General features: G+C 39.8%; 2 protein-coding genes across 2 annotated transcripts; both read left to right on the top strand.

Moving 5' to 3' along the window:
• Nucleotides 1-29549: 29549 nt before the first annotated feature.
• Nucleotides 29550-39874, top strand: E2F8 (E2F transcription factor 8; the record flags this gene model as incomplete). The annotated part of the gene is made up of 13 exons (XM_084287254.1): nucleotides 29550-29720; nucleotides 29821-30081; nucleotides 30350-30506; nucleotides 31556-31861; nucleotides 32506-32667; nucleotides 34109-34246; nucleotides 34572-34781; nucleotides 35539-35623; nucleotides 35910-36414; nucleotides 37376-37594; nucleotides 38426-38558; nucleotides 38696-39015; nucleotides 39701-39874. 13 exons carry the CDS (start codon nucleotides 29550-29552, stop codon nucleotides 39872-39874), a joined length of 2841 nt encoding a protein of 946 aa, XP_084143380.1.
• Nucleotides 39875-50731: 10857 nt separating this feature from the next.
• CSRP3 (cysteine and glycine rich protein 3) lies at nucleotides 50732-59189 on the top strand (the record flags this gene model as incomplete). Its single annotated transcript, XM_084288588.1, has 5 exons — nucleotides 50732-50843; nucleotides 55475-55643; nucleotides 57072-57207; nucleotides 57954-58047; nucleotides 59110-59189. 5 exons carry the CDS (start codon nucleotides 50732-50734, stop codon nucleotides 59187-59189), a joined length of 591 nt encoding a protein of 196 aa, XP_084144714.1.
• Between the last annotated feature and the right edge of the window lie 1759 nt (nucleotides 59190-60948).

The following is a 60948-nucleotide window of genomic DNA, read 5'->3' on the forward strand; positions in this document are numbered from 1 at the left end:
TTGATGTTATCCCAGCTGCCACTGAGCCTCACTTGGGGTTATATTATACTTTCAGAGACCCTATACTACATGTGTACCAAATACCCAGAGCCAGGAGCAGATGGGAGATGTAGGCTTCTATACCTATCAGCAAGGAGAGGCAGACATCACGGCATATTAATTTTGGGGCATCCAAACAGTCAGAGTCTACTTTGGTGTCTCAGGTCCCAAATGTTTTTCCCATCTACTCGATAAACAGTACACTACTGCATGCCTGAGGAAAACATAAAATATGAGTGGCCTCCAGAAATAAAGTCAATAGAAGGATTTTATTGCTGCCCTTATTGATTTTCTTCAGCTCCAAAAGGCTTCCTTGAAAAAGCAGAAGGAAGACCGTGTCAGCTTATCAGGTAACAGATCACGCTTGGTGCAATTAAAATATATTTTGGAATTCTAGTCAGTTGCCCAAATAAGTACTCCTGAAATGTCATTCTTCTGAGGAAACAGCTATGTTTTATCTCATTTCTGAAAGTTTTCCAAGCTGCTTTGATTTCTAATGGAGTGACAAAATCCACTCTGACTCCTCAGTAGACTCGAACAATTTGTGACACATGCCTCCTCCTCTCCAAAATTAGACAGCACTGTTGAACAGCAAAATAATATTTGATGGTCCCTCGTACCCCCCACCCCAACTTATTTCACATGAAATACAAATCATGGATAAAAGCCACAGGGAAAGGGAGCTCTTCACACAAAGCCAAGTAACAGCATTGGTTTTTGTTGGTGCTGTTTTTGCTGTTTTAAACCAACAAACAAACCTGCATGGAAAACAATACAAATGATACATACAGCAAAAGCATGTCAAGTGTTACCGTCTGTTTGACTGGTACCAGGAAAACAACTTTGAAGCCCCAGTTGTTCGCAAGCTACAGTTTTTCAGAGATGGCAACTTCATTTAGGTCAACTTAATGCACAGAGCCAATCAATTACCATTAAATAATACAATGCCACCTTGACACACCAGGCTTCCACAAAGCACTTGCACAAAATGGGATCTGTCAGCTGACATTAAGTATGTTCCACTGTGCATTTTGAGTTGTTTCAAGTTGGTCACGTCTGGAAACCACATAAAAATGATAACATTATCATCAGGACAATAAGGACACTGACAACCATGCCACGCTTTCAGCAAATTTACTGGCCAAATCCCAAGAAAGCAATTTTTTTAGTCTCCCTAGCAATACCAGTAAGAGTTAAAGCTACAACAAATCAACAATTTAAGTAGACTTAGCAAGAGTCAATGTACCTCATTTACACCACAGATCTCTTCACCAACAACTAGCCAACATTCTGGAGATATCTCCCTTACTTTACTCATATTGCAATTTCCATTCCCCTCAGCTACTTGCTCCATATATTGCAAGAAGTCTGAACAGAAAGACAACTTTTTTTTTTTTTTTTTTTTTTTTAATATATAGCGAGAAGAGATCTGCTGCGGGCTAGGCACAGTGAGCAGCAACTGCAGCTGACAGAGGAGTTATAAGGAGCTCTTCTGCCACTTGCATCTCATCCAACAATTTAAGCAGAGAGGCCTTTTGTCACTTACCCTTTTTTGATCTTCCAGTCCATGTGTCACGGGCTTTCTTTTCTGATGTTGGCTGGATTCAGAGCCAGGTTCCATTTCCCAGCTACACATACTCCTCCGGCCTCTCTCAGCTTTCCCTAAAAATCCATAGCACGAACAACAACAAAAATTTAAAAGTAACTTAAAAAAAAAATAGCAAGCGGACTCCTTCAGACCTCGTCCATGCTTTTTGTCATCCTTCTCAGTTCCTGTCTGCCATCAGTGCTCATTATCTGACCGGGCAGCCCCTCCGTGAGCCTCTATCTTCTATTTCAGCTCAGGCGTGGGGTTCCCTTTCCGTGCCTTACAGAAGGATGACGGAGCTGAATCCGGACCCAGTACTTCGTGCCACATTATTGCTCCATCAGCAGCCTCTTCAGTGCATTGCTGGCACGGGTAATTTATACGTCAATAAAGGTGTAAATGTGCATTTAATCCACTGCGTTGAGATTATCAGCATCCCTCTCCTGGGCCGCCTTCCTCCCATAAATCAATGTAAACGCTTCCCGGCGATAATTGCCTTTTGCCCATCTAGCAGGTGCTAATTGCGTACAACCAGCCGCGCACGCCTGTCATCCTCTTCTCGTACGCATCCACACCAACACCTAAGAGGAGAGGAGAAGCAAAACAAATAAATAAATAAGCGCATTTTGAGCGGGCTGACCGGGCGGGTAGCTGCTGACGCTCCCTGCCCGCGCCCCCAAGCCCCCCCAAACACCCCTCAGCGCCTTCATGGGGGCTCTCCACAGACCGCCCGCGGGGCTCCTGCGGCTCCAGCACCCCCCCGGAGCCCCGCGGCTGCCGGGCTCGAGTTGCACCGCGGTGCCGGTACCTGACGCTGGGCAGCGCGGGGCTGGGGCCGCCCGGCTCCGCTCCGGCTCCGGCTCCGCAGGGCTCCGCAGGGCTCCGCAGGGCTCGGCTGGGCTCCGGCGCTGCCGCCGCCGCCGCCGCTCCTCGCCCTGCCGTTCCCCGGGCAACCGGCCCCGCCCCCTCGCCCCCCACGTGGGGCCGCCGGGCCAATGGCGGCCGGGGGCTGCGGCCGCGCGAGGCAATGAGAGCCGCGCTGCGGGCGGGAGGCGCGCTGGCCACGCCCCCTTGCCGAGGAGGCCCCGCCCCCCGTGGCGAGGAGGCCCCGCCCCCGCCCCGCAGCGCCGCCCTGCGGCACAAAATGGCGCTGAAGGGCCCGGCCGGGCAGGGGGCGCGGGGCTGCTGTGAGGGGGCGCCCAGAGAGCGCTCGGTCCTCTGGAAGCCCCAAGAATAAGAAATTAAACCAAATGGGGGAAAGGCAGTGGCATGTTGGTACAGGAGGTGCTTTATAATGCATTAGGAATGCCGCTTCTGCACCAGGTTGCTGCTTTAAGCACATCTTTTAAGGTACCTGGAGGAGAGGAGGTTTTCTCTTTGGAGGAATCCTCGGCTGTGGAGAACTGCACAAGCATCACCCTCTGTTTGCTTCCTCTGCACGCATGATGTGTTGGGCGCTGAACACGCAGGTGTGCTACCACCTCGCCTGCCGATTTGCATGCCAGAAACTGAACATTTGCATTACTGGTTTTGTACTCCTCAATTGCAAAGCAAGTACAGCGATCTTCCGCGCCTTCCAGTTAAAGGTCAGCTGCAAATATATGTTCCTCTCTGGCTCAGATTAGTGAGACATCCAGCGTTTTATGAATCAAAGGAGCACAAGGCATGTTTGTATTGATTAAATGTTGCAGCCGCACCGAGAAGCGGTAACACACAAGATGTTGCACATGTGTACTCTCACCGATGCTTACAACCTAGACAGGCAAAGACAAGAGGAAAAAGAAAAAACACGTTTTCATCTCTGTTTTAGAAGCAGGAAGCTATGGCGCAGAACTGATGAAAGGCGTTTGCCAAAATCGGCTCTCCAGACTAACATCAGCATCTTAACCACAGGCTATTCCCCTTCTTGTTGGTTCTTACCCTTTTGATGTGTTGCAGCCTGCTAGATAGGTGAAAGTAATCGTGTTAAATTACAGACTTGGACTCTAAAAAGATAATGATCAAAGCCCAAGTTCTCATGTCAGGGATGAGAACTGAAACCCGGAGCAATTTCATGATTTCAATGGACGTTAACACAGTAGTCATTTCCTTATAAAACAACAGCTAGCAGTCATTGTCCCGTAAAAATCAGTAACAACACTTTTTAAATGCACACCTTAGGTTCACAGAGTGCCATTCACATCCCAGTTGCCATTAAGAAGCCACCTATTATGTTCAGAGAAATGAAATGTTGCTGTGGTAGGAGCGCCAGCCTGGGACTCCCGAGTCTGTCAGATTTCTGTCTCTTAAACCCACACCGGTTACTGGTGAAGAACACTGGGTCCCACAGGATAAAACTAAATGCCTATCGTGGGGATTTGCACTGCAAATGCAGTAAGTCAAAGACTGTCTTCTACCACTAACTCCATATGAATTCTAACAAAATAAGCCCTTGGTCTTTGCTGAAACTTCCAAATCCACAATAATTAAAAGCAAGTAACACTGAACATGCTTTGGGGTTGTGGGCTCAGCAAGGACAGTAAGATCTGGCCCAATGCATTTTTAATTGCCACTGCGATACAACACTCATTTAAATTAGATGAAATCTACGATGCCATAATTGCACTGCTCACCATACGTGTGAAATACAAGGCTTCCTTTGTAAGTGCATATTTTATGACACTACAAAATGTCACTGAAAGTTCAGTTATAAAACAGTAAAAGATGCCTAAAAATGCTGAGTAGTATTCCTACTCTTAAGACTAGCATTTTAGAATAAGTAAAAAATAAGTTTCCTAATTAGAAAACAAAACATTCACAAACAGCTACATGCAATTCATCATCTAAGGAATTTAAATAATTTAACTTCAGATAATTCAGCTTTGATCCTTATACTGTAAGAGTCAACATTTCCTGAGGTGTTTTCACAGACTTTTCAGAACTATCTTGAGTTCATTTGTCTGTGCGTCTGCTTCAGGGTCTGGTAAAACATCGTTATGAAACCGATGGCTGCAATGGTAGGGATGTTTAGAGAGCAAAAAAACAGGGATGTTAAAGTAAAATAGCAAGGCTATCATTAATTTTTCAGGCTCTGTTACAAACCTTTTAGCTTTTGGCTATAGCTAATCAAATTGAATGTTCATATAAGTTCCGATTTACAGCAATGAATTCTTAAAAATGTCTTATTTTGCATTTTTTTAAATAGTACTGTATAATGCATGTACATTAAAAAGAGTTGTTGCTTTTAAGAATCTATTTACCTCCATGAAATCCAATATTATTAGGTTTAGTCTTTGAAAGGTTAACTCTTTAGATAGCTAATAGATTTACTTGGTGACAGCCAGATGCTGTCATTCTTTTTTTTTTCCCCCAGGAGTGTTTTATTATTTTATTTTTTTTTTTAACTAATAAAGATTTCTTTATACAAAATGAAGTCAACTGCTCATTTATTAATGGAGCAAGATCGGTATCTAACATCTTAGAAGCTGCTTCACCAAATTACTTCTTCTGTAATCTGAAAACCATCAGACAAAAGAGAAAGTTCAAATGCTAAAATTAAATGGGAGATTTGAAAGAGAAGGGGCAGCTGTTCACAAAGACTTATGACCACCCTACACTCATTAAAAAGCGGGTACCCTGACCTCTTTGGGAAGAAGTACTTAAGTAGATTCCCCAGCATAGCTCATAAGGACAGATGTTTCTATGTCATAATATACCATAAAACCATGTTTCTAGAGTATTTTTTTCTGAGCTAAGACTGTTTCACAGTTCCTTGTATTTACATGGGAAACATTTTAAGACAACCCTCTTGATCAATTACTGCATTGCTAGCCAGCATTTTTTTTAATTTCAGAGTTGTCACTTGAATTCCATGACTACAAGACACATCTTCTTAAAGTAAATAACTTCATGCATGGCTTGTATGCGTGCACAGTTAGTTGGTATTTTTTGTAGTCTGTCATTATTACAATCTTTGCAGGGATTTGTTAGGATCACTGTGAGCCACTGCCCTGAGATTTACTATGACTTCCATACTGCAGAAGCAACTTGCTCGTTCCTTTAACCAGCAAATACGTCCTTTCAGGATATCAGAATTTCCTAGTAAGTGGCATTTGCTATGCTGTAATTCCCTCAGTATTGATGGCATTATTTTCAGAATAAGCAAGTACTTACTGTGCCTAAGGGCTTTGAAATCTTGATATTGGCCAGCGTGCTTTGGAATAAAACAAAGGTGAGAAGATGCAATTTTGCTCACATTTGTTTAATCCATACTTTTGCAGGTGAGGCTAAAGGCAGGCATTGGTTGTTTGCCTGTGCTCTCAAGGTCTTCCCTGAGCATCTGCCAGATGTGGTGGCATTCTTAAAATTCTCTCTGCTGTTAAAACGTCCTTGGCCTCTGAAGCTTGGCCCAGCCGCCTAATTGGAAACAAACCCTTTCTCAGGCTGTCAAAGGAAGTGGGATGCACAAACCTCACATCACACCAGCCTGGGCCTACAAGTGCATTGTAACCAGAGGATTCGTGCTTGGCTCTAGGGGCACAGTTAACCATGCACAACTTCACATTGCAAAAAGCTTATTAATTGTTATTAAGCTTATAAAATGGAAAGGGAAACCAGCCAGCTTCAGTCCATCTCTGAGAAGCCAGCCTGACCTGGTATACGCCTCATGATTTCCAAGACAGAAATCTTTATTTTGCTTGAACAGGGCACCCTGAGTTTGTCTAGGGAGATCCAAACTTGTCCAAAGCACATTTTCCATGTCTTCTTCTATCTGAACTGAATCTGTCTTACAAGTTAGTCATTCAGCCTGTGACACTGTAAAAGGTTACAGACTGCATACAAACATGTTTAATGAAGCTGAATACTGCAAGCATAAGCGGCAAAAATATTTTGTTTATTTAACATTTACACACACTCAAGTAAAAGCTTGTTAAGTTTGGTTGGCTAAGCTTGTTTTCAAAAGGGACCTAGAAGGCTGAAAATTTTAAACAAATCAGCATATGCATAACAAGACAATCATTCATGTTAGCATTCTAGTTTAGTAAATGATTAATTTTCCTTTGAGGAAGAAGTGGTGCTAAAACAACGCTAGTCTAATGTCTAGTAGCAATATTACAAGCAACTCAGAACTCCAGATTATATCAACACTGTGCATATGTAATACAGGAGAAACTTTCAGAGTCTGAACTTTAAAGAGAAATCTGAATAAACATGTGCTTATTTGAGTATTTGAATACGGATTCAAACTAGCTGCTCTCCACAATTGGCTTGTAGATATCTGCTCTGCCTGCATAATAAACAGGTCACCAGAGTTTTCTACGCACATTAAATGGCTGAACTGGAAGAGCAGAATAATAGCACAACAGCAGCACAAAGGAATTATTCTGAAATAAATCAGCTGTGGTTGGAAAAGTTCATATAAACTCCAATGGGATGATGAGAAGTGCTGCAATATCTTTTTAAAAGTATGACTAGCTACTCTGCTCTGGACAACTGGAATCAGATCATCGTGGATGCTTTAACTGAGTTCTGAATAGAGGTTTGGTGGTAACATGGGGGTCTGCACCGAGTTTTCTCTTTTCTACTTGTCAGTAAAGATTGCAATAACACAAAGCCTTACCCAGCTGGGAGCCATAAGACCAGTACTGGAGAGAAAAATGAAACCTTCTGCAGAAGGTCGGTCTTTTCACACTGGCTCAGAAGACAGGAAACTGATCCTTTCCTCTTGGGGACAGTGAAAGCCAGTCAGTATGAGGATGCCTGGTATGGGTTAAGAGGGCACTCATGAATGCCTGAGAAAAAACAATTTTCTGCAGATTTTAATTAATGGCTACAGGAGAGAGGAAAGTTCTTATCTAAGCAGCATAGGAGAGGAGGACATTTAGTATCCAAAACAAGAAGCTGAGAAGGTAGCCCTTATTTCCTTACCCTAACTCTGCCCTTAAATAATGCAGTACCGCAATGTCTTGAAAAGGCCGTTGGCTTGTTTCCCACAGGCTCATTAACAGTTTGTACCCTCTACCTGATTTTCCCTGCAGGGAAAAAGAAGTTACTGGGAAGGTCCCTGCACAGCCTTGTGGTTACAGAAAGAAATTAAGCTGGAAAAAAAATAATCCTTGTGCCCCAGTAGTAACGTCTGCACCAGTTTTTGAGAAGATTATTATGGGGTGTTGGATTTGGGCATATTAATTCTGCTAAAGATGACTAGAGGCTTCTACAGGTTTCAGATTATAATGGAAACAGAAGCAGCTGAGTTCATGGATGATCTAGTGGCTCCATACAGAAGCTGGCAGGATAAGAAAATCTCCAACTGGATAAAGCCCTGAGAAACTTGGTCTGATCTTAGAAGCTAACCTTGCTTTGAGCAAGGGGTTGGACCAGATATCTGAGGTCATTCTAACCTGAATTATCCCATGAACCTATAAAAGCAGAGAATATGCTTTACAGAAATGAATGCTGATGTTAGGATAAAAAATGGTTCCCACCCAGAAAACAAATTATGCATTTTGGAAGGACTGCGTTATGCCAGTTATTTTACAGTCTAAAATTACACAAATCTGATAGATTTCCTAATCTAAGCCTATGGAGAGTAGTAGGAATCTTTCAGCACTGGTGCAGCCCAAGAAGATTCAGCTGGATTTAACCATTTTAATTGGGGAAGCAGTGGGACTGTGAAAAGAAGATTTAAACCATTGCTAAGAAGTTTTTACGTAAACTATGCTAATAAGAAAAAGTCTTTAAAAAATAGACATTTACAACCTTAAGTTATCTGTACATCAAAGGAGAAAGCATTTACCTCGATCCTAAGGTAAGTTTATATCGATCACTACAAAGATCACGGAACAGGTGAGCTAAGGGACGGAAGGAGAGCAGTTGTGGATTCACATTTTTGCTTTAATATTAATATTTTGCACTTCTATAATCCCTTTCATCTAAGGATTTCAAAGCACTTTACAGACATTAATGAATTAAGCCTCACAGCAGTCCTGAGAGAAAAGGTAATGATTGAAAGATTGTAACTCAAAGAGATTAATGGATAAAAGTGGGAAATAGCATTCCTAAAATTTCAGATAGCACTTAGAGCATATGGAAAACCCACTATTTTCCTCTATTTATATCCTATGCACCTTCAAGGCAATTCATCATACTGCCAAAAATTGTTCAGAAATGTTTACAACTGCTTATATACAGACAAAATCTGTTTGGATAACAGCGACAGAAGCAGAAATAGACAAGAAATAGATTAGTTTGAAAAAAAAAAAAAAAAAAGTTGTTTTGAATATATTAAATTGACAGAGGCAACACATTTTACAGAGTACATTTGTGCTGAAAGGGATTTGCTTTACAAAGTTTAGGACCACAGCTTCATCTGAAATTCTGTTACTTGTTTTGATGCTATTGATACACATTTTGAAGCGCAGACTAGGATGCTTGACATCCTCCTCAATCTAGCCACAAATCCAAACAGGCAGAGGCAGACTGAAAAAGCTCCTGACTTAAGTTTCCCACCATTACAATACCATAATAAAAAGGTAAAATTCCTGCTTATTTTCAAGTCTTCATCACAGTACTGAAAATTGTTAACTGTTTTGGCCTAGTCAATAAGAAGAAGATGAGCCCGGACAGACTATAATTTGATGAAAATATGAAATAACATAAAAAAGATCAGTGGAGTTAGAGAACTATTCACAGAGACCACAGCGCATGGAAGGAGTCTTGGCACTCACTGGAACTGAGGCGGGGAAAATGCACGGTATACAATACATTAAAATGCACTTACACCTTTAATGCCCAAATTCCTCTGCCTTTGCTAACCTGGTATGCTTCCAACATAACCATAAATATAATTATCTTGATAGTTAGCAGAATTTGTCACAAAGGATGAAAAGTCCTGAGAAATTATAAAAACTGTATTTTTCAGAAAGCATATAAAGCCTTTAATGCATGGGGTCCTGGAATTTGAGGAGGAGAGCAGGTATTCTATGAAGCCTTGCATCTTTTCTTTCCCTTTTATGTTTTCATTGGTCACAGATACACTTTTCCTCTCAAGCATTATTTAGTTCTCCAAGACGTAAACAAGTCATAAGCAGAATCCAAAGAGAAAGTGCCATGTATCTTCTAAGAAGATTTTGTGCTGTAATCATTTAATGAGAGATCTCTTGATGTACAGCCTTCATTCAATGAAAGAGTCAACAATCACGTTAAGGGCATGTAATTTCCTAGCTCAGAAGTTCTTGCTGTCCTGGGGCATTAGGAAATGAACCTCTTCACAATTTTTTTTCAAGGTCTTTTTTTTTTTTTCTTTTTGAATAATTGATTATTCATACTCTGAGCAGAACTAGAAACTAAGAAGTATCTGCTTACAGAGAAAATAGGTTCACATCAATCAAGAATACCCATACTTAACAAGTGGAAGCTCATTTCACACTAACTGTAAAGGGCAAACAAGACCTGAATTCTGATACATGGATACTACCTTTCATTTACAAGTGCGGTAATCATGCTTCAAGAGTAACATCTAAGCTTTTATTATTATTATTATTATTATTTTATTTATTTATTTATTTATTTTAACTCTGTAGGAGGGTAGTGCTCTAAGTGTTCAAAAATAAGAGATCCTCAATCGCTTTGGCCAGCAACTGCTTGTTTCAAATAAAGAACATCATTAAAAGACTAGCCTCCCCTTTGCTCTGTGCTGCTACATCTCTCTGCCTCTTCAAGGAGTATGGCAAGTTGAAAAAAAAAAACAACACCCAATCCCCAAAGCTAAATCACTGTGCAGACTAACCAGGAATAACAGTATTATAGGAAAGCCAACAGCATCTGTCCCTCTAAAATTACCCCAAAATATTAAAACATAAGAACAGATATACCGAGTCATGGCAAGTTTGTTTTGTTCAGTATCACCTAATAGTGCTGAATAACCAAAGGCTGCGCAAAGATATAAGAACAAGCTGAGCACAGTTATATTTCTCTACTGTACATTCCCTGCTCCAGCAGCCTGTGGCTCGTAGCCTAAGCCAGGTGAAGCCCTCTAGCTCTTGTATGAGGCAAGAAATGAGTACTCACAAGTCTTCCTCTGAAGACAAACAGATGGCCAAGCATAGGCACCCATGCATTGCACATGATTTTGTCATCTGTTTGTATTAAAACTAGTGAAAATGCATATGAGTTCTCACTGGGTAGGGGGGAGAAGACAAAGTGAGCACCTTCTCGGTGGTGCCCTGTAAAAGGACAAGAGAACTGGACTCAAGTTGAAGTACAAGAAATTCTGTTTCAATACTTTGAAAGTCTTTTTAGTTTAAGGGCGATAAATACTGGAACAGGTTGCTGACAGAAGTTGTGCAGTCTCCAGCCTTGGGCACAAACCTGGACAATCTTCTATAGCTGACCCTGACTGAATAAATGGTTAAACTACGGGATCGCCAGCACTGCTTTACAACCTCAGTTACTCCATGATTCTGTGAAAAAGCCTTGAATAGCCAGCACTAGGATGTTGCAAAAGATCCACATCTAAAGGATTTCAGTTCTTCCTGGTTCAAAGCAAGACTTGGAGCTTCATCTTCTTAGATCTTTGGTTAGGCATTGGAACAGGCTGCCCAGGGAAGTGGTGGAGTCACCATCCCTGGAAGTCTTCAAAAGACGTTTAGATGTAGAGCTTAGGGATATGGTTTAGTGGAGGACTTGTTAGTGTTAGGTCAGAGGTTGGACTTAATGATCTTGAGGTCTCTTCCAACCTAGAAATTCTGTGATTCTGTAGCCCAAACTCCTGTATTCTGTATGTTGTCTGTTATCAGGCCAGTCATTCTCCTTAGCTTATGTTTAGACATTTTATTGATAAATGGATGAGACAATTATTCAATACATTTATCCTTAAGTTGTCAGGTTTGAGCAACCTCTCACATACTTCAACAGCATATGTGCCACCAACTTTAAAATAAGGACCATCCCAGCAAAAATATATATATTTTTTTAAGAAACACCTTGTGAGTCACAGATGCTTACGCACTAACAGCTCACCATCAACAGAACCTGATTTTTTCAGCTCCAAAGTACAAATTAAAACTTAAATTAACAGTTTTAACAACTAGCAACAAACAAAAGGTATTGGTCAAGACACTGCTTATCCCAGGTTAACAGCAAATGCTATTACTAACCCCCACATCAGCTCAGGCAGTCTCTCTAATCTACACCTGAAAATCATTAAAGGTAGAAAAATTGTACATCTCAGCTGTAGTTTCTTTGTTCTGATGTATAGAAATACCTTTGGAGTGCTGTAAGGGATGCATTTCTACCTTCTAACAAGCTGTTCCCTTACCTTTGTTTTTTACTTCCAAAATCTCTCCTTGAGAGCACAGAAGCAAGGATGTTTGAACTCCACATCTAAACTGAATAATACTTATTCAAAAAGCAATGTGTAAGGAATCCTAAGGATGGCTGGTTCTGTCTTCATGGCAGAAGCTACTGAAACCCAAGAAATGAGTGTTTCCTTTGTCAGAATGCAACATGCTCTGCCTGTATTGTTGTTTATTAAAAAAGAATTTATACCAAATTCCTATATGCAAACATTGAGACACTAAGAGCAGCTTTACAGCTTAAAAACTGTAAATAACACCTTTCCTTCTTTTTGTGTCACACATTCAAAATCGAACTGACTCTCCAGTTTGTGCATCTGTTCATTTACTACTAATATTGGCTTCGCTGTTATCCCATCCTTGTAGGGAGACAGTGAACATGGATTGGCTTTGCTTGTATTAGTCACTCAGAGAGCTAATGCTCAATTATAATTTAATTATTTCCATGACACTAGCACTACCAAGTACTAGTTCAAACACCTGTTCTAAAATGCAACTGATGCTATAAATTCTGCTCTCCTGGGTACCACAGATTGGCCAGGCAAACTTAAGGAAGTAGGAATAAGGTAAAGATGAAAATTCAGGTGTTCCTAGTCTGAGTGATGCATTCAGCATCCCAGTGCAGTGTGCAGCTTGGCCTCTGCCTAAGTGCATGATCCTGGAGGGACACATACAAATAACAACAATGTTGGATGCACATCAACCAGCTTCACATCAGGGGAAACTTGCACCTGAGGTGAACACCTTTCTGCCTTTTTATAAATGGTGAAAATAAAGCTGAAGGAGAGTAGAAATGAGATCTAAAGACTGAAGAACTGATATCCAAGTTAACCACAACCGGATCACATTTATTTTGGCTACTGTCTTCTTTACATTCAATACCTTGCAGACTTCTTGGAGCAAGTAATCTTTTTTTTTCTTTTTTTTTTTTCTTTTTTTTCCTCAAAGATTGTAGTGAAGTGTCAATAAAATATTCCTCTATTTTTCTGTGTTTTCACCTAAGAACCAGTCGCTACTGTTCGCATCTTATAGGAGAAGATTCTTTACGGGAATTGCATGTGGAGAACAGGTACTTGTAAAGAAAAAGAAAGTTCCTTACCAAAAACACTCTAGATCAATCATGTAAATGAAAATACGCTTCCCTCTCACTTCCTCATTTATTTATTTATTTATTTCCTGTCTGGGTTGGGGAAAGAGTTGAGCAAAGAATGTTATGACTATTGACCTGAGACAGTCTCCTGGAAATAATCTAACAGCAGGGAGCAGCAAGTCCTTTTCAAAACCACTGAAGCAAGAAAATGCTGTTGACCGAGCTATTGTGAGAGATTTGAAGGAGGGGAGAGGGAAAAGAAGATGGAGAAGAAGGAAGAGAAAGGATGAAACTACACTTTCATCTCATACCTAACATTTCTTTAAAAGTAAACCGTGTATTTTCAAGGCCATCACTTTTATGCCATCTCTGCCGTAACTAACCCTCATTTCAAAACAGACACCTGTTTTTCACAGCGGTCAGCTGGCTTTCTTAGGCTTATGGCTGCAGGATTTTTGCTCACAGCATACAGTGCTACATAGCTACAGATTTTCCCTGATCTGTGTCTCCTTATAATGCCCTGTGGTGGCTTTGAAAACCAAGACTATTTCTGTGAACTTATCAGTTTATGTTCCTCTCCTGGGGATGCATCTTTTCAGTAAAAGGCCGCTGTCTTTGACATAGATCTTCTGAGATCTCTGTGTGTTTTGAAAAAGCTAAAAGAAAAACATATTCCCAGTCCTGATGAGATCATCATTAGCCACCATTGCCAGGACCACTTCCACTGTAAAATTCTGGCTTTGTAGGAACCCTGAGGGTGAGGACGACTGTGCTGGGATATATTTTGTGTGTATTACTTCAAGATGCTACTACCAGTACCATTTGGGTCAAACACAGACTTGGCCCTAGGCAAGCAGATAACAAAAATACTATTTGCTTTACACAGGTGCTTTTTCTCTACTAAAACCTTTTTTTCACAATTAAAATGGGCAATATTGATATACTACTGAATCTGTACCTAACTGTGATTAAAAATGTAATAATGAGCCTCTCTACTCTCTTAAATAAACAACATTCACCATCTTAAATAACTTAAGAATGACTGTAGACCAGACATGGTCATGATAGAGAAAGTTCCCACTCAGGATTTGGGTTTTGTTTGTTTTTAATGATCTTTGGTTCTTTTTGCTGACCTTCCATTCCTTTTGTGCGTGTGCACATGCACACAGTAGTTTCTCACTGAAATACAAAACCCTCAATGTTAATTCATCTTCTGAGTTAATCCATTTACACTGAAAGCCAAGAGACTGAAATTTTTGTTGTTGTGGGCTGACAGTTAGGAGCTCCATTGGGAAGCCATAGCAGTGGATTTGACCTTCGCTGTTCCTCATCATTTTCCCACATTGTCTGCTAATCTAAACTGTACAGAAACAAAGGGGGGTTCATTAGCGAAACTGAAGCTGTAAATGAACTCTAGCTTTTATTTATGGCATTTTTTGTTGAAACAGAGGCTTTTTTTCCCACCACATCATAAAAGAGAGTGGATTCATTAGATACATGCTCTAAAACATCAAAAATCATCTATTATTATTACTCAGATATGCATAGCCACTATTCACACAAGGCAATTTCATGAATAAGTTAGTACACGTTTACACTTTTAACCATGATATCACATTACAGGAATATTATTATTATTATTATTATTATTTTATATATATATATACATGTATATTTAGAATTTATCAGTTATTTTAAGAGTAAAAGCCAGAACAGAGCAGGTGGGTTTTAAGAACTTCAAATAGTTATCCATACAAGAGATTTCCTATACTTTACCAAAGGCAGATGTTCTACAGAAGCACTGATATCAAGGTACAGAAAGCAAAATCTGAACTACTGATGAAAAAATGAATTTCCACATATTTAGGTATCAAACAACTAGCCAAGAAAATGTAATAAAAGGATAAAGAAAAAAATAAGCAAATATGCCACAAACCACCTTTGGGATGAAAGCAAGCATACGCAATGGGAGCCCAAAGGGTAATATATTCAGAAAGCTGTAAGTGCCTGAAAATGAAGGCTTAGAATGAAAGCACTTCTTCAGCCATAACTCTCGTGTCTCTAAAGTAAAGCTATAATCTTTTTTCCTATGTTCTGATGATAATCCAAGCACTAAGTGTCAGTTAAGAAGATGTAACAGAGCAGAATTTTCAGTGGGCTGGAAATCTTCTTTTGTTGCCTGTTTTTGTATATATAGGAATGTTAAGAACAAAATTACTATTGTCACTGCATTTAACTCATCTTTGGTTCACTACTGCTGTGACAACCTTCTAAGGAGATTGACTGAAATTAAATGATACTTAACGATACTTTAGAACTCTAATTGACTGAAAGTCTTTCTTCTTCTTAAACCAGAAATTAACACCAGAAAGGTTAAAGCCCATATCTACGATAGAAGTGTGAAAGAAGGAAATCTGTTAGCAAGCATGAAGGGATACTGGTTCGAGCTTCTGATACCTTTCTTGTATTTTGAGGGCAGGTAGATAATTGCAACTGTTTGGAGTCCAAGTATTCCTTTGCTTTACAGTTCTTTGCCTTCTTTTTTTTTTTTAAATGAATACCAGGAAAAATATTGTACATTTACCTATTTTACCGAAAATAGAAGTATTGCGAAAGGAAATAATTTATTCAAATGGTCCTCCCCATCCACATGATAGAGCTCCTACAAGGATATTCACGCTAGTGCATGCAGCACTGTATACAGATTGAAATGCTAACAGGAGCAAGCAAAAAAGGAACACAATATATCCACAAGTTACCTGTCAAGCTAAACCTACTGTTTGGGTTACTTCGTAACTGGATATTTACATGGTTTGAGGCTTAAGGTAGATTATGGATTTGAGTGGAATACCCAAATTTTGAACTGGTTCACTCTCCAAAGAAGGAGAAGAAGAAATTTGGATTTGGATTTACTGTATTCAAGACTTCCTCTTAAAGTGAGAAGACACTGGCTGCAATTCCTAACATGTATACAACATCTTATTGTCTTAAAAAAAAAAAAAAAAAAGGTATTGATGCATATATATATTGAGGTACCTTAATTTAAATAACATTTGTTCACTGCTCACATGTGACAAACATAGCTGACCAGACAGGGGAAAAACAGCCATGCCAATCCTACAAGGATACAAAGATGGTTTTACACAAAGATTTGTAAATCAAAAAATACGATAGTCTGCTTGTTCAAACAAGTAAGCTATCAATTGTCATTGGGGAGGGTGACTTCTTGTCAAGTAACTACACTCAGGGTGTTCTACCTTGAGTAACTGAAAGATCAGATCCAACTCCGCTATGCTACACCCTCTCTTCATACTCTCCATCTATTCACGTGTTGATATCTAATCTGCTGAAGATGATTTTCCTGAATAACAAGGGCTCTGTGCACTGAATCACACTCAGGAAAACACTTCAGTTTCTCAAGTTGTTATGCAAGCACTTCATTAACACAAAACCATCTATTACCTTCTTCTACAGTTACTAGATTTGCCATCCAATATTTAAGAACCTAGTGCTCAAGAACTAATATCTCATTTACAGGAACTCTGATTATTGAGGAAACTTATTTAATGCCACTTTAAATGGCTTTTAAAGGAACAACTTCTTCATCCCTCTTCCTACAACTGGAGATATGATTAATACAGGAGACAACTTTCAACGTGGGACAAAATCTTCAGCCACTGTTTAGTGCAAGCTGGAGGACAAAACAGACCAGTCCTCACTTAAACACAAACATTTCCTTTGGGAATAGTCCAGATCAGTGCATTTGAGTTTTTAATCCATATATGTGATTGCTTGTGTATGTAGACACACTACATCCCTTCTGGAGAAAGTAATTTAAAAATATGAGTAGAGTTTCAACTACACTAACGAGAAGACCTAACTGCTTGTTATACCATTCACCTGCCTTATGTGGGGCTTCTGTGTTTGTTATTTTTTGCTACAAGTAAAACAAGGAGGGAAAGCTTAGGACCCAAAGTGCTCTTGTCCCAGGGTATTTCTGTACTGTCTACTCTGTGGTAACCAGACAATAAAACACTTCAGTCACCCACAAGGAAAGCACTCCAACTGCAGTCATGCATCCATGCATTTGGGTATTGTCTTCTGATTCCTCAATTTCACACTTTGCTAGAAAGCACGCAGCAGCAGCAAGTTTCAATTACTCACATCTAAAACACTTACCAATACTGATGAGCCTGAGCTGTGACATTTGAATCCCCCACTTCTGATACAGAGGCAGTATCTTTTTAAATTTTCTAATGCTGTCTGGTTATCGTTATTTTGAACATAGCTTTCTGCATCCTAAAGAGACATATTAAAGCAGGAATATGGCAAATGACACATCATTTCTTACAAAGCACGTAACCGGTAGCTTTTCTCAGCGAAGAAAAAAACATTTCTGCCTTTAAACTTAAAAGAAATGAAAAGCATCCCCTGCTGTCAGAAGTGATGACAGAAAGCATCTTTTCAAAATACTAAGTGGCTGCTCTATTTATTCATACCCACAGAAATTACGCATTAGCTTGCCATGTGCACAAATGGATTAACATCTATAAATCGCAAGCAACTCAGTAAAGTTTAATTCTGTATAGTGAACTCATTTTTCGGCTTGTCAGCTCTCTTAGCATCACTCACTAACTGATAGCATTTTTTTCTAAATTCGAGGACTCTTCCCTTACATTTTATAACAAAAATTGGTAATAAGATTTTAAGGTACAAACAAAATCTTTTTCAGCATTTACTTTGAGGTTCTTGCTGGTTTCATTTCACTAGCACACTGGCTGAACAAATGCTGGGATAACTGGATATTGATAAATTTCAGGTGAAATCAGGACAGGATCAATCAGAAAACTAGCCAAAGGCAGAAGTTTATTTGTGCCTATGTTTCTAGTCAGGCATGAGGAAGAATAAATGATATGCCTCTTTGTCATGAGGGTGCAACATGCTGCAGGCATGGAGACCGTGGCAAAATTGGAGGAAAAGACAAGAGGAATGTAGCAAGCAGTGATTCACGTGACCTTAGAAGAAGATGGGAGATCATCTAAGGATGTGTAGTCATATAAGGTATTACTACAGCAGCATCTCAGCTGTTATAGCAGCAGCTAACTAGTACAGACTTCAGCCCTGGAGCCATTTCTACATCAGTACACGCAGTTATAGTCAGAGGTAATCTTGCTCTTCTATTTCACACAGAAAAAAAAACTAGGGACTAGAAAGTTTTGGGTCCAGAGCTGGCACTTCTCTTATTTCACGTTCAGGAAAAATAAATCATTCCTATTTTGCTGGTCACCTATTTCCCCTGTTTACCCTCTTAATCCGTGAAAACAAAGAAATGTTGAAACACGTGCTGCTGGAGTTCACTCAACATTTCCTATAATTATCCCTGCTGAGAAACTCATTTTAGAGTTCTTTTTTTGTTATTGTTATTGGTTTTTTTTTTGTTCCCAGAGAAGGGAAAACAGATTAATTCCTTGGCAACAAAATTCTAATTAATCAAAAATGTGGCTCTATTCATTCTCTGCTTCTTCATTACAATAAAATATCAGATGTTTACTGCTGAAATTATAGTCTCTATTCAATGTGAAATCAGGTGGCTCTTAAGATTTAATTATAAAAATAAAAATTATGTTTATTGACTCTGCACAAGTGTTTATCTTGATCTGTGATTCACTGATTACAGAAATAAATGATTTAACATGAGGCAGGACTTTCTGCAAACAACTGGAGAAACATGCTTCCCCCTATCCCAGCAGACTGCCAACCATCCCAACACACAGTCCCGGTGTCAGCAGCAAAGAACTGGCTTTGTACCACCTCAGCCTCATTCAGGCAATTATGTGAAGGAAAACAAAACTTTTGAGACCAATCTGCCCCATGTATAAAGGCCACTTAGGGCACCGCTCGTGCTGTCACTACAGTCACTGAAAAAAGGCTTGCTTTTTGGTACATACAAGCTTTCATCATGCCTGTTCCAACACAAACAGCAGCTTTCTATGCTAAGACCTCATCGACCATATGACTCAGTTTTCTTTGCGAGCCACATCTCTGTTCTATAAAAGACACATTGAATTGTTCTATTGAAGATCACATTGGCAAATATTCCCAGTACTGGGAGCTTTTGTCTTAGTGCAATTGAGTGAATCTGACCCTCCCTTCTTAGTCAACCCATATCTCCCATTCAAATGAAAACATAACCCTGGTTTTGATTAAGGTATTTAATTTGCTTAAAGCATGTTAGTTTGTACATACTGTAATTTTAAAAGGAAAAATATTGAACCCTACCCACCTGATAGTGCCTATCTTTCATCATGTTTGGATATGAAATCCATCTGTTTAGAAGTGAAATCAAAACCAGCAACAGTGCTTTCTTTTTTGAAATTTCTCTAGATTTTTTGAATCTGGTGATTTGGAAAGTGGAAAGACAGATGTGCCTGAATCTTACACTTTCCCTCTCCCTCTCTACCCTCTCCCCCCCCAAAATCCCACATTTTGACTTTTCATTTTAATTTAAGTAATCTGAAGTAATTTGAATAGACTAAAAGCTATGCATACAGGGCACATATTCTTGCATCTACAAACTCAAGAGTCAGTGAAAACCTGGGCATTTAACGTATTATTTCAAATCATTTTATGCTCCTGCAACTTTTGCAATAGTTTCTATACATACTTATGGATATGGGCTAGAGTTAAAAAGCATGTGCCCAGCACTTTGCAACACTGAGGAAGGTTGGATCTGGATCTAAAGTCTGAACTTTGCATTGGAATGTGCTGTCCTCATGAGAAAACCTACGTCTCAAAATCAAAGACTTCCATCCATTTTTACCCCCTGAATTTGACCCTAAATTAGGAAAACTTAAACAAAAATTCAGGTCTAAACCTTAAGTGATATAAGTGAAGTGTATTCAGGTCATTGCCGATATGCCTGGTACTGAGGAGCCACAATTTACTCTTATGGTTTCTGCTATTTCCAGAATTCACCACTATCCAAGTTTATGCCTTGATCAGACTTGGTCAGTCCCTGTGGAAAGACATTTCTTCTATGCTACTTTCCATTAATAAAAACATATAAAAATGATCACGTAAACAGAAAAGAGAGTACAGCTCAATGCCCTTCCACATACTGATGGGAGAATCTTTTAAACATCTTAAAACTAAATAACTTTTTTTCCCCAATTCTTTCACTCTAATGCGAAAAATGATTCTAGCTAACATATATATCGTCAGCAAAGACCACAAGGTTGTGGATATGATCACATGGATTGTCTTCTTGTAGTCACTGATACTACTAAACACAAAAAAAATGACCCAAATTATTAATTTTCAATAGCACATATAGTCTTGTGAATATTGTGTACTAGCACAGCTACTACTTGTAATTGGCATTCTCATCGTAGACAACAGATATTAAATGATTGTTGCTGCTTATTTGCTTGTGGCACTTCACCAGAACACATAAGCTCATTTAAAATCTTTTCTTTCCAGATCACTGTGTTGTTTATGCTTTGCTTTCCTTTTAAATTCACTGTATGTGCCAGCAGAAAACAGACATTATTAATCATGGATAATAGTTCCATCAAATAATTAAATATTTAATAACTATAAGCTACTTCTAAACATACAAGTTCAAGGTTCTACACCATTTAGCGAGATAAGTTTTGAGAGTGAAAATATCAGTAGATAGATTTCATAAAGGAAACTATAATTACTCGTCCCCCCCTCAAGTGATATGAACAGAAGTTGTCATATTCTGTCAGCATAACATCTAATATTCACATTCTACTGGCAATCAGATGAAAAGGAGTCTTTACATCTGCAGCCTGACTGTACTTTTGTACACTGTATATTTGCAACATACTTTTAAAGGCAGGCAGGTTTAGATGTAATGATGTTGAATTATGTTTATTTTGGTACTCTATCGTATTATCTCAGAAAGATGTTTGATGAAAAGCAGTGAGGACGTGCACTCAAATTTTTATTATCACTAGCTGCAGGGCAAGGAGTAGCAGCATAAAGTGGCTCAGTATCCCAAATGTAACATGCTACTTCATATAGGAATAGGCACAGATTCCTTCTGTACATCTACTTTTACTTTTTGGGGAGCTTCACCTCCATCCCTCTCTGGCCTCTGTAATTTTGATGAGTAGCACTGCTTTCTCCTCAGGATTTTTCAGTCCATACCATATTCTGCATTTAAGTAGTGTGAAATGTGTTCACCTGATTCATGTCAATATGGAACAATGCTAGGGCCGCATGGAATGATGAATGTGACCTTCTGCCTTACATACCCTTGTATAACTACAAGTTTAAGAAAAACAGAGTGGTTAATGTATATAGTTCAGACTGAGACATTTATTACAGTAGTAACAATTGCTGTTTCCCACAAAACACAGCTAGAAATCCTCCCTGCTAAGATGCTTGGAATTCTCTGCACAATGAGACATGAACATCCTTGTCGTATCTCCTCAGCATGGCCTTAACCACCGGGAGAATATACTCACTTCTTCCACTGAAGCTCTTTCACTGCTTCAGCACAACAGGCTTTTTAACAAGTCAGAAACAGAAAGCCCTTCCAACTGAAGAGTGAGGGCACACACATGCCATTCTTACCCCACACCAAACAGTACACACGTAGTTTGAGTTAAATATTCACTGGAGTTAGCACCAGACCCCAGAATTACTGGCAGACCTTCCTCGTGTGTTGAGTGGTTGTGAACAGAAAGAATACCAAAGCAGATTCTTCAATGCAGCTGACACTGCTGGATGCTACTGAATTCAGCCAAGCAATAACAACTGCAAATGGGTGTAAAAACAGCTGGTGACAGTCCCAGCCCCCTGACAGCCCTTCACGCAGGGATGGAAGAGCCGGGCCCGTCAGGTGCGCGCACACGCTGCTGAGCATCATTTCACACTACACTGTGCAACAAAGAGAAGGCTTCCCTTTCTCAACCTGACAATGCAAAGGTGCCCTTTACTTGAGAGGATGCACAGCAAGCTTTCTTCAGGATAAACGGCCCTTGAAAAAGGTGCCTACATGACTGTTAACAGTCTATTATGCTTCATCTCATGAGTGTGGTATGCCGAGCGTCTTTCCAGGCCCCTGTCATTTTAATGGACAACTCTCCATTGTGGCTAAACACCATATCGGTCCCTTCAGGGGAAAAAGGAGCAGACTCTGCAGAATCCTCTACACCTGACTGACAGGCCAAGATTTGGAGTACGGCCAGGAGGGAATTCACAGTGAAAACCCGAGTTAATCATAATCTTCACTGGATGCAAAATTTCCCTGTGCCAGATTATTCTGAAGAAAAAGGGCTCTTTGTTAGAGCACCACACATTTCCCTGCATTCTCCGCGGAGTTCAAAACAAAACAGAACAAGATAGCTAAAAAATGAATATTCAAATGCATCTAAGTTTTTTTTCTCCTTCTTTGTATCTTCACAAGAAAATATCCTCAGAGAATTATTGCTTCTGTGAAGAATTGATGAGGCTGCCAAATGAAACAAACTGGATTTCATTTTGATGAGCATGCAGCAATGTGTATCTATCATCCCCTGTGCCTTCTTGGAGCATGGGTATACAGTACTGTGTAGTACCATCTATGCCAATGACCTCATCTGCAATATTATAATGCCCAGAGAGCACCCTAAATGTATTTGTCTAGTTATTAGCCTTAATTGCTAGGCTCTCAGCAGGAATACAGTGAAAAGGTAATAAACTCAAGTTTCCTTTCAATAAAAGACTAATTTTTCATACAGTTCTATGTTAATTTATATTTGACCAAATATTTTCTTTAAACAGTTTTCAAAAGAAATGAAAAATGGCTTTCACCTTTTTGAAAAAAATACTCTTAAAACTTGACATTAATAATTTCCATTTATTTCACCTTTTGTGATATATTAATCAAAATCTTCATTGGCTTTGGTAAAGGACATTTTACTGTCCCCATAATACAAAAATGTTGATTAATAGCAACATGAAATGATACCTATTTTAAATAATACTAAAAATAGCACTTGAAATATTGTCTACAAAATATTGTTCAATTGCATAAACTGAAACACACAGGGCCTAAGAGACTATTACTGGATGGTAGTGTCTTTGAAAAGTCTATAAAAGTTTGACTGATTTAGCCATTCTTCTTCCTTGCTCTTTTTTCTTAAAGTACAGCTTGACTCATCGGAATTTATAGCACTAAGTATTTTCTACAAATAACAAAACTCACTCCTCTCATAGATTAAGTATATATATATTATATATGTATACACACTATATATATATATTATATATAGTGTATAATATATATATATTTAATGGAAGCCTAATGAGAATCCAAGCAGAGCGTAAGTTCAGCTGGGATTTTAACAAGAACAACATGGGCTAGAATTTATGATCAAGTACCCCCTGACCATCTTCTCTTTGCAAGAGCGGACACACATTTCTGCTCTTACTATGCCAGCAAATTATACCTTGATAGATTTATGCAGCAAGAGATTTAATGAGGAAGTCATAATGAACCTCTGAGTATAGTTAAGGAAAAACAACTGTCAGAATAAGGCAAAGATAATTACTGTTGACGTGTTTAATCCCTTCATGGCAGATGAAATAATTCAGCTTGGTTAAGATGCTATATCCAGAATATAGAGAAGTGTTTCAATGGAGATGGCATTTGGAACAGAAGATGGCAGGTGCAAGTAAAGTTTATTTCAGATATTACAGGCTTTGAGGTGGATTTACTGCACTCAATCAGCATTCTCTCAGGGGAAAAAGAAAAAGGTTATCTTTGTAGCGCTGAATAATTCCCTCCACACAGAGAGGATACAGGAAAATTAGCTAATGGAAAGAAAAGTGTTTTTAACTCAACAAAATCGAGTTTAATTGTACACAGAAGAAACTCCAAATACTCTATTTCCTTTATGCCGTTATAATACATGTTATTTCTAAGATGTAAGGAATTTTATTACCCTTTCCACAGTGTGGAATCCACAGCACAAATTAGCAGTCTTTCAGACATATTTACTATGAGGATCAGTGAACACAGGGCACATGGTGCTGAGTACCTCTGAAAATGCCAGACTTCTCAAGTTTCAGTATCATTCAGTAAGTAATCCTTCCAACTAAGAAGATGGAGTGCTGACTCCCTGCTCAATGCATTCACCAGTATATCTCTAACTTCGAATTAACGCACGCTCGTGCCCCCATGCGGGTACCTATCACGTGCCCATCGGTGTGCTGACAGACTGCAAGAACACACCTCTCACAGCTGGGATTTTCCAAGAGCAGGCTTAAAAGAAAATTAGTGTGAAGCAAATAAGCCATCAGAAGTTAGAGCAAGAGAACCTACAGAGCAAGAAGCACTATGTGATGAAAAGGTGAAAGGCAAAGCTGGCCAGAAGGTTTAAAGCAAGACATGTGAAGAGCAAACTCAAAGAAGCAAGCTTCAAATATAACATGGTACAAAAACTCTGGGGAAGAATTTCATTGAAATGGAGAAAAATTTTGAACAGAAAATACTATTAACGTTCTCGAACCAAATCCATTCTTAATGTAAATCCTCTGAAACAGTCAGTTTGCTCTAGAAGAAAATACCTTCCTTGGTATGAATGCAACATTATTCCAACAGATGAATTAAACCAAACAATTCAGTGCAACAATATTGTAAATGTGGTCAGTGGAATCACAGGTGCAAAGAACGTCTGCACAATGTCAGCATGGATTATTTTGTTAATCTTACAGTATAAAGTATTCTGCCAATGATACGCCATTTAACATTATATATCATTTCTCAGCAAAGCACTGAGGGGGGTGCAGCATGTTTAGGAAGCTGTTTGAAAGAATATTTAATTTTGGGCATATTTATGCAGTAAGAAACCTTTTGAATAAACCTAGATATTACTTGGTTTTTTGGTAAGAACCTAGTAAAAATCAGGTCTTTAGGGGAAAAAAAGAAGAAAAAAAAATAAAAATTAAAAAAAAAAAAAGCTTTGTAGACTGCTATAGGAATCCATTCTTGATTACACTAACTACATGAAATTAAATGGAAGTGATTTCAGTAGCACAAACACTTAAGGAAATCAGGTCTTCCAAAGGCTCCTGCAAACAACAATATAATAACAAGCTCTATTTATTTTTGCTCTACCACATATAATATTTTGGCAGGGAATTACCTTTTAATGGCATAGTCATTCCAAATTTCTGGTGGAATTGCAAAGTCAGACACTAATAATATCACTCAAGCTTGACCTGTATGTAACAGTAACCTTTGGGGTAGCACGACAAAGCTTGTAACATCACCTATAACAATGTTCCCTCGTGATACCTACCTAGCAGTGAGAGAACACCTCTTTTCAACATTCCACAGCTGGAAATGAATACCATCACAGCCCCTCATAACTTCTTCGTTTGTATGCAAATGACAGTGATATTTTTCACTTTTTACACACTTCTCAACCCTTTTTTATTGTTCCTCTCCTCATGAGCACCCTCTCAATCACCAGTGCCGAGAGGATATCTAACATGCAGAAGCTTGGGCTGATAAACATGGGAGACATCAGGATAGATCTTTGTACAACCAACACATGAAACGTGCAATGGATCTGCAGGTTTGGTAGAACTGCTGTGGGTTCTGACATCGTTACAACAATGTATTTTCAGAAGAGCAATGAGCCTGTATTCTGGCTGACCCATGAACTTCTGACTTCAGTAAGTGAGGTGGAAACCACACAATGTAGTTTTCCCTTTAAAAATATACTTCTAAATGTAATTCATTAGTTGAAGGACATGAAGTAAACAGGCCTTTGCTCAAATTTGTGCTTTAAATTTGGATCAAGGAGTAACATTTACAGTGAAAGATCTGTCTGTATGTTTCTTTTTGGCAAGTAGCAATCCTCTCCATGCTTAAAAACACCAGTTCACTTACCTGGCCATAAGTCTCACTTAGACAGCTCATCTCTCAAATGTTGAAATAACAGAATTTATGTTTAATACACTACAATAATTTGGATGTGATTCCCTGTAAGATGTTTGACTACAAAGAGTACAAGACTACAAGAGCATTTGAAGTAGAAACATGTTTTGTACCTCGAGTACTCTAAACTCTTTGCTCTGTATGCCCTGTAACAGTGCTAACAGCTCAGTGCCCTGTTGAATCTCAGGTGCATTTGGTTCTGTGCTGTTATCTTCTTTTCCTGATAAACCACCACAACAGAAAAAAACATACCTGCAGAAGCGAAGCACCTAAGCACTACATTTCTTTGTACCATCTTATTAATATTCTTCCAGTGTAGTTTCTGGTGCATGCATAAGGCTTTAATTAGCACTGCCTGAAATTAGCATGCTTAAAAAAACATTTGTTTTCAAGGAATTCCAGTTTCTGCAATGCTTGTTTCCTTTGTAGCTTTCACCTAAGATTTCGACCAACTGATTTAATTTCCCTTGTTTCAGAAGATAATGTAACAAGTGATAGCAAATAAGCTAAAGCAAAATTGAATCAAGTCATGCAATAATATGCCTTAATATGATTTAATTTCACGCAGACTAATGAATACAAAATTAGCTAACGCTAGAGAGCAGCATGCCGCAGCACTTTCTGGATCAGCCACTGCCACCTACTGCCCCCGGGTGCTGCAACCTGCACCCAGCTGCCTCTGTGCTGCTGCAGCAGCCAGATAGGAGCTGCCAGGCATTAGCCTTGCTTTCCCTCCTCAAGGGCACCAGTTCCAGGGAAGGAAAGTGTCAGCAGTGACTCCTCTGGGTACCTAAACGCAATTCAATTTGCATATGTCTCTTGCACAGCTGATCTTACTGACTGCCCAGGCTGCGTGGGCTGCATGCCCCCACCTATAGAGGTATGGGGTGGAGAGAATACATCAGATCACTTCTAGACATTGCGGCCGACTGAAAACCCGCCTGTCACATTACTTGCCATTGATTCTCTACTGCAAATGTTTCATCTTTGAAAGTCATTTTTAATAATTTAAGTATTTTGTGTTATGGGCTGTATGAAATTAATCGTGTAATTTTTCTGGGTAGTATGACATCTAACAGCGCCTCAAGCACAACCATGCGATACATCAGCCGTCTCTTAGTAGACACAAAGGAGTAAAAGAAGTCTGACCTCTAGCGAGCACAAGTGATGATGCCATTCCTGAGAGAGACGGTCCTCAGTTATCTTCACACGCTGGAAAACTTTATCGGTAGTCCTGAAACGAAGATATATTTTTGTTACAACATAAGCCTCAGCAAAGATGAGAACAACTGAGTATAAAAAGTTATAATCCTAATTACCGCAGAATTTTGAAGTGACTGAAGAAATTTATAGAAACATCGGAATAAGGAAAATATAGTGGTTTTAAATCACTACATTTTAATTTAGAATCTACTCTTCCTTTTTTCATTATTTTTGGATAAATGAATTTTCTTATCCATACTTAAAATGAAAAATACTCGTTTTAGCCCTGGGAGACTTTTGCAGTATTTCAGGGTATACTTATATCATGAACTTGACTAGGAATTCATACCTGCAGAAGAGTGTAGGTTTACCTAGGTACCCGTCAGGCATATATTAAGGCATAAATAAAACTGTTATCTACTGCCTTTAAAATTCACTTGACTAAGAAAATGAAATACTGCAAGAAAACAATTACAAGATATATGTAATCACAGCATCACTTGCAAGGATTCCCACAAGCTGTATTTCATCAACAGAATTGGATGCTTAATTTCAGGCACTTTTCCTGCTTCCACAGGTGACTGCTGTTTGTAAATTCACAATCACAGCCCCAGAAAGGGTAATTGCAAAACAGTTCCTTGAGGAAAGCAGCCTGAAAGAACAACCAGGCAGTGGGCAGGAAAGCTCAATGGGTCATACAAACCACCAAATCTTTTAAATTCACGTAACATCAGCGCTGCCTTTTTAATTTTTCCAGTGGAGACACACACTCAGCAATACTGACGATTACAGGTCTCAGAATGGCTGAGGTGAGAAGGCACCTCTGTGTCCATCTGTCCCCATCTCCTGCTCGAGCAGGGGCACCAGAGAAGGGCAGGGGACCCAGGACCACGTCTAATGGCTTGTGAACAACCTCCTGGAGGACAGTCCGCAGCACAGACGTGCTCCCTGATGTTCATGGGGAGCCTCCTGCCTGCCAGTCCATGCCCATTGCCTCTTCTTGTCCCCAGCCACCCCTGGGAAGAGCCTGGCTCTGCCTTGCTTGCACCTTCCCTTCAGGCATTTACAGACATTGATAATGAAATGATGTGTAAGAATTATTATTTCTTTTTCTATAATGAATTCAAATTCTGGCATTTTGCCTGTAGAATAGATCAAAAGAGTCACATTAATCAGAATAAAGAGTTAGCACACATTAATTGACTGGCTGCCTCTTCGTGCTGTGCGGGGGAGCTTGCAGTAAGATCTTACACACAGGATCACCTGGCGAGAGTTATTTCAGCACAACTCTTCGTGCATTTCGTTATGGGAGCCAGTAGTTGAAATTCAGCCTGACAGGAGCCCAGCACCGCATCCAGAGAGCACACAGGTATAAAAGGACGGACTTTGCCTCGTGACCAGGCTCAAACCAAGCCGTTGACAACGTGTTTGTACAAGTATAACTGTGAGCAGGGCACACAAAGCAGATTAGGGCTGGTTTTAGCATAACGCATAGCTCAGGCTGCTGAAGAAAAAACTTATCTGTGGGGGAGATCAGAACGCGTGTTTACCTAGCGCTCAGGCAGCAGCAGCCCTGCACTTTGGGCACTCCTGACTCATTTACCAACTTCGCTGTAATCCCGGTTTATCGTCCCGGGGCTCGGTTGATCCACCGGGGCACACCACAGGCGATCTTTAACCCCCGTGAGGCGGCTCCGAGTTAACTCCGCCTCAACCCGCACAGGTAAAGCCGCACGTTCACGGCGGGGCTCTGGCGGGGGCTGGGAGCTGGCAGGCACACGCAGAACCCCCTCGGGAGAGCCACCGTGTGTGAGGAGCCCCGGGGTGAGGCAGCAGGGACGCCGCCGGCGAACCGGGCACCGGTGCCAGCCCCGGCGCTTTACTGAGGGGAGCTGAGGTGAGGGGGGCTGAGGGGAGAGAACTGGCCCCGCCCCCCCCCCCGCGCGCTGCGGCCGTTGGGGAGCGCCGCGCGCTCGCCGCGCGCTCACCCCCCACACACACCCCGCTCCCGCCTCGCCGCCGCCCCGCGCGCGCCGGTTCCCGCGCCGCCAGCCCGCCAACCCCCAGCCTGGGCCGCGGAGGGCAGGAGGGCGCGCGCCGATTGGCCGGGCGGGCCTCGGCGCCGCGCGCCCATTGGCTGGCCCGCCCCGCCCTGCCTTGGGCGGCTTCAGCGCCTTCGATTCAAATCGGCGGTGCTGCTGCTGCTGCTGCTGCTGCTGCTGCTGCTGCTGCTGCTGCTGCTGGGGGCGGTGTTGTTGCCGCCGCCACCGCAGCAGCGCCCGGTGTTTAAAGCGGCTCCCGCCACGCCCCGCCCGCAAGCAGCACCGGCGCCCAATGGGCGGGGCGGGGCCGGGCCGTTGGGCGCGGGCCGGGCCCAGAGGCGGGAGGCGCCGGTGGGTGCCGCAGGGGGGGCGCCGCCGCCTCACGGCTGTGTCCCCGCAGGCCGAGCGCCGTGCCCCCGGCAGGATGCAGGCGGCCGAGGACAGGGACAAGGACAAGGACAAGGTAGGGGGCTGGGGGCGGCGGGGGGAGCTCGGGCAGGGCTCGGCCGGGCCGGCAGCCCCGCGGCTCGGCGCCTGACCGCGCTCCGCTCCCCGTGGCGCAGGAGAACCGTCCCGCCCCGCCCGGCACCCCGCGGAAGCAAGCGGCCGCCTCGCCCTCCGTGCTGGCGGAGCTGCAGCCCGGCTGCCAGCCGCTCGCCACCCCGCCGAAGCCCGAGGACGGGCTGCCCGCGGAGCCCTGGACGCCCACCGCCAACCTGAAGGTGCTGATCAGCGCCGCCAGCCCCGAGATCCGCAGCCGGGAGCGCAGGAAGGAGCTGTCAGGCGCCGCGGGGGACGGCCTGCAGACCCAGTGCTGCACGCAGGTATGCTCTGAAGGTCTCCTCTTCTTCTTTTAAAAAATAAACCCTTAGCTGAAGACTATTCCGTATAAAAACCTCCAAGCCAACATGCTGCAACTCTTCCTTTCCAGCTCTGACTGTATAGCCTTTATAAATGTAACCAACAGCGTCACACTGTTACACGCAACACCCAGAATGTTTCTTCCACAGCTGCCCACAACCAAGGTGTTCAATGTATACATTCACACACTTGGTGTAAAATGTTTCAAGGTCTCTTCTTATTTCTGCATAGGAGCACTTCTCTGGCGATGAATATGAAAAATTGCAACCAAGTCGCAAGGAGAAAAGCCTAGGGTTACTGTGTCATAAATTCCTAGCCCGATATCCTGATTACCCCAGCACTGCAGAGAACACTTACATTTGCCTTGATGAAGTAGCTGAAGAGCTCAGTAAGTTGCTGTATATGCCATTATACGTCCTCATGCAAATGTGCCAGTAAACCACCCTTCTGTGCTTATTACTTTCTTGCTCCATAACATTTTGAATGCTCACTGTGTACGCTCACATTTACCTAAACACAGCTTTACAGCCTTTGTTCTTACCACAGTTCTTTTAAGAAGCTCAGGTTCACTTAGTGAACTCAGTTAAGAACCTCTGAGTTATGTTTGAGATTAAACATCTACATTACTGCAGATACCACAAATAACCAGTTGCATTTTTTGAACCTAGAAACGATGGCTAAGATTCGTGGCTGACTTTTCTATGGCAGGAGCTAGCATTTCTGATGCTGAGCCCACAGTTTCCTGTCCAATCATGACATCAAAGCAAGAAACTACTTTCTGCTATCTTGTATCGCACCAATGATCTGTTGAGAGTCCAAGTTGCTAGCAGCTGAAGCTTTTTCTTCTTGTAAGAGCTATGAGAATACAGTATCCTGCAGATTGGATGAACTGCAAATTCTATCCATACACTTCTGTACAAAATATCATCTGTTAAAAAACACCTACTCAAAAATGAGAATTGAATAGACAACAGAAAAGGCCAGTATGTTTTTTACTGTGAGTTTCCAAGAGTATTTAACAAGGCAATCTAAAATTGATGCAGTGAATAATTAAAAATGCTTTTTTTAAATCTGTATTGAGACCCATCTAATGACATTACTGGTAACAGTGAGCTTTAGTTCTTAAGCTGTACTCTAGACCAAGAAGAATTTGGTCTACAATACAAGACATACAAGTACAAGAATAACTTGGTCTGGAAGAGCAAGTCCTTGCCATGTCTGAAGCAAGAATTGTTTTCTTGCCCGCAAGATCTGCAAGATTTATTTTCTGTTGGTACTTAGGAGTTGGTGAAAACACCTGAGAATTGTATTAGGAGGGAGAAGTATGGGAAACTTCATTTTTCTGTGCAAGCTGTGTATCAGGTAAATGAATGAAATAAAGTATTTTATGTAGTAAAGATATCATGTTGATCTTCCTTTTTTTTTTCTTTATTTTAGATGTTGAACGTAGACGAATATATGATATCGTGAACGTGCTAGAGAGCCTACACATGGTGAGACGCCTTGCCAAAAACAGATATGCTTGGCACGGGCGACATAATCTCACCAAAACCTTGCAGACCTTGAAAAAAGTTGGAGAAGAGAACAAATACACACAACAAATTCAGATGATCAAGAAAAGAGAGTATGAACATGAATTTGATTTAGATGGTGAAAGAAACGAAGAAATGCCGAGGTCTTTTGTCTCAAATGAGAATTCAGAAATGTGTTTTGTCGAGCTCCCAGGAATGGAATTTCGTGCTGGTAATATTTCTCTACAATGCCAAGAAGAATATGTACTCATGATTATAAGTATCTATGCCCATGAAAAAAACATTGGTATTTTTTTCTAAAACACTACTGCCTGAAAAGCACCACATCTGTTCGTGGTTGGAGGAAGGCTCTACTTTCTTCTAGTTGTCCTATTTGATTCTTACATGTGTTTTACTTTTAGGGCTCAAGAACAAGGGGTGAACAACAGGTGAAACTAACAAACACGCTCAACATATAATCAAACTGCAGGATTTTACAGAAGCCAAAAGTCTACATGACACCATAAATTATTAATTTTTAAAATTTAGGTTTGATTCATGGGAGAAATGCTCACTAACACTTGTTAAATTTGTTATACAATCTACAGTTAAACATCTCTGAGAGTCCAAGTCAGATGATAGGAAAGGTATACCAAGGGAGACACCACACACTGCTGTGTAGTTAGACATGCTATCCACCTAATGACCTGATTCTTGCCATGTAGAGACTCAATGCTGGAGTCCGTGTTGGTCCTGCCTAATTGCCGTACTGTTTGTTCTCAGCATTGTTACTGGCAGATTTCTTCGGTGTTTTTAAAAGCGTTTGTAGCTGCCACATCACTTACTGCTTTAATCCTTTTTTCCTGTCTGCTGCAGCATCAGTAAATAGCAGGAAAGACAAGTCTTTACGAGTGATGAGTCAGAAATTTGTGATGCTGTTTCTTGTATCAACTCCTCAAATAGTAAGCCTTGAAGTTGCTGCTAAAATCTTGATTGGAGAAGATCAGTTAGAAGACTTAGATAAAAGCAAGTTCAAAAGTAAGTAAAATGCTACTGTTCCTGTTTGCTTTTTGATCATGCTTTAAATAGAAACACACAGTGTAAGCTAAATGAGCTATATCTAGTACAAGATTATGTAGTATAAAATGTTGTCATCTTACTACCATTTGTATTTGAACTTCCAAAAACCCAGTAAGCTCCGTGCACAGTTTTTATTAGGGATCCACCTGTACACTGTCATTCATACACACCATGTAAGAGAAGTCCATGGAATCCTCTCATGGTGAAGTAACGTCCGCTTATCGGTAACGATTTCTCCAGCAATCTGTGACAGAGATGGGCATCATTTCAGCAAACGTTTCTTAGCATCATGCAAATCCATGTTCTGGTCATATAACTTACTCGATGGAAATCTAAAGAAATGCTTTAGAAGTCTTGTTAATAGCTTAAACGCTTGAGGAAGCGAAACCCCATGTTGTAACTGCCAATTATTTCTTCATTCTTTTGCCCTGCTTTCGGTTCCCTGCACGTTTCCTCCTCTTGCTCACCATTCAAACGTAAAGGTACTTCTAGGTCCAGGCCGGTATATCTATATTAATTGAAAATGTGCCTGCTCTTGAGGCATTAAGAATTAATTTCACATTTCATTGAAAATTACATCCTTCCTTGCTTCTCAGGCTTTTTTTTTTTTTTTTTTTTTTGGTGAAACTATGCAACAGACCGGTCCTCGCTGGTTTCAGTTCATAATTTCCTTTCCATTGCATCTTGGCAAAACAGTGCATGTGGGTAGTGTTTTTTTGTTAGTTTTCATTTGTTCTTCTTCCTCCATAACATCTACGTCTTGCTAACGTTTTCATGCTGTGCCATCCATGTGTTAATACTTACGGTATCACATTTTACCATCTTCTTGGTTAAGAAACGCAGTCTGAAGTTCTGTGACTTGCTAGACTTTAAATTTTCAGTAGCAGAAGCTTTGGATTAAGCACATTCTGAGTGGTTAAACAATTCACTTGTGGTTCTACTACTGCCTAAAACTTTTTCATAATGGTTGAACCTGAACACAGTTAAAAACACGCAGGATGATCATCCTGTTGGAGTTCAGTGTGTCTCTTCTCCATGCTTTTCGTGTTCTTCCTTGCATATGTACACCTGCTTTAGATGTTGCTGGTTTTCACTACAGAATTTGTGTAGGTTTGGCCAGTATACGAGGCCTAACTTGTTTTGAAAATGTGTTTTTCTACATTTAGCATAATATCTTTACCACTATATAGATTTATAGATCTTTATGTCATTCCACTTCAAATTTTATGATACGTTATTTTATAGCACAAATGCCTGTACCATAAAATAATTTTCATAAATAAATTAGAAAGGTTTTTCCTTTCAGCTGCTAAAAGGCCATTGTCAGATTTTTAATCTGATCCATGGTATCTTGCTAATAAAAATCGCTACAACTTACATTTGTTTTCTTTTATTTCAGCCAAAATTAGAAGACTTTATGACATAGCAAATGTTCTCAGTAGCCTTGAGCTTATCAAGAAAGTTCACGTTACAGAGGAGAGAGGTAGGAAACCAGCATTCAAATGGACGGGACCTGAGGTCTTGCCAAGTATTCAGGGTAGGTTACACGTCATCTTCTTTTGATCTGCTGATTGTTGGGCTTTCTTCTTCATTTTGAAAATCTTTTACCAAAAGACAGTAAACTAGGCAGAGAGTCTTTGACAGTCACATTGTACTTGCTCCTCAACAACATAGCACATTAGTATTTCTTGGAATGTCCAATATATTTCCACATAGCACATACTCCTATATCGTGACTCTTGCATTTCCATTTTTGCTGCTGCTAGTACTTCAATATTTATAAGCTAGGTGCAAATAATTGCTTTTCATTACTGGATCTGCATATGATACATACTTACTCTTCTGTTTCTTCTGCTTTTTAGACACAAAACTTGAAACAACTTCTGCAACCTCCATTCCACATGTTTCAGAACGCATCGCTTCCAGAGAGCAGTGTTCAAAAAATCTCTTTCCTTCAAGCGTCAAGCAGAACTTCACTCGGCATCCGTCCCTAATAAAGTTAGTTAAAAGTATAGAAAATGATAGAAGGAAGATCCAATCTGCTCCAGCCAGTCCAGTTAAAATAAGCACAAGTATGTAGCTAAAAACTGCATTTGTTTTCTTGTTTGTTTTTTTTTCCTGAGTATGTTTCTGACTTGGACATAGTTTCGCATTAAATATTCCAGGCTTGCCATCATCTCATAGGAGATGTGGATGTGTGAGTATGCCTGCTTACAACAAAAACATGTTTGAAAAAGTCAGAAATAGACATGATGGCAGAAATACATATTCCCTGTAAAATGGATGCATTAGAATACTGATAGTGAAAACAAATCTAAAATAATCCATGTTCAGTGAATAAGCTCTGCAATTATTAGAACTCTTTCTAGTTTTAATGGATGAAATCCCATCACAGCCTGTGCTGTGCTGTTGCAGTTGCAATGTAAACATTACTGGTTACAAACTTTGTGCAGTATAGTTTATTCTCTAGATGTTGTATCTTTCTCTATGAACTGTTTTTAACTGTGGCTGGTTGCGGAAGCTACATTTTATATCTTGCTATCTCAGCAGTTCTGTCTTCCATAAAATTGCCAGAAAATTACCTATCCATGTTTGTGTTCTTGTTAAGTGTCTTCTTCGGAGGGGAAAAAAAAAAACTGAGGCTTTAATATTTTTTTGATGTAAGTTACCATCCAATTGATCAAATCAAGTCTGGGTTGGAGTTTATAGATAGCACGGAGTCTTAGTTTCTTCTCATTAAACTTGTATGCCATATTAAATAATGCCATCTCAAGGTAGAAAACTTACACGTTTGGTACATCATCTGTTTTGTTTTCCCCCTTGCAGCAGGTACTGATCAAAATTTATCAGCTTACACAAGTAAAATGTCTCAGCTTGCAGCGATCGCTCAACATCAGCTGGAAGGACCATCAAAGTAAGTTTGCAGAAGTGTTATACTGACAAGTTGTATTTTGTCACTGACCATTAAGTTCAAACTATACTTCTTTTGAGTCAGGCAATAGTCTGCAAAAAACAATAAGCCCTGATAGTGCAGGCTATTTTTTTTTTACTTACTATTTTCTGTTCAGTGGATTGAGACACTCAAGTTCGTGTTAAGTCTTAGTATTACAGAAAATAATTAGTCAGGGTATTTTTGAATGAAGGTATTAAAATACATGTTTGGGCATATTTGTTAGTTTCTTTTTTTTTTTCTTCTTAAGGAAAGCAAAAGGGATGAAAATGAAATTGCCAAGATCTACTTTGGAAAATAATCCGTCCTCACCTGAGGTAGCCCCCAAGCCCGAAACTCACACTGCAGCACCCTCTCAGAAGTCAGTTCTCACTCAGCCACTAGGTGTCTTACCTCCGAGCCACAGTTCAGTATCACCAGTAATACTACCTCAGACTCATTCTGGCGTTTCATACGCAATATACCTGCATCCTTCCCAAGCCCACACTGTGACAACATACAGCCCAAGTTTCACGTTACAGCCTCTACCATGTGCTAATGTGACAGGAATTAAGAGTATTAATTCAAAAGTCTTAAATGAAATAACCACCAAGGAAGTGGACAATCACATAGCTGCAGATGATCCACCAAAGTCCGTGACATCTATGCAATCTGAATCTTCATCACAGAGGTGCCTTAAAAGATCACAAGCATTACAAGAGAATAATTCGATTAAAAAGTATAGAAGTGATGAGGAAAGCCTTGATACTTCTGTGGTAAGTTTTTTTTTGTTTGTTTGGTTTTTAACCTGTTCTATAGCCTAAAGATGGTGCCACCTTCTTATTTCAAACTGGTTTAGGAGCCTGCCCAATGTTGTCCAATTTGTAAATTAATCGTAAAGAAGCCAGACAAGGGAGTAACCTTATAAATACATAATCCTTTAGCTGACTATAGAGGCATTTGTGCTACAGACTTGTATAACTCTTGCAGTATAAATATTCTGTACTGGAATTTCAGAATACCTGTTCTTTTACCTTTGAGGAATAATTTTGGAGGGTATGCAAACAGTTAAAAGATGAAGTTGTAATTGTCTGCTGTTTCTGAGAAGGTGTCAAAGTGTACAGATATCTTCAGAAAGAAACAACTCCCAAAACATTTTTTCAAGACTTACCCACTTAAGAATATGATTCTGGAGCAGTTCAGGTTACTCATCTTTGTAGAAGGGCTGACATTCATTCTTGGCTTTGAAGGTGTTGGGAGGAAAAGTAGACTCATGAGAGTTACTGGACAGGTAACATCCCCCACATCCTGACACCTTCTAAGTATTTCTATCCAGCGTTGTACTTTGTTAACGTTTTAGGCATAATAATACAGCACAGTAAGAGAACAAGAGGTTCAGATAGACTTGATGTGGTTGTAGAAACTAGGTCTGGATCATTTTCCACTCCTCAGTTGCTGAATGTTTTAGTGTCTGTAAATTATCAGTCTGCTTTAAATTGTGCTTGTCAAAACAGCTGTGAAATGTTACCAGAGTGGTGTGGCTGTGTGTGGTACCAACTATCCGCCTGCTGTGAAGGAGCAAGAGGGGATCACATAGAACTGTTTCTCTTACTGACTACAAGTTTTTATAGCACAAACTCTCTTTTCAAACATATGAATGTTGTCTTAGACCTGTAATTGAGAATGTCAAGTCCTTCCCAATGTCTACCTTTGTTTTCATATATACTTTTTTTAAAGGGAGAGTCCGTTAAAAATGAAAGACCACCTTCCAGTGGCTTACAAATGAATCGTGAAATGGACAATTTACAGGAAGAGAAACAGAACGAATCTGAAACATTAGACCTAAGTGTGGCAAGTTGCTCTGACCAATGTAAAAGAGCAGATGCTCCAGAAGATGACACCAGAACCAAACCTAAACAAGACATTCCTGTGGCATTTGCCATTCCTGCTCATGAAGTAAGCTTTGTCAGAGACCGCAACAGATCGTTGTTACCTAGAAAAACACTACTTGGAACAATTTGCAAAAGAAACAGAATTGTAATGAACTACATCTATATAGATTGCCTTTAGTTGGATTATCTTTAGTGTGCTTTAAGAAAAAAACTTACTTAATGTAGGGCCATTCTATGTCTGAATTAAGTACACACATAAGAAGTAGTAAAATGACTTTCAGGCTTTGATTGGGATGAAGACAACTAAGCCTAAGCAGACAGAGGCAATGCTAAGATACTATACCTTCCTAGACTGTTGTTTGTGTGCATTTCATTTCAAATACTTTCATTTACAGTGGAATCTATGTAAAATTCTGTGTTCTGCACTTAAGACTTCCTGCTACAGAGAACTTGAATATCAAGAACAGTTCTGCTGACAAAAACAGACCTTGTAAAAGCAAAAGGATTGTATAACAATGTCGTAAAAAAAACACAATCCTGGAATGAGATGACATGATGACTACAGAGTCCAGGTGCTTCTTCTGTCCAAAAGTAGTATTCCACATAAGGATTTCTTTTGTCAAGCCTAATTGTACTGTGTGGACTGACAGTTCCTCTCCCAGGATATCATCTGGGAATTGAGCCAGTTGATTTCTGGGGACTTGAACAGTCTTGTTTGGCAATGTGTGGCTGAGACTATCTTCAGTCAGAAGTTAGTACAGGCATGGAATATAGGATCCTGGTCATAGGGAGGATAAAGAATAAGGTGGTGGCAAGGGGAATACAACTTTGTAGAAATACTTGCGTGTTTGTTACATCTTTGGGGTAAAGGTGTGTCGTTGTCTTTCTTTTTCAGAGCTTTTTTCCATCTGGCTACCTTATTCCTCTTACTCAGTGCACCCACCATGGCAATAAAGCAAGCCTTTCTAATAAAGAGAAAGCTGGGATATGTTCGTTACAGCACAGTTCCTTCAGCTCACCCCCTGCTGGTGAGTACTAAACAAGATAGGTACACAGTTATCTGGTTCAAAGGACAATGAGCCAGACTGATCCTACTCAGGTCCAGAAGACACAGTGTAAGAGCCTCAATTCTTAATTCCTTCAACACTTGATTTTTCTGTTTCAGGTGTCATTCCAGTGACAGCATCTGAACTGAAAGCAGTTAACATTCCTGCTTTTCACATAACATCCCTGAATATAATGCTGTCACCAACTTCTATAGCTGCTGCTGCACCTGTACTAAGCAACTCCTGTCTCAATTCAAGCGACACCAGTTCTGCCCAAAATCCAAATTCTTCAGTACTGAACTTTACACTGCAACATGTAGGACTAATACCTGCTGGTATGCAAGTTCCTGCAAATCCTGTTCTTCAGCATGTACCAATCTCTCCAAAAGCAGAAAATAGTAACCACAGCTCAGAAAACACGAACTTACAAGAGGAAAAGGTAAGTAAAAACATCGCAACTTCTTTGACCACGTGCCCAGTGGGAAATAATAGTGCAGTAATTCCTTTCTGCAGGTAAATTTTTTAAACCAATATTTTTTCAATCTTGATTTATAAATCACTAGTGACCACAAAAAGCAGTGAAGACTAGCATAAGTACAATGTAAGTGAGAGGTTACAAAGGAAGAACACGTATCCTAGTTGTTGAGGATGTGGAGCCAGCTGGAGAATGATAAGGTGTGAAGAGACAACTGTCTTAGAAGATTTTGGATGAACCTGAGATAATATATCCTTAAAGTAACAGATCTGTTACTTTGTCTTTCCTTGTCAATACTTTCCTAATTTACTCTCAACTACTACTTAACTGTAGCTTTTATTCATAGGATAGCAGAGCATTATAACAGAATCTTGTTTCCCATGGAGTTTTCTCTGTGTAATATATATAATACTGTATTGTCTAAGGTCTGTTTGCGCTAAAAATAGGAGATAGATTTGAGAAAGCAGTTTCTCTATTTAATCCATTTTGTATAGACATGCATATTTCAAGGAAAATAAATAGTTTAATTTCTCTCTGTAGAGTTGTTAATTTAAAAATTTCAGGTAACTGTTTGCTAATATCCTGCAGAAACCTAAAACTGTAATTCAATTTTTTTCTTAAATGAAAGTAAACTCTCTCTCCTCTCTAGCCTAGTGTTCCAAAGGAACCCGAAGAGCCCCAGACAACAACAGAAATGTTTTTCCGCACACCAGGAGGGCCAAACACAGTATCTACACTGTCTGCAAACTCAGATGGTACTGACAGAACCTCTCAAGGAACCCTATATATTCCTCAACGAAAACTTGAAGTGTCAGAAGACTAGTTTGGGGATATCAAATTGCTGACTGTGTTAACAGGCATAATTACTGATAACACACTGCACACGATGAATTGTATTATGGACAAAACGTGTTTTGGCAAGACTGCAATACTGGAATAGCCTTAATGCTTTAGAATTAAAACTGGCTCTTAATGAGAAAGTTAGTGTCTAATATTTTTTCCAAAGGACTTACTTAAGGAATTATAGCAGCAATGTTATGTATCTAGTGTTTTCTGTGTTGCTTTTCTGCTATGCAAAGTAACTGAAATTGCCTTTGTACAGAAAGGTACAGTCTGTCAGTACATATTTTGCACAAAGAAAATACTGTGAGTGTGTACATATTTTGTTTTAACAAAAAGACCATAGTTGAAATTTCTTTTGCTCCAATGTTTGATAATGCTCTTTTGTAAAGTTAGTAAAAAGAATCTTAATCAAGTTTTATATAAGTTAAGAATTATTTATACTGCATTGTAAAATCAGTTTGTTCAGATTCAACTTACATCAAACTGTCAAATTTTGGCAGTTTTTTTGTTTAATGAAATTAAATTACTGGAGTTGAGTAACACACCATACTGGACTCTTTTTTTAGGGGTGTGTATAATCTGAACAAAGGCATAATATTTCATCAAAAAGGCGCATTTAAGTACTTCAGTCTCCCTTTTTCAACTCTCTGTAGAGCTTCCCTATACCAATTAGAGGAAAATGGTCATGATAGGTGGGATTAGAAGTACCTAGACTATTCCATGAACTGCAGTTGAGGTGTTAAGGAATGGAGAAGTTACATAGCTTGGGCCTCACACTAACAGCCAGTTTCAGTAAGACTAGGTAATATTACCTTGCCTCTGCTCTGTTCTCAGAATTTGAGCCTGATGCTTGCTGTGCTACACACAGCAAATACGTTCTCTTAATAGCAGACAGGCTTCAAGCCTAACATTAAGTTTCTTCACTATTTGCCCAAAGGCTTTGTATCTATGTAAAACAGCTCGTGACAGAAATCACACATAGTTACTAAAGCACCAGCTCTTCACCGTTGCAATGTGAAGTCTGACTTCTAGGAGGGAGTTCTACCTCTCTTGAACATCCCCTAACCACTCCTGCTACAGAAGAAAGGTAGTAGAAGAAACTGTAGCTTGAAAAAAAAAAAAAAAATCAAGTTCAAACCTTGGAAAACCCATTCACAATTACAGAGATGAGCTAGATTATTTTGAGTTCAATAATGTTCTATCTTCTCTTGCCCTCAAAATAACAACTGACAAAGCAGAAACCACCTTGTGCTGCAAATACTTGAACAGAAAAAAAATTACTAGTTTCATACAGAATTACATAATTCAAGGGCTTGTCCCCCTAACTTCCTTCGTTAAAACTACTTTTTTTCTGATAGAGAATTCTTAAGGCAGAACTTTGGTTAAAGCCTCACTACCTTTTCCTTCAGTCCACCTTAAGTTTTAAACACTGCTATAACTTACCCTAGCAGAGGATCAATGTATAACACTATCTTATTAATCTTTCATAACAGCCTGCCACAGCAGAGGCCATAATACTTCTGCTCCATGAAATGTTTACTTTGTCCTTAGCCCTAATCTGCCTGGATCAGCTGTGAAGCAGAAGTTGTAGTAACGCTATGCATGTGTAGTATGTGTATGGCATTATTTTCCTTTACTGTGCTGTATGGGGACATAGTGAACATTTTAACTTAAACCATCAACAAGGAAGGGAAGAGAAGCCTCACAGAACAGAGGTCTTACCTCAGCCAAGAGGCAGCACAGTTCATTTCCACTTTCTAGCTGAGATCGATGTCAGCTTCTGAGTGTTGCTTCTCCCCTTCTGCAATTTTAAACAGTTTAAGTTAAGCCACGCGTGTATAAATACATACACTGGAGTCTCTTCAGTGCTGAAGGACGAAAGATAAAGCCTCACATTCATCTTAGATGACATGGAATAAATTAAATTAAATGAAATTTAAGCGAAGTCCAGTGTATGTGCCTTCCCCTGTGAAATATGCCTGTCTGCCCAAATTAGGGCAGGAGAAAGGCTCTGTAAACTACTACAGTAAAGCCCAAGATTCAGGATTGGACTGGCAATGAAATACAGTTCAAGCAGCTAACAGTAAAACTGACTGGCTTGCTTTTTAATAGTATGAAGTTACTTTATCATACAAAATACATCTGACAGGATAACTATGGAAATAGTCCTACCTAAGGGGGAGAGAAAAATACAAGCTGGAAAACCAAGCAATTCTCCCTGCAGCAGCAAATAGAGTTCTTTTTCTTCTCCAGCATGATCATTGATCAGACCAATCTTCCTCACACCTCGTTCTATCAGTGTAACTGTAGAAGTACAAGGGCGAAGGTTTATAGAAACTTGCATTACTTGAAAGTACAGAATTTTTGGCTTTGGATAGCGCAGCTGCCAAAACAAGAAACTGCAGTAATTAGGCTTGGAAAAAGGTCTTGTCACAAACAGTGCCCTATTGTGAAAAGCTGGACATATATTCCCACTTGCTGCCTAGTGTCCTTTGACTCCTATCAAAATGCAGTTGCTTGCTTTTTCCCGCAGGCTTCATCATACCTAGCACTTTGTTCTTGTTCACTTTGCAGGCTGAAAAGCTACCATCTCCCTGTTCAAAGTACTCTATTCCCCAGAAGACCTGCATTTCACTCTGACTAGTCGAGCTTGTTGCTCTTTCTACATGTCTAACCTCTCCGTAGATGGAAGCTCACTACCTCATTTACTGTCGCCAAGCTCTAGGAAAGTCCCTCTTTTATGACACGGTGCAAATCCATCCAAACACGTGATCTACCTGAAGACGAGAGTGAAGGTTAACGAACACTCAGCTCTCTCAAATGTCAAGGATCCCAATTCATGAAGCACCAAGGGTGCAAACACTGGGTTCTCGTGGAAAGCTTTAGTGCTTGCCATGCACTAGCAGTGAGCTCAATCACGCCCCAGTCCCTCCTTGCTACCACCTTACAAGAAATGTTCACTGCCTGTACACTGCAGCATCACCTCTGCATGCAGCCTTATTTGATATAGGCAAAAGAGTTCAAGAATTGCCCAGGGAGAATGACCAAGAAGAGGTCAAGTCCTGGTCTCCTGCTCAAGAAAAAACAGGTCCCTAACTCTGCATCGAGGACCTGTCTCTGCATTAGGAAATCTTTGCCGGACTCAGCAGTCAAGGGATCCTACAGGCTCCTAAGAGCTTTCAAAGTAGTCTGAGTGAACAGGCCCTTAAAACCCTAAGGTCTGACAGGGATTTGGCATCTCAGCTCCCTGCATTTCCCTGAACGTCCCAGAGTGGGGACCTTCAGCGTCAGTCTGTTCAGTTTTCAAACCCTAAGCTGGAAGGGCTCGGTTTTTTCACTCACCACAAAAGTCACAACACCAAAGCAAGTTTCTTAATTTAAAAATCCTTTTAGCAAACAAGAATTAGCTTCCAGATTTTCAAAGCTCTTAAAATAAATGTCTGTCAAAAAGGAACTTTAAGTGCTTCATACTTGGGTTTTTGCATTTCTCATACAGCTGTGGCATCATCCGTTTCCAAGGGGCTCACCGAGGCACAGCAAACATTTACTACCACAGTGGTAAGACATGTTAAGCATCATGCATATTAACTAGCTATCTTAATGCCTAAAAAAAAGGTAACAATTAGAAAATTATAGGAAAAAAAAATCTCTGAACTCTAAGAGCTTCATCAGACACACCATTTGTAGATATCAAGTTATGAACTGCTCAGCTGAAGGAAAATTTCTTTGGTTTAAAGCTGTTGAATTCCAGAGGGGCTCCTACAAACAGCTTTACATATGAATAGCTATAGTTATTTTGGCAAATTATTTTTTGCAATGTGACCATTCATGACTAAATCCTCATTTTCAGGAACCACTATCTTATGTTTCACATTTAAGCAATGCAATAGCGACTACAAAACTTTACTCTTTATTTATGATCTATTAGGCTGCATTTAGGAATGCCCTCTAGGCGTCATCTGAGGGGCTGCATTGTTGTCCACCTACTCACAAGTGGACATAAGGGAACAAAATGCCAGGCTTTTGTCAGAAGTTATTTTCAGCTCCATGATAGCAATGGCATTGCTCAGATCCCTGAAGCCCTCTCTCATTCCCCTCCCCTCCCAGCCTATAGGGCCAGCAGTGGTGGCCACTGCATTTAAAGAGTGCAGGAATCCTTCCAGTTCACATCCTTGGAGGCATAAGAAAACAGGGAAAAACATCAAGCTACTCCGGTAAGTACGCTATATGGGGTTCAGCTGGTAAGGGTTTGGTTTTTTTTCCCCAACAGGTAGTAGAACTTGCTTATTGCTTAAGAAAATGCATAGCGAGCCCTACAGAGCTGACAATACTATTTTAGGTTTGTAGCAGTCAACTGATAAGAGATTCGTCTGGGCTTCTCAGCCTACTTAGTAGCTACTGGTGTTACAAGAACAGGGCTGTGGAGATCCTTGTTAATGAGGCACGCGTTGACTATGTGCGGGACCAGATAACAGAAGTTTCAGAAACTTTAAAATTGTTCCAGAACTACATAATTGTGTTTTCCACAGCTAGTCCACGTACATATGCTTTCTAAAGCATAAAAATTTACCTGCTCTCAGACTTTCTCAGAGAGAAGTATTCTAGAAAATAAAACAAACTCAATGGATTTAATGTCAGTCACTAATTGGTTTTATATCATACAAGAAAAAATTCTATGCAAACTGGCTAAAAAGAAAAAGGCAAAAAAACAATGTGGGATGAAAGAATTCAGATACTGATTACACAAGCATTAAAGGGCAGCATGATCAGCAAGGTACTCAGAAGAGCCACAATACTTAAAAAACAAAACATTGCTTACTTTGAAAAGCTATCCATCTAAAAATCAAATTATCTCAAAAAATAAAGCCTTACACCTATATAAAATAATTAATCTCAATCATCATGGCAATGTTTTACAGCCTTTAACAGCTTTGCTTGCCACAAAAAGACTTAGTGCGTGACTATGGGCATAGAGAAGGAAAGGAAGGAAAAGTGAAAGCTGATAGCAGAGGATTAGCTCTGGAAAAAGGAACATCTCATTTGTACAGCGGGGTGCAGCTTTCTGCAGCCACATGAATCCATGTGAAATGGTGAGCGCACGTGCAGGGGGCAGGAAGGGTTGGGTTTTAGATTCCTTTTTGAAGTCACAACTAAGTACCTGGTTCTAGTGTCAGGGTACCTTTTGTTTTTTGGTGCCAGCTTAAGTTTCTCTCAAAGTGTGCAACGAGACATTTTTAACAGCAATACAGCATTACTATGAAAGAAAATAATAGATAATTAGGAAGGATACGAAGATTAAAGCAGAAGTTGCAGGCACAGGACTTTTTTTTTTTTTTTTTTCCCTATCAGCTTTGCCCATCACGTACTTCATGTCATGTCACTTAAAATCTTTTGTTTCAAAAGCACTCATGGAACTCAGAGTGACCACTCTCAATGAAAAACCAATGTTCATCTTCCCACGTCAGCGTGGAAGATCCCATCCCTTCATCTCTACATGTTGGTTTACCACAGAAATAAAGGAAGAAATGCTAGCCATCATGGTGGAGGTTGAATATATTACACTAATTGACCTAAAAATTGTGTGTATCCATAGTCCATTGAATGCATCAGAACGTAAGAAATATGATTATCAATATATAACAATACTGCCTCTTTCATTAAGCGAGCTCACTTCTCAAATGCAAACATTTTCTCTATTGTAGATTTAGTCTGCTAAGACATACAATGCTTTCCACAATGGATTAGATTTTGACCAAAACACCTTTTGGCGTTTCTGGATGCTGCAGCAAGGATCGTGCTTTACACTGCAGACACATCAAGATAAAACAGAACATTTTGAGCGCTAGCTAGAGAGAAAGAGAAAACCTATAGCAGCATTTTATCACTACTTCTAAATAGAATTGAAATGCTTAAATATTTTTAAAGCAAACAAAGCTTTTGCCAATAAGGAATGCTACACTAAATAACAGTAAAACTGACAGAGAAAAAGAAAATCAACTAGAAACACCAGAAGACATTACTACTCCTTCAGAAGAGACACTATAGATAGAATTCAGTTGCCCTCAGTGCCATTTTAGATGTCCAAAAATACTCAAAATGTTCCTACGAGGCCAACAGATACAAGACAAGGCTGGTGAGGGAAGCTGGCTTACTGGAGCAGCAGCCAGAGGCCCGGCAGGAACTGCACGCAACGTGATGAGATCTCCACATATACACAGTGGGATCCAGCTCTACCTTTTCTATTGAGGCTATTCGAAGGTCTTCACAAAGGAAGCCGTGTATTTTTATCCCCACGGGGCTGGTGAGGTGAGCAGCACTGAGGAGGGCTGAGTGAGTCACTGGCTGTCACAGGACAGGGCAGCAGCAGTGCTGTGATTAGATACCAGAAGGGAGTCCTGCCCGTGCTGACATTTCCCACAGACTTCCACAGGGCGAAGAATTCCCAGCATAGCCTCGATGCTTGCACTTCAGCGTAGACAGCGATTTCATTTGATATTATTATTCTTTGTTTCTTATAGAAGAAATCAGTGTTTTTATGCTCCTAACCAGGTCTGGGCCAAACAGCCCTAGCTAGGACTGAACCAGAGATGCAAGGCACAGCGCTCCTGCCGGCCCTGGTTCAGCCCCTACACCACAGCAGGATCAGTGAAGTGATCATGAAGACCTACATTTCCCAGTCTATTTATCTGCTTCAAAGGCAGCCTGTAGCACATGTGGCACCCTGAGATAACCCTCCCAGCCACACGATAAATGACTTCTGCCATTCACACAGAAATTACTTGAGCTCTAGACTATCAAACACAGAAGCATTTAGAAAGGAAAACCTACTATTTTGCAAACACACACCAAAATAACGCGCAATATCTTTTTTCACCCGCACTGCACTGCCTAGCACTATCTTCTGCTCCTCTAGGAAACTTCTAAGGCCACTACCTCATCCACTTCCCATTTAGATCAATGGATCTAAATATATTTTTGGATGACACTCTTATCAATAGTACTGTGATCAGTGACACACACTCTGTGACAATCATGTTACAGCTAGATTTGTACAGCATGCCTAATAGCCCAGGAGAAGACAACTCACATTTTTTTCATGCTTGTGAAGAGCACAGAAACACTTCAAAGGCTCCTTTGGTCTGAGGCAAGCCTATATAGTGGTGTTACAATCTAAATAAAGTGAAGCACGTATCCTTGGCTGCACGTCCAATGTGTAATAAATTCTACTCCATGTAGTAGCTGCATTTTGAAATTGAATGATACAAGCTGCTGAATACTACAGCAAGGCCAAGCATGCTCCTCCAGCTTAACAGTACCTGAAGTGCCTGCCAACAAGGGGTAACACTTATATATTGGTGATCTATGCTAAAAAACAAACAAACAAAACATTGCTAGCAGTCCCTGTAAATTAGCCAGATTAAGATGACAAAACTCAGGGCATTTCAAATGAGTTTAGATACTAGCACCAAATTTAATTAAGTGGAATTAAGACTTTGGGTATAATTTTTGCATGACAAGTAGGAGGCTGAGTTCTATTTGCAGGTAATGCAGACAGAAATTGAATTTATGGCTTGCAGTAATCCTGCTGCACAGGCAGCATCTGCAGGGAGGGCCACTGCTGTTCTGCATTCAGGGAGATGAATAAAGCAAGAACACAAGTTCTTGCCCTGAACTGTGGAACTGTGGAGTTGCCCTGATCCCTCACCCGGCTTTTAAGCCAGGCAGTGCAGACATCATGCCATCCACTACCACTCTTCCCGTAAGGATTCTGGCATAACATTTTTACCATGACTTCTTTCTCCTACAGCTTCCCATCAGGTGATGCCAAAAAAGCATGGAAAATGTGTATGCATGCCCAGTCATGTAACTATAATTAGCCTCAGGAGCAATGGTTCTTCTAAGAGCTCTAACCACAGCCTGTAGCTATCAAGCATTATCAGACTTTCAGAGATTATTTGTTTCTTTCAGCTAATGATGTAATCAGAATTAGTTTTCCAACAAGTCTCCTGTTGCCACAGTTTGAAATACTCTGTGTGTCTCTGAAGGGAACTAGAACAGCAGAAGCAGTTTTACTCTGTTAGTAACTAGAGGTGCAAACCACGCTCTTCCCAGGCAGCTGCCGATGCTGCTGCAGCGGGTACAGGATTCAACTGGCTGCTTGAATCAAAGGAGATGCTGTGAATGCAAAAATCTTGTTTTAATTTTCAATCACAGCACTGAATTTTCTGTCACTGCTCTTCCTTCTCTTAAAATCTTTGACAAGTATTACTTCAATTTTAAAAGAAAAAATAACACCTATACAAAAAATGCTTTAAAAAGGGGAGAACATAAAATGTCAGACAGAGAAAAGATTTTACCAAAGTGAAATATTTCTCCCTATTCCCTTTTCTCCCATTTAAAAGAAATTGGAAAAAGATTTAAACAACACTATTTTGTTAAAGCATTCCTGAGTAAGAGGGAAACGGATTTATCATCCATTCCTTGCATACAGTTATTCTTATTTATTTCAGCTACATCAGATCTCTATATTGTATTTCTCCTTCTTTCTTGTTACATTACAAATAAACACAGAGGCAAGCTGAGCCTTCCTCTCTCTCATGCATCATTAGGGTTTTCTAGCTGTCAGAGCAGCAGGAGAACTGACAGGGTCTGAAAGAATTTAATGGAGCAGTTGCTTTATGGCAGCTGAGGACTAGGCTGATCAAGCTAAGGAACTGGTTCCACTAAGCCAAAATCAGCATCCCAAAGGAGAGCCTGGGTCTTGCAGTAGGATGTCAGATATGCTGTCTACTGCAGGTAATAGTCACAGCAGTGAATGGGGGATTAAATGGGGTTGGGGATATACTAATAACCAGAGTGCGACAGTGGATACGTCAGGATATGCTAATATCTGGGTTGTTATCAAACACTGGTAGTTAAAATGTGCCCACACTGCTGCATCCTCGGTGCCGTTGCTTCAGCATGAGCACACACTCCTATGTTACAGTCCTGTCTTGGTTTTGCCTGGTACTGTTGCCTTTTCCTCTAGTTGCATGATGTTTAGCATTAGTAGCCAGAACTCCCTTCAGCTGCAGGTTAATCTTGTAGAAGTGGCAGGTAGAAAACATTAATTTCATTCTGAAATTTAGCAGATATGGGACAGAAGTCACTGAGATTATGAGTAAATGGGATGTTAGAGTCATATGTACAGACACTGTAAAATGTTAGGGTAAAATGCAAGCTGTTTAAAGTAAGAGCTATGTTACATCACTGCTATGATAATTTCCCCTCTCTTACATGACATCAGAAGAAAATTCTCAGGTGGCAGACTTGATTCAGTAGTGAAAACCCTTTTCTTATTTAAGAATATCTGATAGTGGATTTAATCAAATACGACTGGGACAAGCAGGCTTTGAAAGAACTATAATAAGAAAATGACTGGCTTTCCAAGAAGGACAAAGGAGGCTCGAGCCAGGAGCTTGGAACAACCTGATAATACGACGTGCAGATGACAAGATGACGTTCCAGTCTTTCCAGAAACGATGACTCAAACAAGAATACAGAAGGGCAAACCATAGGCTGTGGTCATTTCAGATGGGTGATAGCACAATCATCAGGAAGGGCACTTACTGTCCCTGCAGTCAGGTGGTGTGCCTTCAGCTCCCGGCTCTGTCACTGTCCTCCTACATGACCTTGGGAAAGGCACTTCAATAGTAACTGCAACAGTAAGCACCACTGCCTTTCTCTCCCATCTTTAGATTTTAGCAACAGTTGATGAAGGAAAGCACAGTTTAAGCATCTTAGGAACCTGTCGTTACTTTATAATAACTTGCTGCAGCAATAATCCTGCTGCACAGTGACCGCGTTTTATGAGAAACTCAGAAAAGAACACACTTTCTACTCCAGCGTCCTCTGAAATAACATCATACAGTTGTTCAACTTCAAGGTAGAATTTATCCAGCTCTTAATTCACTGGAGAATATAACATCTATGTTATTCACTGGAGAATATAACATGCTTTGGAAATGCATCAAGAGCACAATACAGTGTCTCTTCACACAGCCTACAGACAATATTTTTCTGTAGAGAGTTTAAGGTCAAATTCTGTCCAAAGTTTTTGCTTTTCAGCTCCTGTAAGGCTTAAAAGTGCTTGTTAGCCTTCGTTAAAATTTGCCTCATCAGCACAGATGAAAAGAAAGCAAGAACTAAAGGGAAAAGGCTGTGCTAGGATAGAAGGGAGGGCAGAACTGAAATTAAATGACTATACAGCCTAGATTCACTTCTCCAGAAGACGCAAGAATGACCCTATAATCTTTTTACCGAAACACCTCGCAATCATTTAACATATTTACCATGTACTGTATTTACCTGATTGCATGCTAAGGAACGACCTTATTTACAGAAGAGTGCCATGCAGAGGACGAAGGCTGCCCCCCGAGAGCACCAGGCTGGTGCCCTCACCCCGCGACCTGTCTGCTGTGACATTCCTCCTACAGCACAGATACGCAGCGTGTCTCCTCCAAGAGCCATTACGCCAGCCACTGTCCCAGCAGCACAGAAGGTCTCCCCAGGTCTGCCTTCCTACGCAGGGCCTGGCACGCAGACCTGTGCTGACTCTCAGCTGCCATCTCACCTCTCTGCTAGCAGATAATTTACGAGTGCTGTGGTACAATTCACCCGAGCAGATCCTGGCTCGGGGCCACCCCGCAATAGCAGTTCACTGGTGATGGTGTTGGGAACAATAAGGGGAAAAAGAAAAAAAAAAAAAAAATCAAGCTGTTCTGTTTAAAATAACTCACTTTTTCCATTGCATTTATTTATGCAATTTGATTTTATAGGTTGACCTTTGCATACAAAGATGCCAAACTGGGGAGGTGGAGCCAAATGCGGTGCCTGCGAGAAGACAGTGTACCACGCTGAGGAAATTCAGTGCAATGGAAGGAGTTTTCACAAGACGTGCTTCCTCTGCAGTAAGCTGGGCTATAGTGTTTTAACTTCACGCTATTTCCATAGCTCTGTAGGGATGGTCCCTTAAAGCTAGTAATTTATTTTTTTTTAACTTGCATCCAAGCAGAAACACCATAAAGAAGCTTCATATTTGGCCTAACTCAACATATTTGCCCATGGGGCACCTACAGCAGGTCATAAACAGCCCAACCAAGGTACAGGACAGTAGCCACAGCCACTGTCAGACCCAATTCCACACAGGGAAAGTTTTGAAAGGCTTATACATCTTAATTCTGAGAAAACTCAAAGGAAAGAGCAGTCACACACTAATCCTGCTACTTCAAGCACAGCACAGCAAGGCTGACTCTGGAATGACTCTCTAGAAACCTCAAGGATCCCTTGGGGCCAAAGAAAATATTCCTACCATAAGCAGCCGCACCTTGCACATACTGCTTGCAACACTGGAGAGGGGAACAAGATGAATGAGCAAAGACTTAAGCACGTTTGTTCAACCCCAGTACGTTTTAATTAAACCTCTGTAGAAAGTCAGTTTTGAGTTGAGAGATCCTTGTCTGTAAGGATGATTGATTAGTTTAGTTCCAGAGAATAATCCACTAAAGATGAAAACTGGTTCCCCCACCACCATTATTTTTTTTTTTTAAAGCAACTGAAGGATAGAAAATGATTGCAACTTTTCAGAAACAGCAGTCAACTTTCCGAAAGACCAGTTTGCCACTCCACATCAGCTCTTAATCATCAAGTTTCAATTTTCTAAGCCTTTGCCACTGGACAATGTCTCTCTCAGGATCTTGACTTCTCTTTTATGAAGCATGATGGTTTTTGTTAGGGATGTTAGAGCGCTGCAGAAATACGGTATCTAGGTAAATCTTGAAGAAATCCTACTCTGTCCCACAGTGTAGCGTATTATGGGTTTCAAGTTTAAAAGTCTAGAGGAACTAAATGAACAGCGCTCTTGAGACGGAAGTATGTCTTATTAGGATATTATAGTAGATGAGTATTTTTATAATTAATCCTTGAAAAAAAATGCACACAGAAAAGATGAAAGATTCTCTCTTGCATCAAAATCTCCCACCAACACCCTGCAAGTACTTCAGTCTTCTCCTTCCCCATATTTCCTACAGTCCCATTTCACTCACGGTTTTCCCCAGGCATCTTCGATGTTCAGCAGACAGCTTTCTCTACAGATGAGTTAGCACCTGAAAAATGAGAGAGAACGTATCACTCCACCTCTGTTTGCCCTTTGTGAAGAGAGAAAACAATTTGATAAGAACTAAAGATAGCTAAATAATGTATTTTGCAGACAACTGAGGTTTAGGACCTTTGCGCTATGAAGTTTAGCACAATTGATAGTACTGAATTTAGTTTTTTTACCCTCCTTTCCTGGATAGGTTGAAAATTTTTCCTTCTCATAAATGAGAAAGCTTTTACATGCTTAGATGACACTTCAGCACTGTACAGGACCAGTTCAAAGGACATACATGAGTCTTGTTTGCCCTTCTCCCCATCCCCTGCAAGTGATGCCTAAAGACTAAGAAAGAATTCCCTCAAAACATGTTGTAGTTAATTGATAGCCTCCAGCCAATTCTTACAGATGGTAAAAATCTTAGTTTGGTAAAAACTAGAGACTGCTTATTGCTTCCATGTGCTGCCTGTAACAATTAGTATTATAGATCACAGAAGCTACAGGGAGAGAAGCATGGATGTGTTAATTATGATAAAATATTTAATTGACACTTATGCTTTAGTCAATGCTAGAAAGCGATATGCAAAGAGAAGTCAAATGAATAGACTCTCCAGTGTCTAATAAAAATAAAAAGCTATCATTAACTGTGACACAACAGGACATTCTTCTCTTATGTGCATTCTCAGACACCTAATATTGAAACATAGGTGACTGAAGTTTAAGCTTCAATCTTAGCACAGCTGATTGTTTTTAAACAACTCACAATAAACAACAAGCATTCATTAGGTCTGCTGTTTTTATTTTTTTTTTTGTCTATTGTACTCATAAGTGTGAACTAAATTATTGATAGGTTAGATACTAAAAAAAGGATTCCCAGCAGAAGTATGTCTAAGGTCAAAAATTAAAGATGCAGCTAAGCCCAGCTGGCATGTGAGAGGTATGTTAATTGGCTTTATGTTTCCCATGATTCACATACGCTAGCTTTGGACCAGATAATTCAATATCTTGTATCATGTTCGTGGACTTCTCAATGAATCGGTTAAAGGTTTCGTTTCTCAAGACAAGAAAAACAGTCCTCTCTGTACCCATTCTTGGGTACAAAAAAACAATTTAAATCAATTTAGTTGAGCTTTTATTCTATCTGACCTGGCACATGAAAAACGCTAATATTTTTGGATCACAAAGTTAAATTTGGGCAAAATTACAGGCAATTCAAACCAACCTGTTAAGACAGTAAGAATGAGATATGTGGAACTATAAAATAATGGTATCTGTACTCCATAGTTTTTCCCTACAGACAGTTTTTAAAGCTTCTTTCCAACAAACCTTTCTCCTTGCACAGATTGCTGTTTACGTACCTTGTTTCCCTGTCAGGTTTTGCTTAAAACACAGCTGTGACGGACATTTGGCAGGATCTCTCGCCATAAACCTGAAACTTCTTAGTGCCAGCTTGCAAACAGTATCTGTTAGCAGATGACAGGTCTCAAAGTTATTTCAACAATAGCACTTCAAGGGCTTTTGCTCCATCTGTTGTGGCGGATTGATACTCTATCCCTACAGAGCCAGAAATAGAAACACTTTATCTACTGCTAGAGTTTCCATCATCCCTTAACTCCTGCAGCAAACATAATTATAATCCCAAAGCAGAAGAGACTGCGGCACAAAGTGATCAAGTTCACACATTTACAGAAGCCCCTCATTTTATTTCTGTTAATTAAACAAGTCCTTGCAAATTATTTTCCCATCTACACACTACAGCAATGGAAACAAAGCTCTAATGTCACCTTAAATCCTTAAATTCTGACTTGAATGAATTTGAGAAAAAACTCACAGCAGGACAGTTAAACGCAGGGGGAAAAAAAGGACTAATCAAACACTCAGAGAGCTTTACTAGAGGCTTGATCTTCCATCCATACTTGCGCAATTGACATATTTGTGTTACTTATATGAACTAAGCAACTGTTTTCCAAGCTATCAATGGGACACACATGACTGGAGAGCCCTTTGTGATATGTGCACCTGGTCAAAGGAAGTTGAAGAGAACATTATTTCCCTACACTCCCCCACTCTCCTCCCCCAGCAGCTACTGCGGACACACTGCACAATTTGTAAAAAAGTGTTTTGTTTTGTTTTTAGAATTATACTACAAAATCCATTTTTTTTATAGGCATTCATAACTGAAAGCTTCATCCTCTCTTGATGGGGTGGGGACTGTCCACTGAGTTTCCAAACCAGCGTGGCATACACAGTCACCAAGCACATGAAGACTGCCACTACTATTTTTTACTTTCGTTATTGTCCAGGTTTCCATGCATATAAAGTAAGGAGATTCATGCTGTCTTGGTAACAGGATTTGGTCATAAAAAGATGACCAGATTTCAGATCAGCAAAGCACCCCAGAGAACTCAGATTTATCTACCTTACCTTCCATGCACATTTGCTGAGAGAAAGCATGCACAAGACCGAACTTAGCTATGTTTGTTGGCTCAAGATGTGGACTATGTTTCTCAAAACATAGATACTTGTCTACTGAGACCTCAAATAAGCAGCTGTTAGCACTCATTAACTTTGATCCTTTCAACTAGAGGCTAGATTTAAAGTAGTGACATAGAGAGTATAACTTGCATTCCATTATGCATGTGGTGCTCCTGGGGCATCTTCTGTCCAAAAGTCTCCAAGACCTTTTCTGGTGAGCTAAGCCACGCGGTATTTCTCCATAACAAATACGACTAGCAGGAGGTCCTTGTGGTCTCAGAATCTGCATCATCATGTTCTTGTCGTCCTGGAATAAGTCTAACAGAGTTGAGAAAATCAGGTATTTGGAATCACTGCTTCCTCTGGCACTACAGCCCCAAAAAATGCAATGATATAAATAAAGAAAAAAATAAAAAATAAGTTTTATATATATATATATATATATTAAAGTTTTATTTATATATATATATATGTTTTTTATATATATATATATATATATATCCTGCTTGATTCTGACTGGACAGTGCAAGCATGTTACATTCTCTTTTTAAAACTTGCCAGCCTAAAATATGACAGGTTGGCATGAGAAAGCCACTCCAGACACTCCAGACTCAGGGGAACTATACTGAAAGGTGAGGATGCACAGTAGAATCGACACCCCTACAACCTCTCCCTTGTTTTTAGGGTTTGGGATGATTACTTCAGATCCATCTTTGGCCTCACAGATCTAGAAAAATTGTCTTGACAAGCCCAAGATTTTTCTGGGGTTAGAGTGTAACTGGAGAGCGCAAACATTGTGTGCATGAACAATTACATCAGCAACAGCCCAGTGAGGCTTTATACTGACTACGCACTAACCCTTTCTGTATTTTTTGAAGATGAACAAAAATAAACACTAACTAATAATTCTGAACCACATTAATTCAACTTTGAATATGCAAATGTTTATCCATGCCTCTCTTTTCCTGTTTTTAGTGGCTTGCAGAAAAGCTCTGGACAGCACCACAGTAGCAGCTCACGAATCTGAAATCTACTGCAAAACTTGCTATGGAAGAAAATATGGCCCCAAAGGTGTTGGCTTTGGACAAGGGGCAGGATGTCTCAGCACTGACACTGGGGATCATCTAGGCTTGAATCTGCAACAGTGAGTTAAATCCCACTGACAGCACTGTCTGTTTTTCTGATACCACTTGTCACTTAGTGGGGTATATATGGTATAGAGGGATATTTTATTCTGTTCCTAAAACAATACGCAGTATGAGTGGCTGAACAGAACTTCCTACAACCTTTTCTTCAGTGGACACAGCAGTGTACCATTTATTAATAATTTCCAGCCTCTGTAAGCTCTCTTCATGAATTTCCTCCTCCTTCAATTGGCAGCAGCAGCCTTTTTATGCCACAACAAACCTACGCTGCAATCACTGCAATTGTAATTTGCCATGAGTAGCACTGTGATAAAGATCACATTCACCATAGAACATGAGAATTTTCTTTATCTTATCAGAGCCTAAGATACAGTTAAGTTTTACTGTTAGACAAATAATCACAATACCACATACTGTTACTCCTCTCAATACAGAAATAACGTTTCTAAATCCTCCCTGTGGCTTGAGCAATACTTGCAAGCACACGGAGAACATGCCTGAACAAAGGGATTCCCATGGGATAGCATCTCTAAAAACCCTCAGCTCCACATAATTATGTCTGACAGTACATTTCTAAACTATTTTCCTACGATTCTCAAAGCTGCACATTTCAAAATAAAAAAAATGTTGTCTTCTGCTATTACTATAAGGGAACTCATCAACAAATATGCTAGGCAGGTAATAACAGCTCAAATAACTTATTTAACTGTACTCCCAAGTACATCCACTGTGGGCAGAGTTCTGCATCCAGAACTGTTATGTCCTGTAGATTTAGTGACCTGTTGCAGTCCAACAACCTGATAATTCACAAGTAGTTCTGTCAATGCCTTTAAGCAAGCACAAGGACATAAAGCACAAAGTCCAGAAATACAAAGCAAAGCTTTATTTTTCTGATGCTTTTGACCCCAGGTCACCTAAGATCCACGGTTCCTTGTCAAAATGTTGCAGTGAATAAAAATAAAATAACAAAAAAGAGCATGCAAAATCAAGTTGGTTTTTTCGTTAGTTTGTTTTTCAAGATCTGCTCACTGAGTACTAGCAGGTAGCCAGTTACAAGAAGTGGGGGTCCTTTGCTTCTTTTTCTCTTTTTGCCTCTCAACAAAAAGAAAACTTATTTTTTACTTCCACTTTTCTTTAAATGTGGCTAACGTTAGCTCCATTTGCTCAGTCCAGTACAGGAAATATCAGTGGCTACGGTATCAGCTTTTCAACTGTGCAATACAACAGAAGGTCTTTTCCAACCTAAATGATTCTCTGATTCTACAATTCCCGTTTCTTTTTTTCCCCCTTTTGCATGTCCTAGACCACTAACTTCGTATTTCCCCCTTATAAAAACAAACAAAAAACAAACACTACAACCTCAAATTTCTAAAATGAAGATAGCATTTTAAGCAGTATTTTAAAAACACTGAAAACTTCTGTTGTAGGGGGTCACCCAAGCCTGCTCGCCCTTCTACACCAACTAATCCTTCAAAGTTTGCCAAAAAGATTGTCGATGTGGATAAATGTCCCCGCTGTGGCAAGTCAGTGTACGCTGCAGAGAAGATAATGGGAGGAGGAAAAGTAAGTAGTTACTAAAACACTAGGATAAAAGCTTTTCAAATGGAGATAGACTATAGCTAATCATTCCCTGAAGTTTTTACTCAGTCTTGATGAAGAAAATATGAAGATGATTTCTTCATATTCATAAGAAGATGATAACGAATTGGTAAAGTCTGATATATCGCCTATCAGGTTTAAAGTCATGTGCTCCTGCATAAGCCTGAATTTTCCACATCTTGTTGATGTCTGTGGAACAACCCTTCCTTTGGCTACTGTACAGGCTGCCTCCTCTGCCACCGTCATCCTACCAACACCTCTTGGAATAGTTCTAATTTAAACATTTATTTGTAGTGGCAAATGCAGATGTATTAAATATTATATTATTCTAAAGATTATATTAAAAACACTTATTTTCTTTGACTAAAAAAAGGAAAGCCAGCATCCCGTGACATGCTGACCCTCTGCTCTGAACTCTCGCTAGAATATTACCTCCGCATACAAAGGGAGAGGCCACTATGAGAGAGCACTATCTAAGGCTCTCTGTGTTTTACTAGAGCTCTATTAACAAGCAAGTTGCTAGGTAAGATGTTAAATAATAATGGGATAATAAAGTGAGATAATAAAAAAAAAAAAAATCTAGAAGGACAAGAAGTGAAAGCCTTAAGAGCAAGAAGACAGTTTTAGGCAAAAGCAACAGTTAGTTGTTTCTTGCATCTGCTAGCTGTGCATTTGCTGTAACACACAATGAATTGTCTTCATTTCCTCAGCCTTGGCATAAGACATGCTTCCGCTGTGCTATTTGTGGCAAGAGTTTAGAATCTACCAATGTTACAGACAAAGATGGAGAGCTCTACTGTAAAGGTAAGGATTGCAACGACCTCAACTAGGTTATCGAGTCAACGTAAGATTATTCCTTTTAGACCTAGTATTGCCATCAAGATTTACTGCTGCATGTTTAACTACTACGTGAATTTTCATTTTATTTTCACAACTTTCCAAAAACAAAGAAAGAACTGTGGCAGCATTGCAATCACATCTGCTATGAATATTTAAATTTTAAATCTGTAATTTTTCTACAAATACAACATCCTCTCTGATTTATCCTCAGACCTCCTAACAGGAACACTGGCTATACCTGCTGGGCAAATTTTTGTTCCTACACAATCTCACTCACTCCTAAAAAAAAATAAATAACTAAATCACAAATATACAGGTAGATCTTTGAAGGTCATGATCCCAATTGGAATTCTTGCCAGGAAGAATTAAAAGATACTTCTGCTATATTGATTGTAGAAAAGAAAATGTGTTCATGCTAAATTATACATCCAGATATTCTTCTCAGATCAACAAACCTTGCAGATTTCACTTAACTATGCAAAACAGCTTAAAGAACAAAGTATGCCAGGTTTTCATATCCTACGCTAAACTCTACAGAGAGTCCTAAAAAATACTTAAGTTGGGCACAGTCTGACAACAGCACGTAGTCAAATAGGCATATTTTGAGAAATATGCTGACCATTATTACTTAAACAGAATTGTGATAAACAAACATGCATACTCTTAGCAATACCCAGTTAACATGGCATAGCTTAAACTACCGTCAAAGGTGGCTGGAGTATGTTCTAGTTCTTTTAACCTCCTTCGAAAATCTCTGATGGTCTGGGTGGATGGGAAGGCAGCTTTAAAGAAAACATTACCTAAGTCTTGGATACACACTGTTTCTGACTTTTTTGGAGAAGCTCAGATGCGACACTTCTGTTTAAGTCAAATGTGTTTCACTATTAGACTCGACACTATTGAGAAAGATATTCACATTTCCTTCTTTTTATCAACTTGTGTTTGGAACTAGTACTAAAGACACAAGTCCTTTACCTCGACATGAAAACATTTCAAATATTATTTACCCTCCTCCTTCTTTTGCAGTTTGCTACGCAAAAAATTTTGGTCCCAAAGGAATTGGTTTTGGTGGCCTCACTCAAGCGGAAAAGAAAGAATGCGAATGAGAAGTGGATGCAACAGAGTCTGCTGTTGATGTCAGCAGATAACAGCTGTCAAGTAAAATAAAAACATCACGTATTGCTAATAAACTAGGGCATTTGTTTAATATCCTCCACCTTGCAGAAAAAGCTTGCAAACTTGTATCTTAAGAAATTCTTAGAATAGCCTAAAAAAAAAATTACAGTGATGAAGTTAGATTTACATTTAGAGCAAATAAGGACATAAACTTCTGTTCAAGGAATATTATTGCTTCTTAAACTACTATTTACCACATTTTAGACTGAACTTTGAAAGACTCAGCATACTGTCCCATTAAGACAGAGATATCTTATGGATCACACAGTGGTAAAGGTCAGAGTGTTCTGACTTAGGCCAGTTTCCTAGTGGTGTTTTGAACATTTTGATGTTATTTGTATTATGGCAAAGTAGATGTTACTCACTTTGAGACAATTAAAAAGTACCTAGAATTCTCTCTCAAAGGGAGCTATTTCTTCAGAAATAGCAAGTTTTCTTAGAGTACAGCGTTGTCAGTTTTGTTATTGTATGGTTTCAAGCTACAATAAAGTACTCATATTGCTTCACATTTTTTATTTCAATTTGCTTGTGCTTTACGTTCCAAAATGTCACAGATCAATGCATTTCACTGAGATGAATTAAACCCTCTATTTCATAACTGCAAGAATTCTCTCATCACTTTGCTTTAGTCTACGTTGTCAGTTCCAGACAGTATTTAACTTTCGTTTTCTGATCTTGATCTGTTTCTCTGCTAGTTTTCATTACTGTTTTGACCTCTATTCAAACACGCTCCAAGAAAGCCAAAGTACCCACAGATGAAATATTTATGCTGATAACTGTACAGCATGAATTCCTTTTTTTTTTTTTTTCCATGCTGGGAAGAAAAAAAAAAAAACACATTGTAATGGGCTAGCTGGAGAACTAAGACACTTCATGAAATATTCCTTATTCATGTATAACAAACTAATTTAACATACCTCTTAAATCTGTCTAATCCTACCTCAATTCTTGAAAAGCAGGTACTGAACTCCCAAAGCAGCAGAGAGAAACAGATTTCATATGAGCCTCTACATCCAGATATCAATATATGCAGATGTCAGAACACAACAATTTTTAGGAAGAGTTCCAAAACTCATGATAGGATAGAAAAATACTTAAAAATAACAAAAATGCTCAGAAGGCATTTGAGTTTTGCAGGAAAGTTTTCAGTGATGGTGATGAACATCACAGGTTTTTGAGTGGTAAAGACAGTAGTCAGAAAACATATAAGAATTTGGACATTATAGGATAATGACTGCAAAATCATTTCTACAAGATCCAAGTAGTAAATACTCTACAAAGGCATCTGCCTTTTTGTTGAATATTTTAATTTCATGAAACAGCAAAGAGATTAAATATTTATATAGCGTGAGTATGTTTATTGCTTCACAGTGTTTTTTTTCCACTATTCACATGAAAGGATTCTTGATATCATCTGCAAGTTTCGTGCTCCTGATTTTTGAAGGACAAAATAATGAGGTAGAGCAAACTATTTCCGTAGCTCCCCTGTTACTGAGAAAAACCTCCAAAATATTTACACTAGACCCAAACAACTGGAACCAACCAATCAAACTGAACTGAATTAAACTACTGAAATCCATTTTGCCCATCCACACTGTGCCTGACTCACTTCTGTTAAAAGCAGAAAGAGATGAGAACTAATTTCCTACACTTCCATTCTAGATACTTCATGTTCATGCTAATATATAA

Source organism: Netta rufina (genome assembly GCF_964035555.1).
Source record: "Netta rufina genome assembly, chromosome: 5".
Taxonomy (NCBI): Eukaryota; Metazoa; Chordata; class Aves; order Anseriformes; family Anatidae; genus Netta; species Netta rufina.